This window comes from Capricornis sumatraensis, chromosome 9 (genome assembly GCF_032405125.1).
Source record: "Capricornis sumatraensis isolate serow.1 chromosome 9, serow.2, whole genome shotgun sequence".
In the NCBI taxonomy this organism is placed as follows: domain Eukaryota; kingdom Metazoa; phylum Chordata; class Mammalia; order Artiodactyla; family Bovidae; genus Capricornis; species Capricornis sumatraensis.
The window spans coordinates 38,660,459-38,716,676 of NC_091077.1; the positions used below are offsets into that span (position 1 = coordinate 38,660,459).

The following is a 56,218-nucleotide window of genomic DNA, read 5'->3' on the forward strand; positions in this document are numbered from 1 at the left end:
CGGCGACTCCTAGATAGACCTTTGTCATCCGTGTGATGAAATTCCGAGTCTGTCACCTGTCCCACTCACGAGAGCTGCACTGTCTCTGCTCCTACCTCTTGCTCCTTCCCCTGCCCAGCACTGCCCCGGGTCAGCTCTCTCAGGTCACTCAGTCTGCTCTGTTCTCACATTTCCTGACAGCTCAGCAGTATTTGATCATGCTGACCAGGGTGTCTCTTTCAAAACGGGGGTGATCCTGGCTTCTGAGGCACCTGCTTTTCTGCTCTTCCTCCTGGTCCCTACTGTACCTGTGTTCTCCCTCAAATGTGGGTGCTCAGCTGGGTCTCTCCTCACTGTGCCCACTCTCCCTGAGGGCACCTTCACCTGAGGCCATGCAGGCAGTAAGTCAAGTCACACCGGGCCCCAAGCTGTGACCGGATGCTGATCTAAAGGCTAGCAGGGACAGGATTTAAAAGCAACGGGGGTGACGTGGTGGGACTGGCCTTTTGAAAAGTGGCTGGCAGTTTTTCTGCAGATTGGATTGGGGGGGAGCCATCAGACAGAAAGGCTATTGCACTAAGCCAGCTGAGAAATGGTGGCCAGGACAGGGAGGTGGCAGAAGGATTAGGGAGCTCCCAGAAAAGGAAAATTGGGAAAATAGGGGGATGGATCTAAGACCAGGAGGTGGAGGTGAACACGTGTCAAAGATGCCTGCTGCAGGTCTGGGTCTGTGTCTGGCCCATGTGCTGCTCACTGAGGTCAGAACACGCTGGGGCCCCATGTGGGGGTAGGAGCACGCCGTGTGCTTCAGACCCGCAGCTCCAACTGCTTGCACCAGAAACATCTCAGACACAGTACAGCTCAGAACAGACAGATCTTGGCATCTTCCCTCCAAAACTGCTCCTCCTGGGTGCCTCTCCTCAGTGTGAGACACCGCCAACCACCCAGGCTCCAGGTCCAGAGGTCTAGGGAAGGCCGTGGCTGAAGTAGAGGTGAGCAGACAGGGTGGGACTCACCATTCAGGGGACACACAGAGTCTGTCACAGACAGGGAGAAGGCAGGCTGTGAGCAGAAGCTGAGATGAGCAGAGGGGCTGAGATGCTTGGGGGCTGGGGTGTGGCCACCTTCTCCACTGCTCTCAAGAGTTCCAAAGGCAGTTCTGATCACCTCTACGCTTTTGCTAGGGCTGTGGGAGCCCCATGCATGCATGCTCAGCCACTTCAGTCGTGTCTGGCTCTTTGTGAGCACATGGACTGTAGCCCACCAGGCTCCTCTGTCCATGGGATTCTCCAGGCAAGAATCCTGGAGTGGGTTGCCATACCATTCTCCAGAAGATCTTCCCGACCCAGGGATCAAACCCATGTCTCCTGCATCTCCTGCACTGGCAGGCAGATTCTTCAGTGCTGAGCCACTGGGGAAGACCCAAGGAGCCCCACTCCCCCCAAAATATTTTTGGAATTGGTGAATGTCCACAGCATTTTGTAACTGTATCTCCTATAAGGCATTTCATTAATAACTGCCTCCCCCTGCTAAATCCTGAGCTGAGGGCAGGGGAGGTAGGCTTCAAAACTGTCAAAGGTCCAAACCTTCTTAAAAAGGAGATGTGCCTCCAGTTCATAAGGAACACCTCGGATACCACTGCTCCTGCCTGGAGCCTGACTGGAGCAGGCAGGAGAGAGGACCACGCCTGTGGCTGGGGGTCCCTGGAACCCATGTGGGTGGGGATGTTTGTACCCAGACAACCTCCAAACCCATCAGGGCCTCTGAGCTTCAGCATGAATCCAACAGAAGAATTCAGTAATAACTGTGTTTCCCTGGATAAGCAACACCCCTTCCATCCGTGCATGAACCCCAATCTTACCCAAATCACTTCCTCCAAGTAAGAGCGGTTCTAGAACACCCATAGGTTCAACATGTAAATTAGAGTTCATGACTGAATGTGATGCAATCGCTGAAAACAATATGTGTGCTGGGTGTAAAGACAGAGGAAAAGGCTCAGGACTTCCCTGGTGGCTCAGAAGGTTAAGCTGTCTACAATGCAGGAGACCTGGGTTCGATCTCTGGGTCAGGAAGATCCCCTGGAGAAGAAAACGGCAATCCACTCCAGGACTATTGCCTGGAAAATCCCATGGACAGAGGAACCTGGTAGGCTACAGTCCATGGGGTTGCAAAAAGTTGGACGCTACTGAGCGACTTCACTTCACTTCACTTCACTTTAGAATGTTAGATGAAAGAAAGCAAGATGCAGTCTTCTCGAGACAATCAATCCAAAATCAGCACAGGGAAAAAGACGAAAGGCAGTGTCTTAGACACCACAGTGAGGTTTCTGGGCAGCAGGACTGCTTTTATTTTCCTTTTGCTCTGAATGGAGACCCTTCTAGTAAGCACCCGGTGGCTGATTCCCTGCCTTAGTTCCTCAGAATCTTCCAGAACAAGCCATATGGCTTACCCTCCAAACCAGGGCACTTTGCAAAATGAAAGGGGACTGTGGGCCAACAGTCATAACCCAGATGTGGCGGGGCAAACTGGGACTCATGATCACTCTACTCAAAACCAATCCCAGCCAAGCCTCCATTCCCCTCACCCTCGTGGGTTTTCTGGCCTGAACTACCATGGCTGCAGTGTGGCGGTGCTGGGATCCAAAGGCAGGTTGGCCTGTTTCCTTGCCCTTGGTCACTTCAACAGTCTATTGTGAACTCTACGCAGTGGATGATCCCACAGCGCTCTGCAAATTAAGCACTAATATTAAAGAGGGAAGTGGACAAAAATGTCCCTCCTCCTTGAAGGAAAGCGCTGGGTCTGTGTCACCCTAAGATGTGTAAGATGTTGAGCAATCAGAGGGCTGTTGAGCCAAGAGCTGTTGACCTGGAACAGGGCTTAGAATCTGGAGAAGTTGGGGCCACTTCTTTGGCAGGGACACTTCAACCATCCTAGAAACAGTGAAAGAGGCATGAGAGCGTGAAGAGAGCAAACATGCTGAGCTCCTTTGTTCAAGGCACTAAGATGGGTCATTTAGCTCATTGAGTCCTACAGCTCCCAGACAAATCCATACTCATTGCCATTTTCTAAATACCTTAGAAGGGAATGACATGTCTCTATGTGATTACGGGCTCTCAACTCAGGCTTCAAGGTCCTATAAAAGGGAAAGAAACTTTCAAAGACTCCCTGCAATTCAGGGACCCCTCATCAGACCTCAGGTCATCATCAGCTTCTTGATCCAGAAACCCAGCTGTGATACATCTCCTCTCCCTCCCACCCCCCAAACACCAGCTGTTCTGCCCAACCAGAACAACTGCTTGGGCAGACAATAAAGAATCCGCCTGCAATGCGGGAGACCTGAGCTAGATCCCTGGGTAGCGAAGATTCCCTGGAGGATGGAATGGCTACCCACTTAAGTATTCTTGCCTAGAGAATTCCATGGACTGTATATTCCATGGGGTCGCAAAGAACACAACTAAGGCCTAACTATTTCAAATTTCAATAAAAAGCATCCCAGGAGCACACATTCTCCTCTCTGTTCCTTTTCTTCCCACTTAGATTCAGACCTCATCCTTTATCACCTGGGCCATCTCATCACCCTCTTACCTGGTCTCTCTGCTTCCAGACTCACTCCCCTTGACTCATGCCGTCCCTCCCATACCCAGAACCTCTCTAAAATGCAGGCCAGGCCCTGCCCCATTCAGGTAGGGGCTTCACGTTCTCTGGGGTCATATCTCAGATCTGGGGTCGTGGACCTTCCACGGTTGAGCACTACACAGCCCCTTTGAGACTGTCTTCTGTTGTCTCCTCCATCACACACTCTCGCCCTTCAAACATCCCTAAGGATACCCAGAGGCAAAGCAAGTATAAAGTGAGTTTAGGTTACCTCCTAGGGAGTACAGTCAGGCCAAGAATGAGGGAAAGAGGCCAGAGCCATGGCATCTCTGGGGACTCTGGGAATGAGGTGCCTGAGTGGCATCAGTGTCTCTGCCTAGGGACACGGGACCATCTGTGCCCTCCTTGCTGGTTCTGAGTCACAGCTCAGGCTGGGTATCTGTGTGGGAGAGGAAAGAGCCTATCCACAGACTCCCCCTGCAGAGCTGACGATTAGCAATTAACCAGCAGGAATCTCCAGGATGAAGTTAATTGGGGAAGAGGGGAGGGAAGCTAGGATTCTAGGGACTTTGCCCTTGACCCAAAGGTATAAAGCCAGCTTCTCCTCAGGCTCCTAGGGCTTTCCTGAGCTGCTGGGCAGGAGCTGAAACAAAGAACACCAAGGTGAGTCCACAGTCCCCACATCCCAATCCCATCCCTATCTTAGCAGAAAATGGGCCCATTGCCCCTGTCCTTACTGTGCTCCCATTTCCCATCCCCTGTAACATCTCAGTCCCAGCCCAGCCTGGCTCACTGCCTCAGAGTCTGCAGGATGGACTCATGCTCTTCCAAGGCTTGGAATTCTGCATGGTCCCCAACCCCAACAGTCAGGACCCTTGGAATAAGGTTGGGGGTGGAGGGTGGGGGTGCTGAAGTAGATGGGGGTACTCCCACCCCAACAGCCGCCAAGAACTCCTGGGCAGTTCAAGGGGTCCTAAAGCAAATTGGAGACTTCCCAGACTTGGGGTCAGGGTGGGGACCCTCCTTAACTCAACCAGTCCTGGTTTGAGCCTCATACATGGCAGAAAGTCCCATCAGTGTTTGTTTATTGCTGGGGTGGGGCGGGGAAGGGTAGGGATGGATAGGGAAAGAAGTTCACTTGTGAGGGTGTACCTCTGGGACACCTCTGGTGGTACCTTCCTCTGTCATTAGAATGCTTGTTCCTGTTGCCACATTCCATCGATCTGAGGGATTATTTCATTGACATCTGTTTCTCTGCTAGACTTTGAGCTTTCTGGGGGCAGAAGCTGTATCTGTATTTAGCTAGCTGTACTCCAGCATCGAGCTCAGTGCCTGAGAAAGAGTAGATGCTCAATAAACACTTGCTGAATGAATGAATGAATCTCCAAATCTGTGCTGAGCACCTGTGTGCCTCTTTGGGTGTGTGTGGTGGTGGAGGGTGTGTTTCGCTGGGGGTGTGTTCGGGATCACACACCATGGCGTTTGTGCAAGTGAGTATATGGGTGTGGATGTAGGCAGACGAGTGTGTGAGTGTGTGTCAGTTTCCGGGACACAGCAGTTGCCACTCAGTGTTGCTATGGCTCTGACGTGCAGGCCCACAGTGTGCACTTGAGATGATATCTTACGGAGAGAATCTGGGGGGCCGGGCTGTCTCCCCACTCCCAGTCCGTGGGGGGCACATGATGCATGGAGCGGCCTTTGCCTACGTGCCCAGCCCACAGGGTGAGTGCTACTCCCACCCCCGGACCCTGTTTGTCCTCTGTTGCATATGGTCCCACCCCGGAGGGAGGCCTCTAGCCCTCCACCCAACCCCTCCAACCGTCCCTGGGACATGAGGCCTCAGGGAAATCCTGATCAGCCTCGTTCCCCAGTCTTGCACAGGATTCCAGGGACCTCGGCCTATGGCTTTCCGAGCTTGGGCCCCATGGCCCTCCCAGAGCATGACTGCCCCTACGGGGAGGTTGTGGAGCACCATGACCCACTGCCTGCCAAGCTGGCCCTGGAGGATGAGCGGAAGCCAGGTGGGCCTGGGTTGGGGTGGCGGGGGTGTTGGCAGTCATTGGCAGAACTCTCTAGCCCCTGCACTCATGACCACCCGTCTCCAGAACCTGGATTGATCCAGAAGCTGCGCCGGGCTGGTGTGACTCTCCTCAAGGTGCCACTGATGCTTTCCTTCCTCTACCTCTTCGTCTGCTCCCTGGACGTGCTCAGCTCAGCCTTCCAGCTGGCTGGAGGTAGGGCAGAGGGGAGGGGGCCAGGGAAGGGGCCCGAAGCGTCTCGGAAAATGCTGGCTTATGTTCCGCAGGGAAGGTGGCTGGCGACATCTTCAAGGACAACGCCATCCTGTCCAACCCGGTGGCGGGCCTGGTGGTGGGGATCCTGGTGACTGTGCTGGTACAGAGCTCAAGCACCTCCACGTCCATTGTGGTCAGCATGGTCTCCTCCGGCCGTGAGTTGGCCCCCCAGGGTCGCGGGCGGTGGTCGATGCTGGACCTGGGGCTCTGGGTGGGAAGAGCAGGAGATGGGACAGAGGACAATGGGCAGTGCTGGCATCTCCCACTCTACTCTCCAAAGCGTGGCCTCGAGTCTCAGCCAGGAGGGGTGCCCAGGAGCCGGGAAGGGTGGCAAGTGGGGAGCACAGGCCCAGGAAGGCTCACCTCCATGTCGCCACACAGTCACTCGTTCCATCAGTCGGGGGAACAGAACCAGAGGAATCAGAGAAACAGAACCTGAAGGAGATACAGAGACATCTACGATTTATCTCAAGGAACTGACTGATTGCGAGGCAGGCTGGGCAGGCCAGAACTCAAGGCAGAAGCCGATACCGCAGGGCACAGGTGGAATTTCCTCCCCAGGGAAGCCTCAGTTTTGCTGTTGGGGCCTTTCATCTCACTGGATGAGGCCCACCCAGAATACTGAGATTCATCTCGTTTCCTAAGGTCAACTGATTGTTGACGGAAATCACAGCAACATCTAGATCAGAGCTGCATTGAGTAACTGGGTACTAGCCAACCTGACACATGAAACTGACGTCACACTCGTGTACATATGTGCACACACAAGCACAGAGGCACAATTGCACATAGGACCCGTGCCCTAATGGACATGCATCCACACATAGTCACATATCCACAGAGGCAGTACGCATATGTGAACGTCAGTTCACACACATGCACACAGCACATGCGCCTCGTGCCTGTGATGCCAAGGCTGAGCAGAGTCAGCAGCATGGCAGGAATGCCTGCTGAGGCAGGGATGTGGGCAGCGGGTCTGACAGGAGGAACTGTCAGGGCAGGAGTTGGGTGGCCACCCCTCCCAGCTCCTGCCTCCTTCTACCAGTGCTGGAGGTGAGCTCTGCCATCCCCATCATCATGGGCTCCAACATCGGCACCTCCGTCACCAACACCATCGTGGCCTTGATGCAGGCGGGGGACAGAACTGACTTCCGGCGGTGAGCGGGGAGTGGTGAGGGGCCTGTCCTTGTTGGGGGAGGGTGGTCCCTCATGCCAGGAGCCCCTAGTCTGAGCGTCTCCTGGCTCCAGCCTGCCCTGCAACGTGCCCTCCCTGCCCAGGGCCTTTGCAGGGGCCACCGTACACGACTGCTTTAACTGGCTGTCAGTTCTGGTGCTGCTGCCCCTGGAGGCTGCCACGGGGTACCTGCACCACATCACTCGACTTGTGGTGGCCTCCTTCAACATCCGTGGCGGCCGCGATGCCCCTGACCTGCTCAAGATCATCACGGAGCCCTTCACTAAGCTCATCATCCAGGTAGAGGCACGGCAGGTGTGGGGTGGGGGCCTGGGGGATTGTAGGACCTCACCCTCACACCCACCCCCCACACTGCCCACAGCTGGACAAGTCTGTGATTACCAGCCTTGCCTTGGGGGACGAGTCCCTGAGAAATCACAGCCTCATCCGGGTTTGGTGTTACCCAGACCCCACAGAGGTGAGTACCGGGTCCAGCCTTGGTGAGAAGACTCCCTCTTCAGACAGCTGACTGCTAGCATCATGGTCTGTTTAAAAGCTCCGTAGAGACCTTGGCCAGAAAAGGCAATGGCACCCCACTCCAGTACTATTGCCTGGAAAATCCCATGGACGGAGGAGCCTGGTAGGCTGCAGTCCATGGGGTCACAAAGAGTCCAACACAACTGAGCAACTTCACTTTCACTTTTCACTTTCATGCATTGGAGAAGGAAATGGCAACCCACTCCAGTGTTCTTGCCTGGAGAATCCCAGGGACAGGGGAGCCTGGTGGGCTGCCATCTATGGGGTCGCACAGAGTCGGACACGACTGAAGCAACTTAGCAGCAGTAGAGACCTTGGCAATCCTTTAGTTTGGGAGGACAAGTAGGGGGCACTTCTGCTGTGATACTGCACCTGTGGCGGATATTACTACACCTTCCCAGCCTCACACCGGCTTCAGGCTGCCCTTGCTAATCAGAGTTAGCATGTCATTGAATTAGCCCAAAGATCAGTTCTCAAAGTGTGGGCCAACGGCACAACTACCACCTGGGAACTCGCTAGAGAGGCAAAGTATCTGGCTCTTTCCTGCTACTGCTGCTAAGTCCCTTCAGTCGTGTCCAACTCCGACCCCATAGACGGCAGCCCACGAGGCTCCCCCATTCCTGGGATTCTCCAGGCAAGAACACTGGAGTGGGCTGCCATTTCCTTCTCCAGCCCTTTCCTAGACCCACTAAATTAGAAAAAAGAAATCTGGTGGAGTCCAGCAGTCTACATTTCAACAAGCCCACTAGTTGAAGAACCACTGATCTGGCTCAACCCTGTGGTTTCACAGGTAAAGAAATAGGCTCCAAGAGGCTAAGATACCCTTTAGGGCTTGTTCTACCACTTCAGGGCCCTGAGCATAGGTCTTGCAGTCTAGGGCTTCTCTTCCCATCGGGATCTAGGGAGTTGTTTAGTGATAGTTCTGCTGTGTTTGAGGGCCCAGGTAATGTGCAGAGGAGGTCAGGGAGAGAGCGCTAGAAGGATGCCTGGGAAAACCAGGACCAACAGGAAACCGGCCCAGGAGCAGGACAAGCAGGCCATGGAGACCTCACTGGAGACACACAGCCACTCGTACTGATACTGGGCTCCTTCTGCTGGAGACTGTCGCAGGCCTGTGTCCCCTTGTTCTGTGTGTTCTTCCTGCTGTTTCCTGGCTTGTCACGCCTGGGATGAGGCTCCGTTTGGATCAGTGGGACACTCATTGGCTAGCCATCACACCAGGCTAACAAGGAAGCGGGCAATTACCGCACTTTCTCATTCAGCCATCAAAAAAGGAAAATGATTCATCAAAACCATAATCCATAGTATCTACTTCCCCTTGATTATGACATACAAGAAGTAACACCATCGAGAAAGAAAGACGAGGAAACAGCTCAGCTCCTTCACTCCCTACTTGATGTTCCCAGACTTTATCCCAGCATGAACAGAGAACATTCTTTCAACCGGCCCTGCAAGCTTCCTTTGCATCTGAGTGGCACACAGCTCCAGCTCAGTGCTGAGTGTTCAAGGCAGTTCGATATCAAAAAGCCCATGCGGACAGCTTTTGCAGTGGCTTTATGACCCCACTAACACATCTCTCCTTCTCACAAGCACTCTGGGCACTCTCCAAGCTCTCTGAATCACTAAAATCCCCTCTGCTTCACTGCAAACCCTGAAAGACGAGTCACACACTTTGATCAAAAAGCGAGCTGTGGAAAGGAGTTCCTCACTCACTGAAATCCCTGCCACCTGCCTGCAGCCGCATTCGGCAGTATGCAAACGGGGCCCTCATGCGATGGAACTCTCAGTGATGCTGGTGAGGCAGACATGGTCCACCTGGAACCTGAGGTCCAGCGACCTAAGCAAGCTGCCCAGTTCCCTGTCTTCACACGTTCCTCCACGGCTCCCGCTACCACTCGCCCATGCACTGGTTTCTCATCCCAGCCCTCCTGGGGAAACCTTTCCTCGGCAGCAGGGTCCAGATAGAATTTCCTTGGCCTGGAGAGTGGCGGGGGGTGGGAGGTAAGCTCCTGGTACCAGCCCTCTCTCTGGGACAGTGCCCTCAAGAAAGTGGTTCACAATCATGAGCCATGGCAGCTCCTTCTACACATTTTTCCTTTGGCCACTGAGTCTCCCTGTGGCCCCTTCTGACCTGTTCTCACTGCCTCCAGCTTTCACCAAGCCAGGCCCAACCTCGCCTGAGCCAGCCTCCAGGGCACCTATGTGATTGGCAGTCTGGGATTTTCCAGATGGTGAAAGAAAAAGCCAGAGTTGGTATTCCAACAACTCTTGATGCTCAGGGGGTCCTGACACTGTCCTGGGAATTACCTTCCTGTTTGGTCACCCTGTGGATTGTCAACCCTACATGCATGGATGAAAGAAGTTTCTTCCAAAGACTTGCAACCTGGGAGGCAGGGATTATCACAACCCCATTTTAAAAAAAAGTATTTTTTTTGGCTGCGGTGGGTCTTCGTTGCTGCACGTGGGCTCTCTCGAGTTGCGGTGAGTGGAGGCTACTCTCTAATTGTGGCCTGTGGGCTGCTCACTGTGGTGGCTTCTCTTGTTGCAGGGCATGGCCTCTAGGTGCATCAGGCTTCAGTAGTTGTAACTCGAGAGCTCAGTAGTTGTAGCTCGAGAGCTCAGTAGTTGTGATGCAGAAGCTTAGTTGCTTTGCAGCACGTGGGATCTTAGTTCCAGGACCAGGGACCCAACCTGTGTCCCCTACCTTGGCAGGTAGATTCTTAACCACTGGACCAGGAAAGTCCCTCACAACCCCATTTTAAACAGGCTCAGACAGGTTTGTCCAAGGCTATGCAACTGAGGGGGGACCAAAGTCCTGGCGTAAACTACACCCCACACCCCTGAATCTCCATTTCGACTTCTCTTTCAGATGTATATCCTACCATATGTGTCCATTGCCCACTCTGCCTATTGGGCATGAATGGCAGCAGGTGACCACAGCCACTTGGAGACCCTCCAGGGGTGATAGGTAGGGCTGTAGAAATGAATTCTCCTCTTCGCCACCAGATGGTGCCACTAGCACAGCACTCACGCTCTGCTTCCAGGAAAACAAAAGACCCTGCTGCTGCTGCTGCTGCTGCTGCTGCTGCTAAGTCACTTCAGTCGTGTCCGACTCTGTGCGACCCCATAGACAGCAGCCCACCAGGCTCCCCCGTCCCTGGGATTCTCCAGGCAAGAACACTGGAGTGGGTTGCCATTTCCTTCTCCAAAGAAAGACCCTAGAACACCCCTTCTCCTGGAGGAGAGGCTACAGTACAGGCCAAACACTGCGGCTATTTCCCTGCTCGGCCCCCGCCAGGGTGGAGAATTCTTGGAGCTCACATCCCTCTGTGAGCCTAATCTGGTGGCTCAGATGGCGAAAAGTCTGCCTGCAATGCGGGAGACCTGGGTTCAATCCCTGGCTTGGGAAGATCCTCTGGAGAAGGAAACAGCAACCCACTCCAGTATTCTTGCCTGGAGAATCCCATGGACAGAGGAGCCTGGCGGGCTACCGTCCATGAGCTCACAAAGAGTCGGACATGACTGAGCAGCTAACACTTTCACATTTTCAGTTGCCAGAGGTCTCCTTAGTTTGGGTTGTCTCTTCAGGCACATGAATTCCACACTTCATTTTTCCAGATTTCTCACAACTAGCCCCTGGGGAGAAGTGGGCTGCATTATGGACTGCACGCTGCAGGCAAGGAAACCGAGGCTCAGAGAGGTTTCATGTTTGGTCCAGTGTCACACAGCAGGGAGTGTTCAGCTGGCGTTTGAGCGCAGTTCTTTTCTTATCCTGCTTTAGAGAATACAGGCTCAGTGAGGTGGCATGACCTGCGCAAGATAGTTAGGATAAAAAGCAGGACTGAACTCAGATCTGCCTGGTAGCAAACACCTGGCTTTACCATCGCTTTCCCAGCCAGCTTTTGCAGTCAAGCCCATCAGAGACCATTTTCTCTGATTTCTCAGCCTCTGGTTATGGCCGAGGCTTGGAGGTGACGCAGGGCTCTGGTATGGGTGCACAAATGAGTGTGCTGTCCCACTCAAGGGAGTACATGCCACTAAAATAAGCCCCGATTTAAAGTCATGTGCCATAAACAGTTCTTATCTCTAACAAGTGTGTGTTAGTCACTCAGTCTTGTCTGACTCTTTGCAAACCGCATGGACTCTAGCCCACCAGGCTCTTCTGTTCATGGAATTCTCCAGACAAGAATACTGGAGTGGGTTGCCAATTCCTTCTCTAGGGGATCTTTCTAACCCAGGGATCAAACCCTGATGTCCCACATTGCAGGCAGATTCTTTATCATCTGAGCCACCAGGGAAGACCATCTCTAACATACATCTTTAAAAATGACACAATTTAGAATAAAACACAAAGGAGCTGTAAATCCAAGTGCCATATCCCACTTGAGCCCCTCCCCCCTGCACCCAGGGAGGTCAGAAGGGGGTGAGCTGCTGACCCCCTAGGGAGAATGGGACCAGGGTCTATATCAGCTCCCACAGGTGGCAGAATGTGGTGACAGACGCTGTGGTTCTTGCAATTTGCTGGGGGCCCAAGGAGTTACCACCCCTTTCCAGGACCAAGTCGTCCTTCGTGACATGGCTTTTCTGCAGCCAAGCCTGGCCCACTTTCTGCTTTCACTGACAGGACGCTGGGGGAAAGGTAAGGAGCCTCAGGTTGCATTTTTTAAAAAGAACTCCTTAGGGAATTCCCTGGCAGTCCAAGGGTTAGAGCTCCACACTTTCACTGCTGAGGGCTTGGGTTCGCTCTCTGGTCAGGGAACTAAGATCCTACAAGCTGTGCCAGGAGAAAAAAAATTCCTAACTCAAGAAGACTACAAAGGAGTGGTTCCCAGGTCAGACTGGCCTTCACAGAATTAAGTACATCTTGAAGCAGTTGCCAACATTTACAGATTGGGAGATTTTATCTAAATGTTCAGAGTTGTGGTTTCTCTTCTAAAAGCAGGCCCTTTGGCTGAGCTGGGCTGCATCTCTGGATGGTGACAGTGGCCTGGAGCTCAGCAGCTGCTGCCCCGTTAGGCCCAACATGCTTCCCAACACCTCCACACACAGCCTAAGCCCCTCATCTAGGCTACCTGCCTGGCCCTGGGCCCTCTGAGTCAAGGGACCTTCCCAGGAACCCTCTCCGCTTCACTGACATTAGGTGGAGTAGGGAAGAAATATAGGGCCTGGGCCCTCTGCTCCATCCTCTCTGGATAAGGAATTGAGGAAAACTCCAAAACTTGGGCTAGATGCCTGAGGGGATAGGATGGGGCAAGGGTAGCAGGGAAGAGGCGGGCACTGAGGCAGGGATTGACAATAAAAGATGGGAAAAGGAGAGTTTTCAGAAGAAGTGGGCCATGGCCAGCAGCATCCGGGGCCAAGGAGAGGTGGGAGAAGCATGGACAAGACGCCATCTGATCAGGAGGCCCCTGCAGGCTCCGGTGAGAGCCAGATCAGTGAGTTGATGGAGTATACTGAGGGCCGACTTCAGCCAGATTCTCCTGTGGCGGGTGTTTTCACCCCCATTTCGTCACTAGAGGAAACAGGGCAAGCAAAGCACCCAGGGGCATGCAGTCACAAGGACCACCTGTATCCTCTCCATCCCCCGTCTCTCCCTAAACCCCATTTTAGCCCCAGTCCCAGAATGCATGTTCCTAAATTGGCTATGTCAATCTCAGCCATGAAATTAAGATGCTTGCTCCTTGGAAGAAAAGCTATGACCAACCTAGTCAGCATATTAAAAAGCAGAGACATTAGTTTGCTGACAAAGGTTCACCTAGTCAAAGTTATGGTTTGTCCAGTAGTCATGTATGGACGTGAGAGTTGGGTCATAAAGAAAGCTGAGTGCCGAAGAATTGATGCTTTTGAACTGAGATGTTGGAGAAGACTCTTGAGAGTCCCTTGGACTGCAAGGAGATCAAACTAGTCAATCCTAAAGGAAATCAGTCCTGAATATTCATTGGAAGGATTGATGCAGAAGCTGAAGCTCCAATATTTTGGCCATCTGATTTGAAGAACTGATTCATTAGAAAATACTCTGATGCTGGGAAAGATTAAAAGCAGTAGGAGAAGAGGATGACAGAGAATGAGATGATTGGATGGCATCACCAACTTGATGGACATGAGTTTGAGCAAGCTCTGGGAGTCAGTGATGGACAGAGAAGCCTGGTGTGCTGCAGTCCATGGGGTTGCAAAGAGTCAGACACGACTGAGCAACTGAACTGAACTGACCTCTCCTCTTAATCTAGGTTCCTACTCCTATGCCCAGGGCAGAGGCCAACACCAGCCGGATGCTCAGAAATGCCACCCTGGAGAAATGTGAGTACCCGCAGTATGGGAGATGTCCAGCCCAGCAGGGAAGAGCCTGGCAGAGGCAAGGCCATCTTCCACCTGGCCACTGCTGCTTCCAGCCCAGAAGGAGAGCTGTTGGCCAGCATAGCTCCTGGGCTGGGGTCAGGCTCTCATGTAGAGGTTGAAGGAACACGAGGCTGTGAGTTGAAGAGGGTGGAAAAGGTTGGGGGCTAGGGGCTGGATTGAGGGGGCAGCAGCTTGATACCACTCCCCCACCCCACAGGCAACCACATCTTTGTGGACACGGGGCTGCCTGACCTAGCTGTGGGGCTCATCCTGCTGGCTGGCTCCCTGGCACTCCTGTGCACCTGTCTCATCCTCCTTGTCAAGATGCTCAACTCTCTGCTCAAGGGCCAGGTGGCCAAGGTCATTCAGAAAGTTATCAACACTGGTGAGCCCCGAGCAGTGGGTGGGCTGGCCTCAGGACAGGCCTTCTGGATCTTGTTAATCCTTCCTCTGACTTACTGTGTGATCTGGGTAAAGCCCTACCATCTTTGAGCCTCAGTTTCCGCATGTGAACAAAGAAGAGGTTGGACTGGGTGATATATGAGGTCCCTGAGATGCTGACAAGCTGGGAATCTGTGGCTGCTTCTGTTCTAGCAGGTGGCTCCAAAGGGATTCCCAGAGGCCATTGTTTGATTCAATTAACAAATGGTCATTAAGTCCCCTCTGTGTGCCAAGCACAGAGTGGTGTGAGGGATACAGAGGTGAGCCTCACAGAGATGGCTCTTGCCCTCAGGGGGCTCACACCACACATGGAAAGACAGCAAAAAAAAAAAAAAAAGATCAAGGGGGGATAAATTTAGATAAAAGAGAACAGTTACTGCCAAACAGAAAGCACAAACAGCAAATAGAGTATGGAAGAGTTGCTTTTGATAGGTGGTCAGTGGCTTCTGTGCAGAGGTGACATTTGAGCAGGGACCTACATGTGAAGCAGTCAGGCATGGCCAAAGAGCTTTTTGAGTGGAGGGAACAGTACATGCAAAGGCTCTGAGGCAGGACTTGGCTGGGCAGGCTTGTGGCACAGAAAGGTGGCCAGCCCTGTGGTGGGAGCTTGGTGAGTGAGGTGGACAGAGGCAGGGAGAGGTCACGAGGTAACAGGGCCCTGCAGGCTGCACTTAGAGCCCGGACTTTATCCAGGGCTATGGGGGCACTTGGGGGGTTGGGCAGCGACACCATCTGACTTTCATTTAAGCCTCATGTTGAGCTTTAGGGACCCCACCCGGCATGGGCAGAGGCCGTACGACAAATGCTGGAATAAGGGGCATTTGTGGATCTTTGAGAGTTCAGAAGAAGGAGAAGCAAAGTCTGCCTTGGGACTGGGGTCAGGGAGGGCTCTCCAGCGGCAGTGATATCCATGCTGAGTCCTGAGCATGAATATTTAGGAGTGAGGAAGCTATCCCAGGCAGAGGGAACAAGGGAGCAAAAGTATGATGGAAGCAGGCTAAGAAGGGTCTTTAATCCAAGATCAAGGAGGACCAGGAGAAGCTGCTGCAGTTGAGTAGGAGACTGACAAGGTGCCACTTGGAAGCTGGCATCAGAGACCTCCTCCCCAAGAAATGTCCCTGCCCCCCTCAATCCCCTCCCACTGATCCTACTCGACGGTTTCCTCGCAGACTTTCCCACCCCCTTCACCTGGGCCACAGGCTACTTTGCCATGGTGGTAGGGGCCAGCATGACCTTTGTCGTCCAGAGCAGTTCTGTGTTCACCTCAGCCATCACCCCACTCATCGGTGAGTCCTCACACCGAGGCAGGGTTGGGTGGGGAGGGGCCGGCAGGGAAAGGACTGAAGGAGGGAGCTGGGGAGCCCATGTCCTCTCCTCTGCCCCCAGGACTCGGTGTGATCAGCATTGAGCGTGCCTACCCGCTCACACTGGGCTCCAACATCGGTACCACCACCACGGCCATACTGGCTGCCCTGGCCAGCCCCCGGGAGAAGCTGTCCAGTGCTTTCCAGGTAAGCTTGGGAGAGGAGCCCTGCCAGAGGGAGGACAGGGCTAAGACTGGCACCTGAAGCAAGACCCAATGTAGACAGTGTGTACCAAACAGTTTTTGACTGCCTAGTAGGGGGCACCTGCTATGTCAGACTCTATGGAAATCATATGGGCAAAGTATACCTGGTGCCACTGTCAAGACCTTAGAGTCTAGTAAGGGAGACATCACTGAGAACACAGTCAGACATGACTGAGCGTGTGCGCACACGCACACATGCCAATCAATGAACAAGAGTCGGTGGGATTCACACTCTAGGGAAGGGGTGCTGTTAAGAGGGGGCCTGGCTCCATCTGGGGGATCAAGGACTGGGAGGCAGACAGCAAAGGGGTTGCTGCTCTAGGAGCAAAGGAGTAACTGATAAGCCAGGATGTTGCCCACTCAGGAGGCCAGAGCTTCTGAACCAGAAACCAGTATGAATCTTTCAGCTCCTGGATATGGATGGGATCTGCTGGGGAATTCCTGAGAAAGGGCTTAGTGGGAAGAAATGTGGAGAGTTTAGGGCAGTTTAGGGCAGTTATGTACCCACTGGTCCAGAAGTGTACCAGTGTTTCACTGGGGGCATGCTAGCCCTGAGTGCTGACTTTCCTGCTGCCCAGAGCTGGTGGTCCTGTCATCTAATCCTGACTCAGGAGCTAGGGCCATGCCTGCCTCCGCCCCTCTGCCTTCTCTCCCATGCAGATTGCCCTCTGCCACTTCTTCTTCAACATCTCTGGCATCCTACTGTGGTACCCCGTGCCCTGCACGCGCCTGCCTATCCGCATGGCCAAGGCGTTGGGCAAACGCACGGCCAAGTATCGCTGGTTTGCCGTCCTCTACCTCCTCCTGTGCTTCCTGCTGCTGCCCTCGATGGTGTTTGGGCTCTCCATGGCAGGCTGGCGGGCTATGGTAGGTGTGGGCGCACCCTTCGGGGCCCTGCTGGCCTTCGTGGTACTTGTCAGTGCGCTGCAGCGTCGCAGCCCCGGGTGCCTGCCCAAGTGGCTGCAGACGTGGGACTTCCTGCCCCTATGGGTGCACTCCCTGAAGCCCCTGGACCGCCTCATCACCCGCGCCACCCTGTGCTGCGCCAGGCCTGAGCCCCGCTCACCCCCACTGCCCACCAGGGTCTTCCTGGAGGAACTGCCCCCCGCCACACCCTCCCCCCGCCTTGCCATGCCCCATCACCACGATGCCACCCGTCTCTAGGCTCCAGCCCAGATGGCTGCCTGGAGCCAGAAGGAGCCTGTGTCTGAGATGCCCAGGGTGGAAGGGCAGAGGGGTGCGTCTGGGCATGTGCCGGTGCTTGTACAGGTCCTGGGAGGTCTCGGCTTGTGCGGCTGAGAGTGAGTGTATGTGCACATGTGGGGGGTGCCGCATGCCAACTGCAAGGTATCTGCATATGATTGTGAGTCCTTTGCAGATGTATTTGGAAGCCTGCACTTGTGTCCCTGTGTACACACAACTCTGACTAGGCTGGGTGGGACTGAGGGTGAGTCTGTGTATGTGACCTACAGCTGTTTGCTAGGGCACAGATGTGGGTGCCTGATTCATTGCTTGAATTCTCACCCCCTCCCTGCCACCTTCCTTCCTCCATGGTACCATTCTCCTCATCCTCACCCAGGGTTTCTGCATCTCCGCTACAAGGCCCTTCCTAACACTGCCTGATTAAAAAGAAAAGAAAGAAATGAAACTCTCATTGTGCACTTGGAAATCTGCTTGTTCTCCATCTGGAGAGGAGGAACAGATCATGGTTTGGGGCTCAGCAGTACTGTCTCCCCTCCAAAAGAGACCCTGCTGTGCCCTGGGAAAGCCAGCCAACAAGCTCTCCCCAACAATCCTCCTGACCCTGCCTAATGCATCCAATCCACAATTCAAACTCCCTGGAGGCCCCTTGAGGGCTACCTTAAGGCAAGTGGAAGGAGGGCTCTGTGCACCTGTATCTCCCAACCCCAGCAGGCTGACCTCTGCTCTCTACCTGTCTCCCTCCCCTACTCTGAGATAAAATTAGTTCTCTAGAAACCAAGTGACAGGTGGGGGCCCATCAGGGCTACTGAAGGAAGGAGAGGGAGAGTGGAGACGGGCAAGAGAAGCCATGCCCTGAGTCCCAGTGTGCAGCGGGCAGAGACCAGCCACTTTCCCTCCCACCTTTATACTCTGCCTTTGGGCAGTAAACCAGACTTCATTTAAGCCCACCAAAGTTTTTCAATTCCTCCTCCCCCATAGGGCCCCCTGAACAGAGGTCTGCAGAAGGAGAGGCAAAGGGTGGGCAATGCCAAAGCTCCTCCCTCTAGTCCAGGGACATCTCTGGGGCCTTTGGACCCCAAAGTGGCAGGAAGACTGTAGGGCCCCGCATCTAGTTGTGATGGTCTACAACACTTGCCTCCCCACCCCCACATCCACCCCCTTTGAAGTGTTGTCGGGGGATGCAAGGGCCTGGAAGCCAGAGAGCTGTTTTCCAAGCTACCAACCCCATCATGTTGCCCACCCACAGCCCTTGCTAGTGCTGCTTCTTGCTGGTGGAGGTGAGAAGTACATTGGCCCCAGCTTAGGGAGTGGTGCGGGAGGGTGGGGAGGGGACTTGCTTTAGAGTTTGTCTCACACAGACTTGTGGAAGTTTTGTGGGAAAGGATACTCAGGTCTGAGTTGCAGGGTTTGAGGAGGCTATCCGCTCATCAGCTTGGGTGTCCCTAGGGACCCTGGGGAGGCACCAAGGCCCTGGGACTCTGGCCTAGGGAGTTAGTCCAGAGGGGGGGCATCCATGGGAGGTCCTGAGATAGACAGAGCCTAGGAGACTGGGAAGCCTCTGGACTCATAATAAGAATCTCACCAGACACCCTTCTGCAACGATCTAGTAAAGTACCTTCCTCATCGGCAATTCCCCCCACACCCTCTCACAACTCGAGTGTGAGTCTGCCACGCCCAGGTCAGACTTTATTCTGGACTGGCTAGCTGTCCCGCTAGGTGCCCTGCGCGCGCAGCCCATGGATCAGCTCGTGCATCGTCTTGTTGAGAATGCCGCCATGCACGCCCCGCCGGCCCATGAGCACGAGGAGCGCCCGAGGCGTGTGGCCCACGCAGATGGCGCGCCCGTCCAGACCCTTCGTGCGCGCGTCCAGCACTCCATCTCCCTCGGCCAGCAGGTGGTCTCGGATGACGCAGCAACGGCGGCCCGCCACGCACAGCCCCGCCTGCAGGAAGGTGCTCCGGTCTGGCCCGGTGAGCACACCCACCTCCTGCGGTGAGATGGCCGCCAGCAGGCCCCCAGGCCGCGAGGCCCACACGCAACGATTGTCCGAGTGGCCCACGATGGCCACGTCATCGATGCGCTGGCCCCGAAGCACTGCACTGATGTAACCTTTCCAGTCGCCCATTCCGGCTCAGAGTGCGCCCCTCGCTTCGCACTTTCCTGGGTTGTCCAGCTGCGCCATGCGCCTAGAATGCCCAGGACACTATGACGTATTCAGGGGTGTGGTTATGACGTTGAGGTAACCGTGATGCCACACAGGGGTTGCCTACGCTCGAGAACAGGGTGGGGGTGGGGCCGCGTTTGTACCTATCGCCTGATGCGGTTTTAAAGTTGGCCTGAAGGAATTGCACAGCAGTCAAAATAACTCTAAAACAACAATGAAAACAAAGCTCTTACTTAAATGGTCCATCAAGCACAGCATGCTGCTGCTGCTAAGTTGCTTCAGTCGTCTCCGACTCTGTGCGACCCCACTGACGGCAGCCCACCAGGCTCCCCCGTCCCTGGGATTCTCCAGGCAAGAATACTGGAGTGGGTTGCCAGTGCCTTCTCCAATGAGTGAAAGTGAAAAGTGAAAGTGAAGTCGCTAGCGACCCCATGGACTGGAGCCTACCAGGCTCCTCCGTCCATGGGATTTTCCAGGCAAGAGTACTGGAGTGGGGTGCCATTGCCTTCTCTGGTGAGTTTAAAAACAAAAAGAAAAGTGCCTTGTCTGGACAGCCAGACCGCTCAGGCCTGATAACCATTCAACCCTCAGAATGTGGTTCTCAGACATGAGGAGTATCAGAATCTCCTAGAAAGCTGTTAAATAGATTGCTGGGTCCCAACTCAGAGTTTCTCTCATCCTGTACTGTGGGATGTAGCCAGAGAAAATGCGTGTCTAAGAAGTTCCCTGCTGACGGTCCAGGAACCACACTTCGAGATCCACTGCCCTAGTGAGAATTAGGGCAAGGGTAAGGGGCTTCTATGGAGAAGGCAATGGCAGTACTCTTTGCCTGGAAAATCCCACAGACGGCAGAGCCATGTAGGCTGCAGTCCATATGGTTGCTAAGAGTAGAACACGACTGAGCGACTTCACTTTCACTTTTCAATGACTTCACTTTCACTTTTCACTTTCATGCATTGTAGAATGAAATGGCAACCCACTCCAGTGTTCTTGCCTGGAGAATCCCAGGGACGGGGGAGCCTGGTGGGCTTGTGTCTGTGGAGTCACACAGAGTCAGACACGACTGAAGTGACTTAGCAGCAGCAGCAGCATCAAGGGGCTTCCAAGCCAGCAGCCTTAAGAGCCCACACCACTGTTTTAATGTTGAGTCATTTTTTTTTTGTTTTTAATCTTTTGGTAGCGGCATGTAGGATCTTAGTTCCCCCACCAGGGAATGCACCCCCTATATTGGAAGCATAGAGTCTCAACCACTGGACTGCCAGGGAAGTCCCTAATGTTAAGTACCTCTAACCATGTTTCTCAACCTCCACTGCAAATAGAATCACCTGGGGAATTTTAAAAACACCCAGCCACCCACCCCCATCCCTAGAAATATTGATTTAGTTGACCTGAGGTGGATGTTGGGCATAGGTTCAAAAAGCTTCCCAAGGTGATTTGATGTACAGTGGAGGTTGAGAACTTCTGTTCTGTAAACTTAAAATATTAGTTTCATATTCATGGAATCACCTTGCACTGGTTTGGTATACAGTGTGGCTTAGTAAATATCAGCTGGATGTGAATTTAAATATTGCATCAGATCTCAATAGATTCTCTTCTCTGACTGGGTCTGAAGAAGTGGAGTACCAGTATACTATTTTGGGTAAAGAATCTGCCTGGGTTCGATCCCTGGGTTGGGAAAATATCCTGGAGGAGGGCATGGCAATGCACTCCAGTATTCTTGCCTGGAGAATTTCCAAGGACAGAGGACCCTGACAGGCTATAGTCCATGGGGTTGCAAAAGAGTCGGACACAACTGAGTGACTAAGCACACAGCACATACTGTCTTGGCATTTCCCAACAGGACCTTGAAGAGCTGAACCTTTCAAGCAGCTTCAAAAGCACTTTATTGAGTGCCTATGCCATGCCTGGCCCCAGGCTGGCAGCGCTGGGGGGAATAGAAAACAATCCTTCCTATCCATAACCCCCTGTCAGACACGCTTCCATTCCAGAACTGCTCAGAAGGGAAAGACAGTCGCCGGGCCGTCACGAAGCAGTGTGCTCCCGAATCCAGGCTAGGTAGTTGGCCACGTCGGTGTACACACCCGGCTTGAAGCGGCTGCCGCAACCTGAGCCCCAGCTGACTATGCCTCGCAGGATGAGCTGGCGCTCAGGGGTCTCATCCTCACACACCAGAGGGCCTCCGGAGTCACCCTGGGTTAGGGACATGCTGCTCAGGGGCCTTGGCTGGGAGTCCGCCCTTGACTGGGTTGGGGAAGGGCGCCAAGCGGGGCCCCAGGCTCACCTGGCATGCGTCGGTGCCGCCCTCGAGAAAGCCAGCGCAGAGCATGCCGCTGGTAAAGGCTGCTCCGTGCACGTCGGGGGCGGAACAGCGCTCCGGGTCAATGAGCGGTACCTGAGCCTCCTGCAGGAAGCTGGAATATTCCCCACCTGCGAACCGAGAGCACCTTCCTCACACCCCTCCAGAGTCCGCTTGACGCCCAGGACATGGACCTGGCTTTACCAGGCTCTTTCAAACCCGCTATAATCTCCTGTCTCCCTCGCAGCAAGCCCGGGAGGGACTGAGTTGCCTTTAACACAGGGAATGAGTTGCCTTTAACACCTATCTCATAGACAGGAAGCCAGAGAGGAACTGTGATGTGAATGAACCAGGAGGAAAGAGGACTGCTTCTGAACCCCACCCTCACTTCCCATCCAGTGGCTCAAAACCTTGCTTCCCATCCAACCCACCTGCGGCTCCATTGCGGGCCAGCGTTTTACTAGCCCTTGCAGCCCAGTGCCCAGAGGGAATCCAGAGAAGATGCGGCTCTCCCGCTTCGCCACAGGAGTTCTGGGGACTCCCCCACTCCCCCGACAGTGAATTTCAAGCCGCTGGAGAACCAGACTGCAGAGGCAGGGGCCCTGCGCGTCCCCACAACCCACCAGATCGGCCCCACCTGTCCACCTGCAGGCTTGTCTTGCCTGCCCCGGTGGCCAGAGGCCTCCTTCCCGCTTCCAGCCGTTCTGCCTACCCTCGAACTGGTGACCCCAGCCGGCCACCTCGCAGACTGCGGCTTCGGATTCGGCTGGGCGGGCGGCGCTACTCGGCAGGCACACCGGCTGAACGAAAGGCGACGGGTGCGCGCAGCAGCCGTCCGCGCTCTCCTGCAGGCGCACCAGAGCTAACTCGGGCGGGGAGAAGCGTGAGACCGGGACGCCCGGACTTCGAGTCCTGCCCACCCTTTCCCCTGATCCCCGCGGGGGCTCCTCCACGCACCCAGGTCGTGCTGGTAGGTGACGGGCGAGAAGGCCTCATGCAGGCGGTAGTCCCGCACTGCCAGCGTCTGGCACTGCTCACAGCTCTGGTTGTGGCGGTCCTGGCCGAGTACCACGGTCAGCTCCTTCGGCGCGGGTCTGGGGACAGGGTCGGGAAAAGGAAGCGCGCTCAGAGCGGGTCACAGGCATCCTGTGGGAGTCCCCTTCTTCCGAGCCCCCAAATAGGTTTCGGCTTCCTCCTGGGCAGCTCTGAAAGGGAGAAGGGGGCAAAGGTGGGCGGGGACGCAGAGAGGTAGGGCACGAGTTCGGGTGTTGCGGGGAAGCTGAGCGCATAGGAGAGAGGCGCTAGACGGGTTCCGGGCGGGGAGCTGAGCTCGAGGACACTCGCCGGTTCTGCAGGCAGTGAGCCGCAGTCAGCACCCAACAGGGGGCAATGAGGCTGCCGGCGCAGAAATGTTGGCCCCAGTACAGCGCGGCGATGTAGGGGTGCGCCCCGGGGAGCGCCACCAGTCCTCCGACGACGCGGTTCAGCGAGGACAGCCATTTGCGGAGCCGCTGTCCACAGCCCCCGGGGCCTGCGCTGGCCAGAGGAGTCGGCTGTTCGGGCGGCGAGCACCAGCCTGTGGGAGGAGCCCAGGCTGAGGACCTGGAGACCCACGGTCGATCGGTTGGACTGTAGCTCGTCCTACGCCCTCTCCGCTCGACCCCTCCCAACTACCTGAAGTCAGGGATGGAAGCGGGGTCTGGGTCGTGGACTCAGGTTTCTGCACAGCCGACGGCGAGGGCAAGGGGAAGTGCCCTTGCTTAGCTGCGGACTGGCAAGGTGCCAGGCGGCAGTAATTCCAGCTCAGTCGGTCGCCTTTCCAAATGAAGCACCACGGGCGGGTGTCGTTGTCGGGGTTCCTGTAACCACGAGGTGGGGCGGAGGCGCCATTTTGAACGTGAGAAGCCCTCGAAGGGCCCTGGAGCGAAAGGGGACCTCCAGCAGCGTCCCACGCGCGCACCGGCAGAAGGCGTGGTCGCCCAGTCCCCAGTTCAGCACTTGCTCTGCGGTCACATTCCAGTAGGTGGCCTCGGAGGCCCACGACTGACAGGGTGCGCCGGACAGCGTAGTCCCGGCCATGCCGCGGTACCTGAGTCCGCGGTCGCGGTCGTCGTAGCAACTCGCCCTGAGGTCTGGGGAGAGAGGAGGCTCCCCGCCCCTAGGTGATGATTTGGTCCCTCCCCGCCGCCCCCAGCCGCCCTCTCACCCACGGCGCCACTCCCCCTCCTCCCTTTCTGCAAGTCCTTCCCACGTGGGGGTGGGGCTTCTGCTTCCTAGAGACCTTAACTCACCTACATCGCACAAACGTCCCGCGAAGCTAGGCGGGCATCGGCACAGGCGGTGGCCCTCCGCCTGTAGACAGCTGCCCCCGTTGAGACACGGGTTGGTGCGGCAGACTGGGAGAAGGAGCACTCTGAGTCACCCCTAGGCCCAAAGACGGCCCAGAGAGCTCCCTCTTCCACTGGCACACCACCCGGCCTCCGGCCAGCCTTTCTTCCTCACCTTCCACTCTGGTCCCTGCCCAGCTCCCTACCAATCTACTCACCCTGGCTGGCCAGTGGCTTGCACTGGGCATGCGGACCCTTGCACTGGCACTTGACCACACCTGCTGGCTCAAGCCTATGCCATATTTCATCCTCGTGGAAGAACTGGAAAAACTGGGGCTCAAAGCACTTCTCTGAGGACAAAAGGAGAAGAGGGACCATGCCAAGTCTCCAGGAATCCACAGGACTTCTTCAGTGGGTCTGAGGCTGCCCCTGTTCCCCAGTGCCCCCATCCCTGGCCTCAGCATCTCCTCACCTTTCTGGCAGTGCTTCCCAGTGAAGTGATCTGCACAGATGCAGCGTGGGCCATCCGGCATGTTCGCACAGGTCCCTCCCTTCTGGCAGGGATTGTGTTTGCTGCAGTGGTCTGAGAGATGGACACAGAGGGAGAAAGAGCAGGGAGCCAGAGTCAGACAGAGGGGGCCAAGTCCCTACCCAAATGTGCTTGTCTTTTGACCTTGGCCCTCCAAGTTTCCAAGCCTTAGTTTACCCACCTGCAAAATGAGGCTACCCACTCTTAGAACTTCTCCCTCTGGGGGCGAGGGAGATAGGTGGGCCCAGAATCCCATGTATTTTGGGTCTGATGATACCCAGGAGAGGAGCTAGGGGTGGGGAGAGGGCCCTGGGTCACTCCAAAGGCTGTATGGCACCTTTCACTTTCTTGGGCTCCAGGCAGTATGCCCATCGTTGGTCCTTCTCAAAGTTGGGGGTAGTAGCACACCTGCAGAAAGGGACAAAGCTTAAGATGTGGAAGCGACCCAAGTGCCCATCGACAGACGAGCGGTTGAAGAGGAGGTGGCACATACATGGTGGGATATGACTCAGCCATAGCAGAAGAATGAAACGCTGCCATTTGCAGCAACATGGATGGGCCTGGGGAGTTAATATACTAAGTGAAGTGAGTCAGATAAAGATAAATATTACATGATATCACTTACATGTGGAATCTAAACAAGAATACAGGTGAATCTATATACAAAATAGAAACAGACTCAGACATAGAAAACAAACTTACAGTTACCAAAGTGGAAAGGGAGGGGCTAAATTAGGAATATGAGATTAATGGAGAGAAACTACTATACATGAAATAGATAAGCAACAAGGATTTACTGTATAACACCAGTAATTATTTTCAATGTCTTATAATAACATATATACACATACACACACACACACATGTATTCTCCAGGCCAGAATACTGAAGTGGGTAGCCTTTCCCTTCTCCAGGGGATCTTCCCAACCCAAGGATCAAACCCAGGCTCCCACATTGCAGGCGAATTCTTTACCAGCTAAGCCACTAGGGAAGCCCATGTATACGTGTATATATATATATATATATACACACACACACACACACATATATATACACATATATATACATATATACATATATATATATATATATAAATGAATCATTTTGCAGTACACCTGGAACCAACACAATATTGTAAATCAACTATACTTCAATAAATGAAACAGATGAGGTTTTCCTGCTTTGCCCAAGGGGCTAAGCTCACCTCCCCTGTCACAACCCCCTCTCTTCAAGCAGGGTTCCCTGGACAGAAGGGTGGGCAGAGTCCACAGAAGACCCCTGCTCCAACCCTTCCTGGGTAGTCTTACCAAGGTCGGGGGCCTGGCCGGCCTCTGTGGATGCATTTATGATACAGCTGCCGGTGGTACTGGAAGGGGAAGTGGCAGGGTTCCCCGGTGACAGTGAGAACTGCAGGGATAACACACTCTTTAATGCCTTTCCCCGTGCCCCCATTGACCAGGAACCACCCTCACAGTCTGGTTGGAAAAAAGACAGACCTTTGAAAAGACCTTCAAGACCATGCATGCATGCTATGGGGATTACCCAGGCAGGAATACTGGAGTGGGATGCCATGCCCTTCTCCAGAGGATCCAGGGATTGAACCTGTGTCTCTTATGTCTCCTGTATTGGCAAGCGGGTTCTTTACCACTAGTGCCACCTGGGAAGCCCTACCTTCAAGACCACACCCTGCTTAAGAGTTGGGTTCTGGAGTCTGACAGCTGGAGTGGACTCCTGACTCCACCAACTACTAACTGGGTGACTTTGGACAAGTCTGCAGACCTCAGGCCTAGAAGACTGCTTGCCATAAAGCAGGCACTTAGTAAATACTTGCTGAATGTTGAAGTTACTTGACCATTCTGAGCCTTACTTGCCTCATCTCTAAAGTGGCAAAAATAATACATAGTAAAGATGAAGGGTTTAGGTTTTGCAAGATGAAAAGAATTGTAGATGGATAGTGGTAAGGACTGCACAACAGTATTATCATATTTAATACCACTGAACTGGACTTAAAAATGGTTGAGGTAGGGACTTCCCTGGTGATCTAGTGGTTAGAAGTCCACCTTGCAATGCAGGGGATATGGGTTTGATCCCCAACCAGGGAACTAAAATCAAGATCCCACAAGCTGTGGGCCAATTAAGTCCTGAGTGCTGCAACTAGTGAACCTGTGCTCTAGATCACAAGTTCTGCAACTAGGGAGGCCCCAGTGAGCCTCAACAAAGACCCAGTGCAGCCAAATAAATAAATAAATGGTTGAGGTAGAGCATTTTGTGTTATGTGTGTTTTACCACAATGAAAAAAAATGATACAGGTCTATTTGCACAGAAAGATATTCATAATTTTAAATAAAGTCAGTCAAAAACAGCATGTCCTATTTTTTTTAACAAGTATTTTTACATATGCATAAAAAAATAAATCTAGAAGGATATCTCCAAAATTTCTAAAAGTGGTTTTTGGAAGATAGTGGATTGTGGGTAACTTTTCCTTCTCTTCTATTTCTGTAACTTCTGTAGTTTTTACAGTAAAAATATTGCTATCATAATTTTTAAAAAATAGTACAATTGAGCTTCATTATTCAGATTCTGTGTTTGCTTATCTGCACGTCTCACTAAAATTTATCTGTAACCTCAAACCAATACTCAAGGTGCTTTCACGATCATTTGTAGATATGCAGAGAGTGGTGAAAAATTTGAGTCACCTGAAGTGCACATTCCCAGCTAAGGTCAAATGAAGTGATACTCTGCTTCTTGTTCAGCTCCTACTGTAAACAAGTGTCCTTTTCACACTCTATTTAGTGCCACATTTTCAAATTTTGTGTTTTTGGTAAATGGTTTTGCTTGAAAATGGTTGCCAAGTAGAGTGCTAGAGTGTGGTCCAGTGTTCCTATGCACAAGAGGGCTGTGATTTATATTATAGAGGACAATTTCAGACCAGGTAAGTTTCATCCAGGTGTGAGCTAATAGTGCCACTGGCCATGAGTTCAATATCAATGAATCAACAACATCTATTAAGGAAAGTGTCTTTAAACAAAATCACACATAAGGCAAGGTTATATATTGATGGCAATGAAAATGTAACCAGAGCTCACAGGAACCTAACCCTATATTTCCTCTAGAAGTAATGGCGTGGTTTTTGCTAATTCAGTGTTCATGGTGACTTTATAGAATACGACTGCTAGGAATAATGAGAACTGACTGTGTATACTTCAGAGGAGTGTTGTGAAACTTAAATGAGATTGTCTGTAAAACACTGAGAGTCTGGTACATAGTCTGTGTTTGATATACATTAGCTCATATTGTTAAAGGCATAGTGGCACTTGTGCTGAGGGCCAAATCACGGACAGGATAGTAAAGAAAGAGGGAGAGGCATCTGAGATAGACCTTTAAGATGCAAATGGAATGGAAAAAAAGCAAGTGAAAATAGCTCAGTCGTGTTCAACTCTTTTCGACTGTATAGTCTATGGAATTCTCCATGCCAGAATACTGGAGTGGGTAGGCTTTCCCTTCTCCAGGGGATCTTCCCAACTCAGGGATTGAACCCATATCTCCCACATCGCAGGTAGATTCTTTACCAGCTGAGCCACAAGGGAAGCCCACGTGGAATGGAGGACCTTAAGTTGGTGATTAGGCAAGGACAGAGCAGCTAGGTTGGATCAGGCTAGAGGAAGAAGAGCTATGTGGCTGGGTGTGAAGTGCTGAAGAGAGGAGATGAGGTAGTCAGGGTTGGCTGGGCTGGGCCTCAGGGCCATGCTGAGGGACTGTCTCATCCCACCAGGCCAGGCTTACCAGAGCAAGCTCTAGTTTGCAACTCTAGGTAAATATTTAGTGTCTAGAAGAATAAAGACAATAGGGAGCTAGGGGGAGACGGCAGATATCCCTCATCTAAAAGGAAACTTGATAATAAAAGTCAATATATTTTAAGCATTTACCATGCACCAAAATGTGGGCTGAATGTCTCACCAGGATAAATGACTCATTTCTCCTTCTCAGCAACCTTAAGAGTTTTACCATTACCAGCTTGGTTTTACAGGTGGGGAAATTTAAGCTTGGAGAAGTCAAATCACTGACCCAGAGCCACCCAGCCCATGAGTGATGAGGCTGGGATTCAGAAGCATTTGGGCTCTAAAGCCCTGCTCTCAATCCTTTCTTGTCCATCAAGGGCCCTGGCCTTTGTGTGGCATGCCTGATGCCTGTGAGATACATCGAGAAGAGGAAAGGATGACACAGGCCTGGGAAGCTGAGGAAGAAGAGCAGGTGCTGGGCTAGGCACTCAGATACAGCCCCAACCTGTCCTCAGGGAGCACACAGCTCACCATCACTCTGGGTCTGCAACACCCACTTGCACAAGACCCGACACTTGGCAGGCACCCAGGTCTGAATGCCAGCCAGACAACTCCGGGGGTAAGAGTGAAGACTGCCCAGGATTCTCCCTCCCACTCCAAGGGCCAAAGACTAACAATCTGCACACTGTCTCATGACTCATCCCTGTCCGAGGCTCTCTCTGGAGGTGGTCCCAGGCTACTTACCCACTGTGTGATCACTCTCTGTGAGCTTATGCTTCTTGGGGCCTTTCCAAGGTGGAGTCTATGGGGGAGAGAAGAAGACAGGGAATTTTGCCAGAAAGTCGTTGCCTGCTCCCTTCCCATGCTAGTCCCCAGCTTCTTCTCACAGCCCTGAAATGCAGAGATTTCCTCCAGAGGCCCGGCCCCCTCTCTACTCCTCCTGTTGTCTCCTCAATTTCCCTCTCCCCCAGAAATGCAGGCCACATCCTCGTAGCCACCAGTCTGTCTATTCTCTCTCTCCTCTACTTGGGCCTTATGGGCTTGCCTCTTCTTTCCAAACAGGACTTCCAATCTCCTGGGCCAAAAGGTCATGGTCAGAGGCCAAAGCTGTGATAGGGACCCACAAGGACCATCCCAGTATAACCCTCCTGGTTCCCACAGTCCTCACCGAAACCGTTGACTCCAGGCTCACCAGCAGGGCCCCCAGGAGCAGCAGTGCCCTCATGGCGTCTGTCTGTTGGTCCAAGCACTTGACCAGGAGTCCAGATCAATAGAACTGGTCAAAGGTCCCTGAGGCCTGGGGAGCAGAGGTTGGTTGAGCTGCCCTTTTAGGCTGTTTATGGAAAGTCAAGCAGAGTTTCCTTGATGAACCCCTAAGGATGGGAAAGCTGGGAGCTGGTGGGTGGGAGTAGAATAATAAGGAGTGGGGCTCCCCCCATCTTTCCCAGATAGTAGAACTGGAAGCAGGAAGAGGGGTTGCCTCATTTCCAGTCCTACTGGGGATGAGGAGGGTAAGGAAATCCAAGAGAAGCTCCCTACTTTGGGAATCTGAGAGTCCATGGGGAAGTATCTTGTTGTTTAGTTGCTAAGTCATGTTCGACTCTTTTGCAACCGCATGGACTGTAGCCCACCAGGCTCCCCTGTCCATGGGATATCCCAGGCAAGAATATTGGAGTGGGTTGCCATTTCCTTCTCCAATGGGGAAGTGTGAGTATGATTTCAGAAAACTAGTCAATCTAATCACACTAGGACCACAGCCTTGTCTAACTCAATGAAACCAAGCCATGCCTGCAGGGCAACCCAAGACAGGTGGGTCATGGTGGAGAGGTCTGACAGAACGTGGTCCACTGGAGAAGGGAATGGCAAGCCACTTCAGTATTCTTGCCTTGAGAACCCCATGAACAGCATGAAAAGGCAAAATGATAGGATACTGAAAGAGAAACTCCCCAGGTCAGTAGGTGCCCAATATGCTACTGGAGATCAGTGGAGAAGTAACTCCAGAAAGAATGAAGGGATGGAGCCCAAACAAAAACAATACCCAGCTGTGGATGTGACTGGTGATAGAAGCAAGATCCAATGCTGTAAAGAGCAATATTGCATAGGAACCTGGAATGTCAGGTCCATGAATCAAGGCAAATTGGAAGTGGTCAAACAAGAGATGGCAAGGGTGAATGTCGACATTCTAGGAATCAGCGAACTAAAATGGACTGGAATGGGTGAATTTAACTCAGATGACCATTATATCTACTACTGCGGGCAGGAATCTCTCAGAAGAAATGGAGTAGCCATCATGGTCAACAAAAGAGTCCAAAATGCAGTACTTGGATGCAATCTAAAAAATGACAGAATGATCTCTGTTCATCTCCAAGGCAAACCATTCAATATCACAGTTATCCAAGTCTATGCCCCAACCAGTAATGCTGAAGAAGCTGAAGTTGAACAGTTTTATGAAGACCTACAAGACCTTGTAGAACTAACACCCAAAAAAGATGTCCTTTTCATTATAGGGGACTGGAATGCAAAAGCAGGAAGTCAAGAAACACCTGGAGTAACAGGCAAATTTGGTCTTGGAATGCGGAATGAAGCAGGGCAAAGACTAATAGAGTTTTGCCAAGAAAACGCACTGATCATAGCAAACACCCTCTTCGAACAACACAAGAGAAGACTCTACACATGGACATCACCAGATTGTCAACACTGAAATCAGATTGATTATATTCTATGCAGCCAAAGATGGAGAAGCTGTATACAGTCAACAAAAACAAGACCAGGAGCTGACTGTGGCTCAGATCATGAACTCCTTATTACCAAATTCAGACTTCAATTGAAGAAAGTAGGGAAAACCGCTAGACCATTCAGGTATGACCTAAATCAAATCCCTTATGATTGTACAGCGGAAGTGAGAAATAGATTTAAGGGCCTAGGTCTGATAGATAGAGTGCCTGATGAACTATGGAATGAGGTTCGTGACATTGTACAGGAGACAGGGATCAAGACCACCCCCATGGAAAAGAAATGCAAAAAAGCAAAATGGCTGTCTGGGGAGGCCTTACAAATAGCCGTGAAAAGGAGAGAGGCAAAAAGCAAAGGAGAAAAGGAAAGATATAAGCATCTGAATACAGAGTTTCAAAGAATAGCAAGAAGAGATAAGAAAGCCTTCCTCAGCGATCAATGCAAAAAAATCGAGGAAAACAACAGAATGGGAAAGACTAGAGATCTCTTCAAGAAAATTAGAGATACCAAGGGAACATTTCATGCAAAGATGGGCTCGATAAAGGACAGAAATGGTATGGACCTAACAGAAGCAGAAGATATTAAGCAGAGGTGGCAAGAATACACAGAAGAACTGTACAAAAAAGATCTTCACAACCCAGATAATCATGATGATGTGATCACTCATCTAGAGCCAGACATCCTGGAATGTGAAGTCAAGTGGGCCTTAGAAAGCATCACTATGGACAAAGCTAATGGAGGTGATGGAATTCCAGTAGAGCTATTTCAAATCCTGAAAGATGATGCTGTGAAAGTGCTGCACTCAGTATGCCAACAAATTTGGAAAACTCAGCAGTGGCCACAGGACTGAAAAAGGTCAGTTTTCATTCCAATCCCAAAGAAAGGCAATGCCAAAGAATGCTCAAACTACCGCACAGTTGCACTTCTCTCACATGCTAGTAAAGTAATGCTCAAAATTCTCCAAGCCAGACTTCAGCAATACGTGAACTGTGAACTTCCTGATGTTCAAGCTGGTTTTAGAAAAGGCAGAGGAACCAGAGATCAAATTGCCAACATCTGCTGGATCATGGAAAAAGCAAGAGAGTTCCAGAAAAACATCTATTTCTGCTTTATTGACTGTGCCAAAGCCTTTGACTGTGTGGATCACAATCAACTGTGGAAAATTCTTCAAGAGATGGGAATACCAGACCACCTGACCTGCCTCTTGAGAAATCTGTATGCAGGTCAGCAAGCAACAGTTAGAACTGGACATGAAACAACAGACTGGTTCCAAATAGGAAAAAGAGTACGTCAGGCTGTATATTGTCACCCTGCTTATTTAACTTCTATGCAGAGTACATCATGAGAAACGCTGGACTGGAAGAAACACAAGCTGGAATCAAGATTGCCGGGAGAAATATCAATAACCTCAGATATGCAGATGACACCACCCTTATGGCAGAAAGTGAAGAGGAGCTAAAAAGTCTCTTGATGAAAGTGAAAGAGGAGAGTGAAAATGTTGTCTTAAAGCTCAACATTCAGAAAATGAAAATCATGGCATCCAGTCCCATCACTTCATGGGAAATAGACAGGGAAACAATGGAAACAGTGTCAGACTTTATTTTGGGGGGCTCCAAAATCACCGCAGATGGTGACTGCAGCCATGAAATTAAAAGACGCTTACTCCTTGGAAGAAAAGTTATGACAAACCTAGATAGCATATTCAAAAGCAGGGACATTACTTTGCCAGCTAAGGTCCGTCTAGTCAAGGCTATGGTTTTTCCTGTGGTCATGTATGGATGTGAGAGTTGGACTGTGAAGAAGGCTGAGCGCCAAAGAATTGATGCTTTTGAACTGTGGTGTTGGAGAAGACTCTTGAGAGTCCCTTGGACTGCAAGGAGATCCAACCAGTCCATTCTGAAGGAGATCAGCCCTGGGATTTCTTTGGAAGGAATGGTGCAAAAGCTGAAACTCCAATACTTTGGCCACCTCATGCGAAGAGTTGACTCATTGGAAGAGACTCTGATGCTGGGAGGGATTGGGGGCAGTAGGAGAAAGGGACGACCGAGGATGAGATGGCTGGATGGCATCACTGACTCGATGGACATGAGTCTGAGTGAACTCCGAGAGATGGTGATGGACAGGGAGGCCTGGCGTGCTGCGATTCATGGGGTCGCAAAGAGTCGGACACGACTGAGTGACTGAACTGAACTGATGGGGAAGTGTATTCATTTTCTATTGCTGTCTAAAATTAACCACAAACTTTGCAGATTAAAATAATACCATAGTCAGTTCACAAATCTCTGGGTCTAAAGTCCTACACTGTGTGATTCAGTTTTCTGCTCAGTTTCACAAAGCTGAGTTCAAGGCTAAGTTCTCTGGAGGCTCTGGGGGAAAATTCCCTTCCAAGGTCATTCAGGTCATTGGCAGAATTCAGGGTTTTTTTACACTTGTAGTAAGTGGGGTCCCTGTTTCCTTGCAAGCCATCAGCTGGGGGCTGCCCTCAACTGCTAGAAGCTTCCTGCATTTCTTGCCATAGAGTCCCTTCAATTTCCCAACCCAACAACAGAGAATTTCTGCCATGTTGACTCTTTCTCACCCTTTGAATTTCCTCTGTTAGGAAGAACCCTGTCCCTTTTAAGGATTCATCTGATTAGGTCAGGCCCACTAAGGAAAATCTCCCTCTCTTAAGGTCAGCTGATTTAGGACCTTACTTAAATATTCCCAGCATTCTTCTACAGAAGTCTGTAGATTAGCATTTGATTAAATAACTGGGAGAAGGTATGTTTACACCGGGGTCTTGAGGGCCATCTTAGAGTTCTACCTACAAAGTAAGTAAATGATCCCATGGAAAAAATTACAAAAAATACTAAACCAAGAAGTGCTAAAATATGCAATTGGAGCACAAGGAAGGGAGATGTGTTGGGCATGTATCATTTTTCCTTCCTAACAGCTATTTATCTTGGTTCAGTAAGGACACCCTGATTTTTCCTTTGAAAACTATTCTTCCTTCATCCCCTCCATGAGTCTCTAGTGCTGCCCACTCTACCCTCAGTTCTAGGGCTGGGGGTGTGGCCTAGGTCTGGCCAATCAGAGTATGGTATTTCTAGACCACAGGGATTGGTTCAGGGGTAAGCCATACACAAGTGTGGCCAATCGGAGTCAGCCCTGGGACTTTTCACCAGAACTTTTAGGATAAAGGTACTCTCTTCCTCTTGGAGTCCCTAAGAATGCAATCCTGGAGATGTTGATGGCCATCTCTGTCACGGCCTACGGAGGTCCTGCCTGGGAATGAAGCAAATGTTTGACTTCTGAGCCCAGGTCATAAAAGGGATCACAGTTTCAGGCTTGGTCTCATGGATCACTCACTCTGGGGGAGGCCAGCTGCCATGCTGTGAGGACACTCAAGCAGCCCTTCAGAGAGGCCCATGAGGGAAGAAAGTAAAGTCTTCAGCCAACAATCAGCACAAATTGGACAGACATGTAGCCATGTGAATGAACACTTTTGACATGGGTATTGCAGCCCCAACCAGCATCTGACCTGCAACCTCATTAGAAACCTCAAGCCAGACCATCCAGCTAAGCAGCTTCTAAATTCTTGAACCTCTAAAGTTGTGAAAATCCTAGTTGATTTTTGTTGTTTTAAGCCATAAATTTTTGGACTATTTGCTACCCAGCATTTGATAACTAACACAGGTAGAGTGATTATTGATTATTTTATTTGAGAATCTGGATCCTAAAACTAGAGATAGCCTCAAGAATTCTCAGTTACAGGTACCAATTAAAACCAGTTTGAATGGACTTTCATCATTTTCAATAAAGAGGTCCTGACTGATCCAAAGTAATTTGTGGGAAATGAAGTGAAGACAGAATGTAGCAAGTTCTTGATTCTGATGGAAGAGAGGCAGGTCATGGAAGACTTCCTAGGACAGAAACACAGCCACAGGAGGGCAGGAATAAAGGCACCACTTCAACAATTGTTTTCAAAAGTGGAAGTAATGGCTAATAAGACCATGATGAAAGTGAAATCATGAGAGGTATAGACAAGCTTATTAAAGTGAAAGCACCTTCATCAGGTCTTGATTTCAGTTCCTGAATACAGTCTGTGACCCAGAACTGGTCCCCTACTGGCTCCTTCCATCTGATGAGAAACCAGCTCTCCCTTCAAATGGAAGGGGCCTTTTAAACACATCTTCACAAAGAATAGGGAGTTGCAGGTGGGAAAAGGAGAGAAGGGCTTCCAGGCAGAGCAAGTAAGACAACTTCACAGAAGCCTGGATGTGGCATGTCAGGTGAAGAATATGGTAAGTGCAGGCTGCTTTATATGGAATATGAGATGAGACAACCAGTCTGCTGGGACCAGAGATGGAGATTCACGAGTATTTGGATGTTCAGCATCTGTTCCCCCCTCCTCTTCCTCTTGTCTGCCAGTTTCTATTTGGGGCTGTGTGTGCATGCTAAGTTGCTTCAGGTGTGTCTGACTCTTTGCAACCCCATGGACTGTAGCTCATCAGACTCCTCTGTCCATGGGATTCTCCAGACAAGAATACTGGAGTGGGTTGCCATGCCCTCCTCCAGGGGATCTTCCTGACCCAAGGACTGAACCCATGTCTCTTAAATTTCCTGCACTGGCAGGCAGGTTCTTTACCACTAGTGCCATCTTGGAAGCTCATATTTGGGGTCACCCCAACCCTATTGCCATCTACTCTTCCCCAGTGTATATAGGACACATTCCTACCTGGGAGGTTTATCTTCCAGCATCATGTCTTTTTTGCCTTTTCATACTGTCCATGGGGTTACCCAGGCAAGAATACTGGAGTGGTTTGCCATTCTCTCCTCCAGTAGACCACATTTTGTCAGAACTCTTCAGTATGATACATCCATCTTGGGTGGCCCTGCACAGCATGGCTCATAGCTTCATTGAGTTACACAAGCCCCTTTGCCATGACAAGCCTGTGATCCAATATGCTACTGGGGAAGAGCAGAGGGCAATTAATAGCTCTAGTAAGAATGAAGCATCTGGGCTAAAGTAGAGACAATGCTCAGCTGTGGATGTGTCTGGTGGTGAAAGTACAGTCTGATTCTGTAAAGAACAATATTGCATATGAACCTGGAATGTTAGGTCCATGAATAGAGGTAAATTGGATGTGGTCAGGCAGATGGCAAGACTGAACATTGACATCTGAGGAATCAGTGAACTAAAATGGACAGGAATGGTCAAATTTAATTCAGATGATCGTTATATCTACTACTGTGGACAACAGTCCCTTACAAGAAATGGAATAGCCCTCATAGTCAACAAAAGTGCCATACTTGGGTGCAGTCTCAAAAACGACAGAATAATCTCAGCTCCTTTCCAAGGCAAACCATTCAACCTCACACTAATCCAAGTCTATGCCCCAACTACTGGTGCTGAAGAAGCTGAAGTTGACTGGTTCTGTGTAGACCTATGATACCTTGTAGATCTAACACACACACACCAAAAAAAAAAAAGTCTTTTTCATCATAGAGGATTGGAATGCAAAAGTAGGAAGTCAAGAGATACCTGGAAAAAAAGGCAAGTTTGGCCTTGGAGTACACAATGAAGCAGGGCACACTGGTCATAGCAAACACCCTCTTCCAACAACACAAGAGATGACTCTGCACATGGGCATGGACATCACCAGAGAGTCACTGAAATCAGATTGATTATGCTGTTTGCAGCCAAAGATGGAGGAGAAGCACTATACAGTCAGGAAAAACAAGACCTGGAGCTGACTGTGGCTTAGATCATGAGCTCCGTATTGCAAAATTAAGGCTTACATTAAAGAAAGTAGGGAAAACCACTAGGCCATTCAGATATGACCTACATCAAATCTCTTATGATTATACAGTGGAGGTGATGAATAGATTCAAGGGATTAGATATGCTAGATAGAGAGCCTGAAGACTATGGCTGGAGGTTCATAGTGCTGTACAAGAGGCAGTGACCAAAAGCATACGAAAGAAATAGGAAGGCAAGAAGGCTAAGTGGTTGTCTGAGAAGGCTTTAAAAATAGCTGAGGAAAGAAGAGAAGCAAAAGGCAAGGGAGAAAGGGAAAGATATACCCAACTGAATGCAGAGTTCCAGAGAATAGCAAGAAGAGATAAGAAGGCCTTCTTAAATGAACAATGCAAAGATATAGAGGAAAACAATAGAATGGGAAAGGCGGATCTCTTCAACAAAATGGGATATATCAAGGGAACATTTCATGCAAGGATGGGCACAGTAAAGGACAAAAACCACAAGGACCTAACAGAAGCAGAAGAGATTAAGATAGGGTGGCAAGAATACACAGAAGAACTATACAAGAAAGGTCTTAGTGACCTGGATAACCACGAGGGTGTGGTTACTCACCTAAAGCCAGATATCCTGGAGTGTGAAGTCAACTGGGCCTTAGGAATCATTATCACAAACAAAGCTAGTGAAGGTGATGGAATTCCAGCTGCACTATTTCAAGTCATAAAAGATGATGCTGTTAAAGTGCTGCACTCAATATGCCAGCAAATTTGGAAAACCCAGCAGTGGTGACAGGACTGAAAAGGTCAGTTTTCATTCCAGTCCCAAAGAAGGGCAAAGCCAAAGAACATTCAAACTACTGCACAACTGTGCTCATTTTACATGCTAGCAACATTATGCTCAAAATCCTTCAAGCTAGGCTTTAGCCTAGTATGTGAACCAAGAACTTCCAGATGTACAAGCTGGGTTTTGAAGAGGCAGAGGAACCAGAGATCAAATTGCCAACATTCATTGAATCACGGAGAAAACAAGGGAGGTCTAGAAAAGCTCTGTTTCATTGACCATGCTAAAGCCTTTGACTGTGTGGATGACAACAAACAATGGAAAATTCTTAGAGATGAGAGTACCGACTACCTTACCTGTCTCCCGAGAAACCTATACTTGGGTCTAGAAGCAATAGTCAGAACAGGGCATGGAACAATGGACTGTTTCAAAATTGGGGGAGTACAACAAGGCTGTATATTGTCACTCTGTTTAATTCACTTCTATGCAGAGGACATCATGGAAAATGCCAGGCTGGATGAATCACAAGCTGGAATCAAGATTTCTAGAAGAAATATCAACATCCTTAGATATGCAGATGATACCACTCTAATGGCAGAAGATGAAGAGGAACTAAAGAGCCTCTTAATGAGGGTGAGAGAAGAGAGCAAAAAGACTGGCTCTCTTTCACTCAGCATTCAAAAACCTAAGATCATGACATCTGGTCCCATCACTTCATGGCAAATAGATGGGGAAACAGTGGAAACAGCGACAGATTTTATTTTCTTGGGCTCCAAAATCACTGCAGATGGTAACTGCAGCCATGAAATTAAAAAGTGCTTGCTCCTTGAAAGGAAAGCTATAACAAACCTAGACAGCATATTAAAAAGCAAAGAAATCACTTTGCCAACAGAGGTCCATATAGTGAGAGCTATGTTTTTTCTAGTAGTCATGTATGAATGTGTGAGCTGAACGATAAGGAAGGCTGATTGCTAAAGAATGGATACTTTCAAATTGTGGTGTTGGAGAAGACTCTTGAGAGTCACTTGGATTGCAAGATCAAACCAGTCAATCCTAAAGGAAATCAATCCTGAATATTCATTGGAAGAACTGTTGCTGAAGCTCTAATACTTTGGCCACCTGCAAGGAGCCAACTCATTGGAAAAGACCCTGCTTCTAGGTAAGATTGAAGGCAAAAGGAGATGAGGGCGGCAGAGGATGAGATGGCTAGATAGCATCACCAACTCAATGGACATTAGTTTCAGCAAACTCCAGGAGACAGTGGAGGAAAGAGGAGCTCATAGAGTTGTAAAGAGTCAGAATTCTGGGAGAGAGCACCCACTGACTGAGTTTAGGTCGTTAGTGTAGGGAGAGGGTGATCTAGTCCATTAGGCTTCCATAGTGGGAGGCGGTCACTGGAAATTACCCTTCCCTTACACAATAAGGGAGTTGTTCTTCACAACTTAGCAACTGAACAACAACTTCCCTATAGTGTGGGGGAAGGGTAATTTCCAGTGACCACTTCCTAGTATGGAAGCCTAACGGACTAGATCACCCTCTCCCTACATTAAGGTAATCAGAGAGACCTAAACTGGGCCAACAGGCTCTCACTCCCAGGATTCTGAATCCTGAACAGGACACACAAGCAAGGATGGTGAAAAGTGCTGGGGTTGGAGGTCTGCCATTTCACCAACTGTACCCTGGCCAGATTGTCCCTGCTCCATGGTATCAGTCAGGATGCCTTCCAAAACCCAAGCTTACGTAGCAAGGAAATTTAAATTTATCATTTCATATCACAAGAGATCTAGAGTGGAGGGGCTCCAGGAACAGTGCTTTCAGTGGTTTAACAATGCCATCAAGAATCCGTGTTCTTGGCTGATTCACACTGTTGTGCAGCAGAAACTAATCCAACATTGTAAAGCAATTATACTCAAAAAAAAAAAAAAAAAACAAGTTCTTTTTTCTTTTGTTTACTATGGTCTTCAGTGTGGATACCTTCAAGCTGATTTCCTCATGGCCATCAGATGGCTACCACAGCTCCAAGAATCATATCTAAACTCCAGTGAAAAAGGATATTTCCTTCCATTAGATCATTCTTAGAAATGAGGAAAGTTTCCTCCCCAAAATTCCCAAGCAGACCTCCTCTCGTGGCTCAATGGCCACAACTGGGTTATCTGCTACTCCTAACCAATCTCTAGCAAGGGTAAGGGGTTCTCTATGACTGGCTTAGGCCAATCGACCCTGGAGCCAAGTCAGGGGCATGCAGGTCAAGTGGCCTCAGGAACAGAATTGGGACTCTGCAAAAGAGTAAGAAATAGATATTAGGTCGACAACCACAATTGTAATTCCTACATTCTGGTCCTCTAGTGGTCCTTTATTCCTACTTATTTCCAAGTGTATTCCTTCTAGCTGATGCTATGAACCGTCGAGGGCATTCCCATGATGTAAATTCCCTTTTGTATAAGTAGCTAGAGTCATATTCCAATGCTTCTAGCCAAGAACTTTCATTCTCCTTTATCCCTCAAGTCTAACCAGCCTTCAAGTTCTGTTCGTTACACTGTCCACATACTTCTCAAAACTCTCCACTTCTCTCCATTCCTATTGTCTCTTTCTTTGACTTCCAGAAAAATCAAGGTATCAACTCTACCGGAACATAATTTGAGAACCTCTGGTGGACATCTGTCATTTCCCTTCTTTAGCATCCATTCTCCCTTTATCTAGCAAGAGCCCTCAATGTTCCTTTGGGGAGGGACCCATTCCCCCTTCCATCAAGTGGACAGAAGAAAGCTTACCCTTTCCCTCAGCTGAAGGTGGAGTGGACATGTGATCCAGGCCTGGCCAGTTAGAACACTGCCTCTTTTGGAAATCTCAGGATGCTTAGATCCTTAATTCAAGGAGGAATGTTTCTCATGTTTATTCATTCTAGTTTATTTTCATTTAAAATCTTTTTGGTTAAATTTAAGCTCTTTAGAGGTTACTTTTAGAAATCGAGACACATTACTAATACTGTAGGAATTGGCGAGGCCTTGATTTAAAATTTTCTTTGTACTGAGATTTCCTTTCATGTGTATTTTGTAAAATGAAACATTAAATTTTTTGTTAACTTAATTTTTTTCTTAAAATAAAGACTTTTTCACAGTTTAAAAAAAGAACACTAGCTCTTTCTGTCCTCAGTGATTTGTTCAAAAGGAACACCTGACCCAAATCAAACCAATGAGAGGCAGTCCCAGGATTTTTTGAATTTTTTGATTTTTAGAATCAAGATAGAGTCTTTCTCTTTCTATAAAAGTGGCCCTGTTGGTAGGAAGTGAGCTTGAAGCTGCTGGCAGCCATTAACATCTCAAGAATGGGCTGAGATAAAGATAACACTTTAAAAGCTGAGTCAGAATATGGGAAAGACAATTTTGAGTGACGCAATTTGAGATCTGAGATGCAATAACACTTGTAATCAGAACCAAGGCTTGTACTTTTAAATTACTTAAATCAATAAATTTCATTTTTTTTTAACCTTAGCCAGTTTTAATTGCAATCAAAAACTCCTAATTGATGCAAACAGGAGGTCATACGTTTTACCATCAAGTTCCTAAAACAAAAGAAAACAAAACCCCTAGTGATCAGCTCTGTAAGTCAGTACCCTAAAGAACAGAACAATGACCTTGGAAGTAGGGACTGGAGGGAAAAAACAGCAATGAACTTGAATCAGGAAAACTTCAAATCCCATCTTGGCCACTGATCCCCAGTGTGATCACTGAGTCAGGAGCTCAGCTTTTCAGAACCTTGATTGCCAAACCTCTTTAGGGAGGGAATGGCACTCAGACCAACAAGCATGGCTTGTTGAGATGCTTGAATGGGGATTCATGTGAAAGGGCCAAGCCTGGTATTTTGATTGGGACTCAGTCTATAGGAGTTTACAAAGAAACTAGAAAGACTATAAAAAATAAACATAAAAAAAAGAAAAATTTTAAAGGAAAAAAAAAAAAGAAACTTTCCCATGTGGACACCTCTATCCCCAATTTAGCAGTTTCTATACACATGCCAGTTCCTCCTGAACATCTGGGTCCCTTATCAACTGCTTTGGATCAGAGCAGAAAGGTACTCAGGTTTCTATTTTCCCACAGCTGGAGCATCTATGGGATCAGAAGGGAGAAACTATTGAGTTCCTGCTCACAAGTGCTTGGATCCACACAGATGCACACAGATAGCGCTTCTTCATAGCAGGGACTTGGAAGGAAGATTTCAAGAGCTGGCAGAACTGCCTATTCAAAGACAAGTTTAGGGGGTCAGAAGCTACCCAGCCCACCATCCTTCATTCCTCCTTACTTAGTGGCATCATTTTTCTCCCAAGTGTTTAGGCTGTCACTGTGGAACCTTTGTACAAATGTTAGCCTCTCCTTCCTCCAGATGAGTGTGGCCTGTCAGAACTTCTGTGATGATGGAAATATTCTCTAGCCATTAGTCATGTGTGGCTATTGAGCACTTGAAAACTGGCTAGTGTGACTGAGGAACTTGATTTTTTTTTTTTAGTTAATTTAAATTTAAATAGCACATGTGGCCAGTGACTACTGTATTGGACAGCACAGCTCCACAGTGTGATAAGAAGGAGAGGTGTATGAAATATTGCTAGAGAGCTACATCGGCCCAGATCAAGTTGGGCCCTAATAGGCCATGCGAAACAGTTTGTGTTTTATTTATAAGTGTAATGGGAAGTGAATTAGTTATCTACTGCAGCTAATAAGAGATGACAAATTGCTCCCAAATTTAGCAACTTACATTACAAACATTTACAGGCATACTTCACTTTATGGCACTTCAAAGACAGTGCAACTGGGGGAGGATCCACTTCCAAGTTCATTCATAAAGCTATTGACTTCATTCTTCTTGATGGTTGGCCAGTTCCCAACCATGTAGGCCTTGCCATAGGTCAGCTTACCTGAGGGTGGCATTTCGTTGCCTTTCGTCACTTTTACTGCTTTTGTTTTTCCTTTTGGGGGGCTGTGCTGGGTCTTTGTTGTTACATGCAGGTTTTCTCTAGTTGCCACAAGCAAGGGCTACGCTTTGTTGCAGTGTGTGTGCTTATCATCACGGGGGCTTCTCTTGTTGTGGAGCACGGGCTCTAGGCAAACAGGCTTCAGTGGTTGTGGCATTCGGGCTCAATAGTTGCGTTTAGGGCTTAGTTGCTTCATGGCATGTGGGAGCTTAGTTCTCTGACCAGGGATTGAACCTGACTCCCCTGCATTGCAAGGCAAATTCTTAACCACTGGATCACTAGGAAAGTCCCCTGATCTCCATTTTTAAAAAGATCATTTTGAAAAAATAAATAAATAAAAAGATCATTTTAGCCATAGGTAGAGAATGGGTTGAAGAGTCAGATTCTGGGAATTGTGTGAGATACCTTCCCATCCTTATCCCATATCAGTCGCCAAGTCTTATTCGTCCCATCTCCATGATAGCTCTCAATCTGGTCACTTCTCTGCACCCCCTGGCCACCTCCCCAGCACAGGGTATCATTCCTCTCTCTAATGGTTCCTCTTAAAAGGACCTCCTGCCTGTCTTACTCAGGATGGTGGTGGTGGTTTAGTTGCTAAGTCATGTCTGACTCTTGCAACCCCATGGACTGCAGCCCACCAGGCTCCTCTGTCCATGAGATTTTCCAGGCAAGAATACTGGAGTGGATTGCCATTTTCTTCTCCAGGGGATCTTCATAACCCAGGAATCGAAGCCAGGTCTCCTGCATTGCAAGCAGATTCTTTACCAACTGAGCTATAAGGGAAGACCTTACTCAGGATACATGGTTCTCAACAATGAAACCAATTCTGGGTAACTTAGGCAGACAAGGAACTGACTGAGTGCTTGTTAAATCCACCTACCCTCCTAAGGCCGGGCTCAGTCTCCTCCCCCTCTTCTTCTACCATCACCATAACGAACCCTCAGTTCAGTTCAGTCGCTCAGTCGTGTCCGACTCTTTGCGACCCCATGAATTACAGCACGCCAGGCCTCCCTGTCCATCACCAACTCCCGGAGTTCACTCAGATTCACGTCCATCGAGTCAGTGATGCCATCCAGCCATCTCATCCTCTGTCGTCCCCTTCTCCTCCTGCCCCCAATCCCCCCCAGCATCAGAGTCTTTTCCAATGAGTCAACTCTTCGCATGAGGTGGCCAAAGTACTGGAGTTTCAGCTTTAGCATCATTCCTTCCAAAGAAATCCCAGGGCTGATCTCCTTTAGAATGGACTGGTTGGATCTCCTTGCAGTCCAAGGGACTCTCAAGAGTCTTCTCCAACACCACAGTTCAAACACATCAATTCTTCGGTGCTCAGCCTTCTTCACAGTCCAACTCTCACATCCATACATAACTACTGGAAAAATCATAGCCTTGACTAGACGGACCTTAGTCGGCAAAGTAATGTCTCTGCTTTTGACTATGCTATCTAGGTTGGTCATAACTTTTCTTCCAAGGAGTAAGCGTCTTTTAATTTCATGGCTGCAGTCACCATCTGCAGTGATTTTGGAGCCCAAAAAAATAAAGTCTGACACTGTTTCCACTGTTTCCCCATCTATTTCCCATGAAGTGATGGGACCAGATGCCATGATCTTTGTTTTCTGAATGTTGAGCTTTAAGCCAACTTTTCCACTCTCCTCTTTTACTTTCATCAAGAAACTCTTTATTTCCTCTTCACTTTCTTCCATGAAGGTGGTGTCATCTGCATATCTGAGGTTATTGATATTTCTCCCGGCAATCTTGATTCCAGCTTGTGTTTCTTCCAGTCCAGCGTTTCTCATGATGTACTCTGCATAGAAGTTAAATAAGCAGGGTGACAATATACAGCCTTGACGCACTCCTTTTCCTATTTGGAACCAGTCTGTTGTTCCATGTCCAGTTCTAACTGTTGCTTGCTGACCTGCATACAGATTTCTCAAGAGGCAGGTCAGGTGGTCTGGTATTCCCATCTCTTGAAGAATTTTCCACAGTTGATTGTGATCCACACAGTCAATAAAGCAGAAATAGATGTTTTTCTGGAACTCTCTTGCTTTTTCCATGATCCAGCGGATGTTGGCAATTTGATCTCTGGTCCTCTAATGTCTGATGTGAATCACTTGCTTTGGATTTCAATGCCCTGTTAGCAAACGTTGGAAACATGCTCCAAGTACTAGGGAACTTGGAGAGGAAATTTTGCCTCCTCTGATTTCCCTAGTGGAGAGCAGGGCCTGCCTCTGCATTTTATAGGTTTCTTCCTAAAGTGGAGGGGCATTCAGAAGCTGGGCACCAAAATAATAGGTGTTTACATGACAGCCTAAGCCTCTCTCTTCTGACCCTTCACCCCACCCCTAGTATGGCACACAGTAAGCAAATATGATCAAACTACTTCCTGGTTTAACACACGCTGGACAGCTCCCCACTACCCTCAAAATGAAGTCTACACTCCTTGCCTAGCTTCCAAGGAGCTCCCTAATTCAGGCCTTTTTTGAAGGCCTAAGTGTCATTTCTTACCCCCACCCCTCACCAAGCACACCCCAATGTGCACCTGAAACTCTAGTTCAGTGCTCTGCCCTAAGGTCCCAAATGTATAAGCCCTCACCACCTTCCTCAATAGAACTCTGAACATGTGCTGCCTCTTGCCAGAGCTCTTTCCTTCCCACACCAGTTACCTCTGAAAACTGCACATTCTCACTTAATTCTCAGGTCTCACTTGGACATGACAGCCTCCAGTGGGTGAGGTACCTGTCCTTTGTCCTACTGACCACTGGTTTTCCTTCTTTCAAGGTACTTATCTTTATTCCCCAAAGTATCCTAGATCCATGCATTTCCCTGCATCTCCACTGCCACCTTCTCAGTCCATGTCATCATCCCGTCTCCTGGAACTCTATAGCCTCCCAACTGCTTGTTCTGCCTCCATTCTTGGCCCCTTGAAAGTCTACTAGCTAGAGTAATCTTTTAAAAGGCTTTCAAAGGCTTTGAAATCTTTCAAAGGCTTCACATTTCATTTAAGAAAAACAAACTCTTCTCCATGGTTTGCAAAGCCTTCCAGGATTTAGTTAAATCCCTGCTCTTTCATTTCATATCAGACTTTTGGGCTCAGAAGCTACACAGGCCTTCTTCCTGTTCCCTGAACATAGCAAACTTACTCTAGGCTCAGAGCTTTGCACTTGTTATTGCCTCTGCTTGAAACTCTGTTCCTCTAGATCTTTGTGTGGTTGGATCTGCTCAAAAGTCACACCCTGAGACCAATTCCCTTCACTATTTTGTCTTACTGTCTTAATAGCATTTATCATTCTCTCAGACCACCCCAATTATTTGTTTACTCATAGGATTACCATCTTGATCCTCCTTCTTGCAGGTAGGCAGAGAGACTGACTATCTTGCTGGTACTACTGTATTCCCCAGCTCCTGGCTCGGTGCCTGGCACGAAGTATGTGCTCTGCATTTTTGGATGAATGAATGGATAGGAACCAGAGAAGCCTAGTTGAATCTGTCTTGCTTTACTTGCAAGTTTGGGCAAGCCTCCGTTTCCTGGTGTGCGAAGTGAGGGTGGAGGGAGTAGGATGTTGAACTAGAAGTTGTTGATTAGCTGTAAAATTGCAACCTTGCTTTCTTCCTAGTCTTAGGCCTGAAGCCAGCCACTGGACCCCAGCTCCCCACCTGTATAATGGGTGTGAGCTCATTCCTGCGGCTTGGGGTGGTAGCGCTGCCTTATAAGGCAGCAGAGGCCGAAGGCGGGCGAAGCCGTGTGGGTGGAGAGAAATCACAACATCCGGCTGTGGGGGCAGGGCGGGGGCGCCCGCAGTGGGCAGGCCGGAGGCCGGGTCGCAACTAGGGAGGCCGCCAGCCTTCTCTAGGCCTCTCTCTGCCTCCGATGTGCGCCCTCGAGGATGGGCCGACCCAAAAGCATACGGACGGATATACAAACTTGTTTGAGGCCGCACTGCAGAAGGCCTAGGATGCCAGACGCATCCCCTTTAAACCCTGGAAAAGCCAGGGTGAACCAAAGGGACCACACCCACACCTAGTGGTCCAATCAGAGTGCAGTGCTGAGAATGACTGACCTTCGTTCATCCAATCAAATACCCGGTATCTGGGGCGTGATCCAGAGATCCCACCTCCGTTGTCCCCGAGGAGGGCTCGACCCTAATTGGCAGTTCAGTATCCTACGAAGGTGCAGAAATTCGAACGTAGGGGCTGAACCCCACCGCAGACCAACCAGGAAGAGGTGACGTTTTAGGTCCTGCCCGCCCTGTTCCTTTGAACGAATCCCTAGCTCCGGGGGCGGGGGATGATTAAGGGCTTGTCTAATGGGAAGACGGCGCGGGGAGCGCTCGCCCAGTTATTGGCCAAGTAAAGTAAACAGAAGGCGGGCCGGGGCGGGGCGTGCCGGAGCCCGGGTGGCCCCCGGGAGGGGGCGGAGAGTGAGCGGCGGGCGGCGGCGGCGGCCCGGGAGGCCCCGGAGGCCGCGGTGCGGTCACTGCGAGCCGATCCGAGCCTCGCCGATCGCCATCCGGCCCCGGCCCCCTCGCGCAGTCCTAGCCGGCGGCGCGGCCCGGCGGGCCCGGCGGCGCCGCAGCCCATGGAGCTCGAGAACATCGTAGCGAACACGGTGCTACTCAAGGCCCGGGAAGGTGAGGTTGTCGGGTGCAGAGAAAGCGGGCGCGCGGCCTCCGAGGTCGGCGGGGCGTCTCAGCCACCCTATCCCCTAGAGCAGCTAGCTCCACGCCCCGCACCTCTCGCGGACACGAGCCCTTCCGGCCTGTGGTCCTTTTCCTCCGCACCTGCCCTCCGGGAGCCAGAGCCCAGGAAGGGGCGGGAGTCAGGCCGCCGCCCTCGCGGCGAGTAGGGTGGTGGTGGTGGTGAAGGGGCTATGAGAAGGAGACAGGAAGCGGGAAGGGTGGGACCTCAGCCCCGGGAGAGCCGCCCTGAGGCCTCTCCCAGGTGAGACGTTAAGAAGATGCCTCAGGAAGGGGAAGGGGCAGCCAGCCTACCCCACGTGCCCGAGCCCAGATTCAACCTGGGTTGCGCCCAGCCTGGGCCGGCGCAAAGTTGGTGCAGGGTAGAAGGTTTGGAGAATGAATTAACCTAGGCTCTGCCATAGCAGAGCCCACCCGAAGTGGGGAAACTGCTGGTCATTTATGCTACCCGCATGACTGCCACTTACTCGGAACTTCAGGACACTGGGGACAGAAGGGAATGGGTAACAGTTTTTGCCCTTAGGACTAGTGGGGCAGATGGGCACAGAAATAACTGGAAGCTGAGTTTTGAAGGAAGGGAGCATGCCAGGCTGGTAGGACTGTTAAGTGCAAGGCCTGGCAGAGGGAGCCTGTCTAGTGAACGTGGTGTTACTGAGTGCTTCATGTTACCAGACACCTGCTCTATGAGGGTCCTGGGGATGCATAAGGACCAGACCCTGTCTGCCCTTCACCTGCCATTGTTCACCTCAGTAACATAATCACCGAACACCTATTCTGTATCCTGTCCTGTCCAGGGTGCTGGGGACCAGTATAAGAAGAAGACATTTCTCTTTGAAACACTAGGACAGGGAGGTCAGGACTCTTTGCTGGGCTTTCAGGCAGGTAGCGCCATCTGCATTGCCTCTCTGACTTCTTTTACTAGTGGGAAACTGAGGCTCAGATCAGGAACTAGCCCCCAGGACCCTGCAAGACAGATTGACTCAGGTCTAGGACACAGCATGTCCCCGGTGCAGCCTGTAGGAAACAGATGCTTTCTGGCACATCATCTGGTGCCCCCTGCCTGCCCTGTGCATGTTGACCTGGGGAGGTGCTGCCTGGAAATGGGCATGGTAGGCTGGGTCCTCAGTGCCCAGAGCCTTCTTTATCTCCTGTCCCTTATCGAGTCCTGGGGCTAGGCCTTCCTCCCAGCCTCTGGGGGCATCTGCCGATTCTGTTCTGCCTCGTCATCCAGCCAGCCAGGGAGGAGGGGAGGGGAGAGCCTGGACAGGCCTCCCTCCCTAGGGCTGTAGCCAGTTCAGGCTTCAAGCCTGCTGAGAACACTGCCTTGCCTGGCCAGAGAATGTAGGCCCCTTCTGACAGGCTTCCTTACGCCATGGGCGAGGCATAGGAGATTATGGCCAGACTAGGACCAGTTCCTTCACTGGAGAATCCTTACTCCAGCCTGGCCCTGGCCCTCCCACCTGGGTGACTCTAGACAAGTCTCCTCTCTCTGAACTTCAGTAACTCTTTTTGTGGCATGGTTGAGGATGGGACATTGAAAACTAAAGGGGAGGTGCTGACTCAGTTGTCACTGAGTTCTGGACCCTGGTCTATAGACTGAGTGCACTGGAATCCCTTCATAAGCTAATTGACAGCTTGGGCCTAGGCTTTTGCCAGTTTCCCAAGTGATCTGAGGCCCTGAGTGATTTGGGATTGCATGTATTCAGTTGACACCTGATAGATGCCGGGCATGTTTGGGTTCGGAAAAGAGTTTGGCCTGGGGTCCTAGGGAGCTGGGTTCGAATCCTACCTCTGGGACCTCCAGGCTTTGTAACCTTGGACAAATTGATTCCCCATTTCAGGGCCTCAGCTTTCTCATAAAATTGAGCCAGGTCTGTGAGAGTTGTTGTGAGGATGAAGTGGGACAGCACTGGGGGGTGTGAACCCTCACTTAATCCTCCTTCCTTTCCCAGGCCCCCAGAGACATGGGAAAGGGACCAGGCTTGGGTGGGGTGGGGAGGAGCCCCACTGACTCTGGTGGCAGTTCCAGGACAGGATATTTGCATGTGACTCTTGGCTGCTGCCTTGATGTGGCTGAGAGGAGGGGGAGGAGGAAGTAACTGGTGGGGGTAGCAGGCGGATGGAGGGTTGGGTGAGGGACTTGCGGGGGTGGGGGAGGAGTTCCCCTTCTGGGGAGGCCTTGCCCTGGGTTGAGGGTGGGGGTCTGTTGCTCACTCACAGTGGAGCAATGACTGTGAGATGTGCTGGGTTCAGGCTGCGGGAGGGCTGCTACCAGGTTTCCCAATGGGGTACCCTGCAACACTTCCTCCTCTAGGCAGCTTAGGTCAGGGAGCCCACTGGAGGACGCAGCCTTGCCCCTTCCCTGCAAGGCGGCCCCTCCTACACCACCTTCCTTCAACCAGGCTAGATAGAAACAAAGCTGCATAAACCATAGGGGAAACTGAGGCCAGGCAAGGGAAAGTGGTGGCTGGAGGTTGCCACTGACTTGTTGGAGCTGGGCCCCACCCCTTGCCACAGCTTTACTGAGTACTGGACACAGACTCTGGTTAGTCATCCTCACAATACTTCTGGAGGACCTGAAGTACACATGGAGAAACTGAGGTTCCTAGAGAGCAAGCTAGGGGCTTCTCTGGTGGCTCAGATAGTAAAGAATCTGGCTGCAGTGCAGGAGACCTAGGTTTGATTCCTGGGTTGGGAAGATCTCCTGGAGAAGGGAATAACAACCCACTCTAGTAGTCTTGCCTAGAGAAATCCATGGACAGACCACGGGGTCACAAAGAGTCGGACACAACTGAGTGACTAACACAGAAGAGAGCAAGTTACAGTCTGAAGTGTAAAGGGGCGATTCAAACCCAAATCTGTAAGATGCCAAGACTCAGGCCCCTTTCACCATGTTCAACCTCATGATCCACAGGCCGCACCTGTCTAGCTCTCTAACGTGTTTTATGTATTTGGCTGCAGTGGTTTTTTTTTTTTTATAATATAGGAGCCATTATTTCGTGTCACAGTCCAGATTCCCAGCTGACTTTTAAAGGTCTGAAGAGTTGGCCACGCCGAGCCGGCATTCCTGCCTAGTCAGAGTCAAGCAGTCAGCTGCGGTTGTGCTGCAGCTGTCTCCGATAGAGGGGTCCAGTTCCCACACTCCCCACCGCTCCCTGTTGTTTTCCATCTGGTCCATATTTACCGCACCTGTCTGATTGTGTAGGCATTTGAGCTGCTGCCCAGCGGCTACAGATGAGAGATCAGCTAGGTAAAATGAGGTGCCAGGACCAAGAAAGTAGGGGTAAGAATTCTGAGTCCCAGGCCTCCTGCCACCACTTCTTTTGCCTCTGATGCAGGGTCCCGTCATAGGGGCCTGGAGCCTCCCTGGTGACTCAGCTGCCCTCTGCCATCTCTCAGGCATGTCCCACACATCCCAGGACGTCTCCCTTCTGGGCCTGGACTTAACACAGTTTCCCCCACTATCATGTCCTTCTCTTCACTTGGGAGGGAAACTCCTACCTGGTTGGAAGCAGCTGAGGCTTGCTGAAGCTAACTGGAAACCCCACCTCCCACCCCTGCCCACCCATGGCCTGCCCTCATGCCCTTCTTGATTCTTCCATCACTTCTTGGCTCTTCCAGCCTAGGAGCCCCTAGCAGGAGGGCCTGGGGTCCATGTGTGTCCTGAAGCCCAGCAAGAGCATGTTGCATGCAGAAGGAAGGCCCAAGGGGCCTCTCAGGGTGGACTGGGCCTAGGCTGGACCCTGAAGGCCTCTGGACCACCCTGAGGGTGGCAGGGAGGCCAGCAATGGCAGGACTCAAGAACTAGCGCCTGTTTGCTTCCACAGGTGGCGGCGGGAATCGTAAAGGCAAAAGCAAGAAATGGCGGCAGATGCTACAGTTCCCCCATATCAGCCAGTGTGAAGAGCTGCGGCTCAGCCTCGGTGAGGCCTTGGTTGAGACTGCGGAGTCGGGTGGGGTGCAGAGGCGAGAGAGTCCTGGTGTGCCAGGGGAGCCTCCCCTGAGACCTTGTCTTGGGCCAGAGGGTTGTGGGGGTTTCACGGAGCAGAGAGATGGAGGCTGCACCACCCAGCTGAGTTTCAGTTCCTGGGTCCAGGCTGGGTGGAGGGCAGAGAGCACACAGGACAGCAGCGGGTGGTGGGGGTAGGTGTGGGGAGGAGCCCCAAGTCAGATATGGGAGCAGTCTGAGGGAAGCTGCAGAAGGGGGGACCAGGCCTCAGGTGAGCAGGGCTCAGAGGACACAGCAGAATGTGCAGGGGGGGCTGGAGTCAGCTCACACGCTGACTGTCTGGGGCGGTGAGGGTGGTGGAACCCAGGCCTGTGCGCAGCCTTACCCAGCCTGGCCCTGAGGGTGCCCAACAAAGCCTTGACCAGCAGGGCCCAAGCCCCCTCTGACGGCCTGCACGTGGGCCAGGAGTACACCATGGCTGCTTCCACCGCTAGGAAGGAGGCCTCGCCTCGAACTCGCCGGAAGCCACAGCTTCCTCCCACACTTTCGCCAGGCAGGCAGCAGGTGTGGGCTGGGCCAGAGCCGGGCCGGAACCGCACAGACCACACCCAGCCCCAACCATGACGTATGTACAAGTAGTGTGAACTGGAAGTCAGCGGCCGGAAGTGAGGACCCGGCTCTGGAGCCACACTCCTGCTTGTGTGACCTTGGGGCTAATCACTCAGCTTCCCTGGGCCCTGGCGTCCCAGGGCTACGATGGCAGTAACAGTGTGTCGCCTCAGCGCTGTGGCGAGGGTTCTAAAGGAGACAGTGGCTGCCATACCTTAGGGCTGAAAGCTGTTGGTGGGGGCTCCGGGCCTGGCGGTGTGGACAGGAGTGCCTTGCCGGCAGGCTCCAAATCCAGGAATCCAGCAGCTCCCACCTCTGCCTGCAGAGCGTGACTACCACAGCCTGTGTGAGCGGCAGCCCATTGGGCGCCTGCTATTCCGAGAGTTCTGCGCCACGAGGCCTGAGCTGACTCGCTGCATTGCCTTCCTGGATGGGGTGGTGAGTGCGGCCCAGCCCCACACTGAGGGTGGGCAGAGGTCCTGGGCCACATGTGTGTCCCGTCTCCTCACACCTGTTACTCCATCCAAACCCCAAGCCTACTCTGCCTCCACCCCCACCCCCGCAGGCCGAGTATGAAGTGACCCCTGATGAGAAGCGGAAGGCGTGTGGGCTGCGGCTCATGCAGAATTTTCTGAGCCACACGGTGAGTTAGCACTGGTGTAGGGATGAGGGTAGTGGACAGAGCTCAGTGATGGTGAGAGGAATGACTACTGCCTGTGCAGAGAGTGCCCCTGGAGCTACTCCAGGCTCACCAGGCGGCACCGTGGGCAGGGAGCCCAGGAGGGTGGGCTGGGGCACTGGGCCCAGCAGCTCTGCTTCACCATGCCTCAAGAAGAGCGGCAGAAAATTCAGCCACTAAGCAGGCTGTGCACCCCTGGCCACCCATCTCAAACCCGAGATCTCTGCCCTGGAGGTGGGCAGGTCCTGCGCTGACCTGTCTGTGGCATGTCCCCAGGGTCCCGACCTCATCCCCGAGGTCCCCCGGCAACTGGTGACGAACTGTGCCCAGCGGCTGGAGGAGGGACCCTGCAAAGACCTCTTCCAGGAGCTTACTCGGTAAGACTCTCCTTGCCCTCAGGCTGAGAACTGTGTCCTGAGGAGAGGGCTTCTGCAGACCCAGAGGGCTATGAACAGTGCAGCAGGTGGTGAGCAAACTCAGTGTCTCACCCCAGCCTTGCCCTTGCTCTGTGACCCTGATCAGGTTGCCTCCCCTCTCTGTAGCATCCTGGGCTTTAGCATTGGATATCCGTCTCCCCCGCAGGTGGGCCAGCAGGAGGGTTGGCCAAGGATTCTGCCTTTCAGGCTGAGCATATACATAACAGGGGGCCTGGCCCATCGAGGGGAGAATGGGGGGTGTCAGGTGCTGACCAGAGGCTGGGTCTTCTCGACAGGTTGACCCACGAGTACCTGAGCGTGGCCCCTTTTGCCGACTACCTCGACAGCATCTACTTCAACCGTTTTCTGCAGTGGAAGTGGCTGGAAAGGTGAGCTCCTTGAAGGCTGGCCCCAGGTGGGCCGGGTTGAAGGGGTTCTCATGGGTCTCAGGCCCCTGCTCAGCTAGTGTTTGCTTCCCAACCCCTTGTCCACAGGCAGCCAGTGACCAAAAACACCTTCAGGCAGTACCGAGTCCTGGGCAAAGGCGGCTTTGGGGAGGTGAGTGGCCAGGCCAGAGCCCAGCAGAGTGTAGAGGTGGGGTAGAAGGGACCCTGACCATCCCCTTACCCTCTCTGAGCCTATAACCCTCAGGAAGGCTGCAGCTGGTCCCCACTTGCCTCATCTATCCTGGCTACAGGTATGCGCCTGCCAGGTGCGGGCCACAGGCAAGATGTACGCCTGCAAGAAGCTGGAGAAGAAGCGGATCAAGAAGCGGAAAGGGGAAGCCATGGCACTCAATGAGAAGCAGATCCTGGAGAAAGTGAACAGTAGGTTTGTAGTAAGTACAGACAGGAGACCCCTCCTTTCCCCCACGGCCACACCGGCCCTTCCCACTCACTGGACTAAGACCTCTTCCCTCCCTGACCCGCCCCCTCCAGGCACCACTACCTCTCCTGCCCTCAGAGATGCCTGGGAGGGGCAGCTTTGGGATGTTGACGCCTGGCCTGGGAAGCAGGGTGGCCCCAGGGAGTGGCGCTAAGAATAGCTTTTGGGTGGCTGGCACTCGCCCCGCCACCAGGCATCCCACGGCCTCTGCTTCAGGGCTCATGTCCCCTTGGTCACAGGTGAGCTTGGCCTATGCCTATGAGACCAAGGATGCACTGTGCCTGGTGCTGACGCTGATGAACGGAGGCGACCTCAAGTTCCACATCTACCACATGGGCCAGGCTGGCTTCCCTGAGGCCCGGGCTGTCTTCTACGCAGCAGAGATCTGCTGTGGCCTGGAGGACCTGCACCGGGAGCGTATTGTGTACAGGTGCAGGGGCATGGTCCTTCCGGCCAGGGGCCGTGGCTCGGCTGGGGTAGAGGCTGCAGAGGGATGTTGGTGTGCTGGCACCGTCGTTGGGGGCACAAGTCTGTTGGACCTTAGCTCGGGCTCCACACTCACCCACGCTCACTAGGCTAGTAGGCTCAGCGTAGCTCAGAACCCAGGCTCTGGGGTCTGGTTAACCCATGTGTGAATCCTGGCCCTGTCACCCCTATGTGGCCCTGGCCAGTCAACTCCCTGCTCACAACACCATTCTTTTCCCCTGGGAAGCAAAGATTTTAATTCCTGCCTTGCAGCTTGTTGTAGAGAATGAATGAGATAATGCTGGAAAGTACACAGAACACGGCAGTGGGGAGCTCTGCTTAGTACTATTACTAGTAATGGTTTTGGGCTTCCCTGGTAGCTCATCTGGTAAAGAATCCACCTGCAATGAGGGAGACCTGGGTTCAACCCCTGGGTTGGGAAGATCCCCTGGAGGAGGGCATGGCAACCCACTCCAGTATTCTTGCCTGGAGAATCCCATGGACAGAAGAGCCTGGCAGGCTACAGTCCATGGGGTCACAAAGACTCAAAAATGACTGAGAGACTAAGCACACCAGGAGGGGGTGGCCCTGTTGGCTGTCTGGCCAGCTGAGCAGCATCTAACCCTGCCGTTCTCTCCTTGCAGGGACCTAAAGCCAGAAAACATCCTACTAGATGACCATGGTGGGTGAGGGGCCCCTAGGGGCAGGGGAAGGATGGGAGAGGTGTGCCCATCTGCCTAATGGGCCTCCCTGCTTCTCCACCCACATTCAGGTCACATCCGCATCTCTGACCTGGGGCTGGCTGTGCACGTACCCGAAGGCCAGACGATCAAAGGCCGTGTGGGCACCGTGGGCTACATGGGTGAGTCTGCCTTCCCCCGACCCACCAGCCTCCTGGGTCCTCTTGCTGTCATGTGTCCAGTCCCACCACTTCTGTTGGGAAATCTGTACTTCACGGAACAGAAAGAGCTGACGTTCCTCTTTTATATATGAGGAGACCAAGACTCAGCCAGGGCTCCGCACACTGTGAATCCACAGCGTTCACTCGCTTGCATAGTCATTGAGCCCCTCCTACTGACTGGGCCTGAAGGTGGCTACCGGTGAAAGACAAGGGCCTCACGCCCGTTTTCCGTAGCCCTGGTTCCTCCACTGCCCCACCTGCCCATGCTAGGAGTGGGAGTGCCCATCTGTGGTAGGGGCCGTGATGAGGCCCCGAGTTCCCCTTGAGAGCACGTGACATAGTAGACAGAGCTCCAGGTATGCGCTCCACCACCTCCTCATTATACGTCCAAGGGCCAGACATTCTGCTTTTCTCAGCCTCACTTTCCCTGGCTGAAGCCTGCTCCCAGGGTTGCCTTCAACCTGAAAGGAGGTGGTAGAGGCAAAACTCCCTACCTGCCCGCTCTAGCAGGCAGTCGACACCCAGCAAATGAGTTGCCATCTTCTTTCCTCTCTTTGACATTGAAGCTAGAGGTTGCAAACTGGTAGCCACACTGGGTCTCCATCTGTGTTTAAATCAAATTGTCTTTGAAACAGTTTGAAGTGGTCATCAGCATTTGATAACCCAGACAGCTTCATGTTAAAAATATGATTTCTGACTTCTCTTGAAAGATCAGAAGACCTGACCCCCCACCCCCACCCCACCCTGCAGGGGCATACCAGCTCCTTCTGGTGGGCTGTGAGCTCCGCTACTCCCCGTGGTCCCCACCAGGCTGCTGATGGTGCCTGCCTGGCACTGGCTGGTGCCAGTGGGTGTTTGAACTGATCCCTGGCCTTGACATGCGAGCTGGCCATTCCCAACGCCCCAGGGCTCAATTCTGCCTCCCGCCCAGTCTTAATTCCTGCTGTCCTTCCCAGCCCCAGAGGTGGTAAAAAACGAACGGTACACCTTTAGCCCAGACTGGTGGGCGCTCGGCTGCCTCCTGTATGAGATGATCGCAGGCCAGTCACCCTTCCAGCAGAGGAAAAAGAAGATCAAGAGGGAGGAAGTGGAGCGGCTGGTGAAGGAGGTGCCTGAGGAGTACTCCGAGCACTTCTCCCCACAGGCCCGCTCACTCTGCTCCCAGGTACAGCTGCCAGCAGGAG

General features: G+C 51.5%; 4 protein-coding genes across 8 annotated transcripts in view; 2 read left to right on the forward strand and 2 right to left on the reverse strand.

The window, feature by feature from the left end:
* Window positions 1–5,186: 5,186 nt before the first annotated feature.
* On the forward strand, window positions 5,187–17,086 carry SLC34A1 (solute carrier family 34 member 1). Its single transcript, XM_068980980.1, has 12 exons — window positions 5,187–5,295; window positions 5,445–5,594; window positions 5,679–5,807; window positions 5,879–6,022; window positions 6,913–7,024; window positions 7,146–7,341; window positions 7,424–7,519; window positions 13,806–13,875; window positions 14,132–14,299; window positions 15,525–15,641; window positions 15,742–15,866; window positions 16,583–17,086. Exons 1-12 carry the CDS (start codon window positions 5,187–5,189, stop codon window positions 17,084–17,086), a joined length of 1,920 nt encoding a protein of 639 aa, XP_068837081.1.
* Window positions 17,087–18,837: 1,751 nt separating this feature from the next.
* PFN3 (profilin 3) lies at window positions 18,838–19,251 on the reverse strand. The gene has a single exon (XM_068979313.1). It carries the CDS (start codon window positions 19,249–19,251, stop codon window positions 18,838–18,840), a length of 414 nt encoding a protein of 137 aa, XP_068835414.1.
* Window positions 19,252–21,209: 1,958 nt separating this feature from the next.
* F12 (coagulation factor XII) lies at window positions 21,210–29,447 on the reverse strand. Of its 3 annotated transcripts, none has more exons than XM_068980315.1 (14): window positions 29,390–29,447; window positions 28,966–29,023; window positions 25,750–25,849; window positions 24,780–24,850; window positions 24,386–24,496; window positions 24,132–24,263; window positions 23,878–23,982; window positions 23,547–23,718; window positions 23,261–23,445; window positions 22,931–23,162; window positions 22,544–22,680; window positions 22,299–22,448; window positions 21,572–21,717; window positions 21,210–21,480 (listed from the first exon to the last, which is right to left on the reverse strand). In XM_068980315.1, the coding sequence occupies exons 1-14, from the start codon at window positions 29,444–29,446 to the stop codon at window positions 21,313–21,315; spliced, it is 1,824 nt and encodes a 607-aa protein (XP_068836416.1). In that variant the 5' UTR covers window position 29,447; the 3' UTR covers window positions 21,210–21,312. The 3 variants fall into 3 exon arrangements, with proteins under 3 accessions (XP_068836416.1, XP_068836417.1, XP_068836418.1); XM_068980316.1 differs by having other exon boundaries at window positions 23,258–23,445; XM_068980317.1 differs by having other exon boundaries at window positions 21,400–21,496.
* A 17,519-nt stretch (window positions 29,448–46,966) lies between these two features.
* GRK6 (G protein-coupled receptor kinase 6) overlaps window positions 46,967–56,218 on the forward strand; it is a 14,656-nt gene continuing 5,404 nt past the window's right edge. For all 3 annotated transcript variants that reach the window (XM_068981255.1, XM_068981254.1, XM_068981256.1), the window contains exons 1-12: window positions 46,967–47,064; window positions 50,958–51,053; window positions 52,014–52,126; window positions 52,254–52,331; window positions 52,644–52,744; window positions 53,080–53,172; window positions 53,278–53,341; window positions 53,481–53,621; window positions 53,908–54,098; window positions 54,778–54,815; window positions 54,906–54,995; window positions 55,991–56,199. In XM_068981255.1, the coding sequence (XP_068837356.1) occupies window positions 47,013–47,064; window positions 50,958–51,053; window positions 52,014–52,126; window positions 52,254–52,331; window positions 52,644–52,744; window positions 53,080–53,172; window positions 53,278–53,341; window positions 53,481–53,621; window positions 53,908–54,098; window positions 54,778–54,815; window positions 54,906–54,995; window positions 55,991–56,199 (1,266 nt within the window). In that variant the 5' untranslated portion in view covers window positions 46,967–47,012. The remainder of the gene's footprint in view (window positions 47,065–50,957; window positions 51,054–52,013; window positions 52,127–52,253; window positions 52,332–52,643; window positions 52,745–53,079; window positions 53,173–53,277; window positions 53,342–53,480; window positions 53,622–53,907; window positions 54,099–54,777; window positions 54,816–54,905; window positions 54,996–55,990; window positions 56,200–56,218) is intronic.

What these genes read in the sequence shown, in the direction of transcription:
- F12 (XM_068980316.1), bottom strand. Translation starts at nt 29,446, where the DNA reads ATGAGGGCACTGCTGCTCCTGGGGGCCCTGCTGGTGAGCCTGGAGTCA. An exon ending in GCCTGGAGTCAACGGTTTCG is followed by an intron (nt 29,024 to 29,389) that starts GTGAGGACTGTG and finishes TCTCCCCCATAG; the next exon opens with ACTCCACCTTGGAAAGGCCC. An exon ending in CAAGCCACTGGCCAGCCAGG is followed by an intron (nt 23,983 to 24,131) that starts GTGAGTAGATTG and finishes TCCTTCTCCCAG; the next exon opens with TCTGCCGCACCAACCCGTGT.
- SLC34A1 (XM_068980980.1), top strand. Translation starts at nt 5,187, where the DNA reads ATGATATCTTACGGAGAGAATCTGGGGGGCCGGGCTGTCTCCCCACTC. An exon ending in GACAGAACTGACTTCCGGCG is followed by an intron (nt 7,025 to 7,145) that starts GTGAGCGGGGAG and finishes CTCCCTGCCCAG; the next exon opens with GGCCTTTGCAGGGGCCACCG. An exon ending in AAATGCCACCCTGGAGAAAT is followed by an intron (nt 13,876 to 14,131) that starts GTGAGTACCCGC and finishes CCCACCCCACAG; the next exon opens with GCAACCACATCTTTGTGGAC.
- PFN3 (XM_068979313.1), bottom strand. Translation starts at nt 19,251, where the DNA reads ATGGGCGACTGGAAAGGTTACATCAGTGCAGTGCTTCGGGGCCAGCGC.